Source organism: Theobroma cacao, chromosome 9, assembly GCF_053813885.1.
Source record: "Theobroma cacao isolate CCN51 chromosome 9, ASM5381388v1, whole genome shotgun sequence".
Classification (NCBI taxonomy): domain Eukaryota; kingdom Viridiplantae; phylum Streptophyta; class Magnoliopsida; order Malvales; family Malvaceae; genus Theobroma; species Theobroma cacao.
Genome location: NC_142647.1, coordinates 20,256,380 through 20,328,468, shown reverse-complemented (window position 1 = coordinate 20,328,468; position 72,089 = coordinate 20,256,380). Strand labels below are relative to the sequence as shown.

The window sequence follows — 72,089 nt, the reverse complement described above, 5'->3', positions numbered from 1 at the left end:
CACGGTAAACTCCTTTATATTCTCACCTCGGTCGTAGAGGCGCGTAGGGTATCTCTTGAGGTGAGCTTTTTGAGTGCACTTCACGTTAACCACCACATGATGTGAGACTCAGTCAACGCCAAGAAACGGTTATTTTTTTTAAAATAAAAACAAGTTTTATGATTATATAAAATTTTTCACAGCCTTGGCGGACTTTGTTGGGTACCCCTGGTTCAGGTGTCCTCGAGTACAGGATTTGGCATGAGCCAAGTTTTGAGAAATTCACGAGCCATATTGATTATTTGGTTGAAATGAATATTCGTGTTGTGAAAAATTTGCTGAAATGAATTATTTTTAATTGTCTCCCTTTACTCGCTTTTAGATTATTTAGATGGTGTTTGTTTACTCACTGAGATTTTATAATCTCACCCTTTTTTTTTTTTATCTCATCATTTCAGGCCGAGTTAGCTTGTAGATAGTAGACATCGTCGAGAACTATAGTTGGCCATACTACTTCAAAAACTGTAGGTTTACTGTCTTTACTACTTTTGTTCATTGGTGGGCCCACGTAGCACTGTAAATTAAATTTCATAATTTGGTTTTTCGTATTATAGTTTCTATAAATATATTTAACTTTTACGCTACTAAAAATCATTTTCAGAGTACTCTATAAATATTAATTTGTAAGAAAATAAAATATTTTGTCGAATATTTTTATTTTATTTAAATGGTTATAATTCCATTTTAAATCACGTTTTAGACATTCAAATTTAATTTCGATTTCGAAATATGCATTTCTCACTTAAGTACTATATTTTGGTCGAATTTGAAATTTTTGACGAAAAATGACCAAAATGTCCCTGTGAAGTGAAATTTATTTTTCCATTGTTTTAAATCGAAAAAAGCTTGAAAGCCTCTAAAATACGACATTTGGCAATAATTAACCACAGGTGAAAATAAGAAAACTGGTACGAAAGCTTTGTGATGTTTCGTTCGGTATTCGGGGTATGTATTCCTATCGAGACGTCGCGGCAGTTGTCACGGGCTCGATGGGAATTTCGGGTTGTGACACATCTTGTATTACTATTATATTACATTTGTGCTTAGTTGAAGTAAGGAAGTTGAGGTTAGGGCATTCGTTCTAATTATACTATTTTCCTGAGATACAAAAAAAAAAAAAAACAAGTGAAAGTAATGCACTAAGTAGTAGTGTTAGCTTTAAAATTATTATAGTTTTGATTATGACAAAATGATCAAATTTGCTTGAGCATTATTTGAGTAATCCTTGACAATTTCTTGAAATGATTTAACTCCCATACACTTGTTCTTACATTGACACAAGCTTGACTCTTGAAGTTATTGAACTATATCTATAAGCTTGTATGACTTAGGTGTATGAGTGCTTATGATTCTCATTCATTAAAGTTTGATTTAAAGATTAAAGGAATATCTTGATGCCCTCATTAAGGAGGAGTTTTGAATATCTTGTTTAATGATGAAAAAGAAAAAAGAGAGAAGGAAGACTAAATCAAATAGAGTTAAATAAGTCTTCATGTTTAATTTATGTGTGTGATGCTAAATTTTGGTTTTGTTGAATATTATGTAAAGAAAAGTAAATGCATTGACTAAGGGGGAGCACCTCATTATGCATAAAGATTTGAAGCATTCATATTGAACATAGACATTGCATCTTAATTTAGGAGTGTTTTGTGATCATAAAAAATAAGAGATAGAGAATGTTGACTCTATATGTTTTTGATGATAGCTAAATATTCCCATTCATTGATGTCTAATTATATTGTTTAAGTGTGCAGAAGAAAGCTTAAATCATTAATATATTTGGTATTTGTAAGCAAGTCAAGATGCTTGTTCAGTTGCAAGATGGGTTAATTGGTTAAACAAGCAAAGAAGAAAGAGCTACAATTGAGTCACAAAACAGAAGCCTCTTAGTTGGATAATGAAGGGTATTAGTAAGCTATAATTCAAATTAGAAATTGGCGAGCTCAAGAGGATTGAGAGACAGAGAAGACTTAGTCGACCAAAAAGTAAGTTAGTTTACGAAAAGCCTATTGCCAGAAATCTGGACTTCAAGATAGAAACAACTTAATCGACTAAGAAAGAAGTTAGTCGACTAAGAGCTCATGTCAAAAACTGGGATTAGAAGACAGAGACAACTTAGTTGACTAAGAGCGTAGTTAGTCGACTAAGATCATTCTGCCAGAAAATTTGAATTAAGAACCAGAAGATAAAATAACGGCTAGTTTCTGTCTCCAACGGCCAGAATTGATTTTGCAAGTATTTAAAGCCTCTTCAACAGTAAAAAACAAGCAAGAGAAGCCATCCATAGTGATTTTGAGCTTAGAAGACCAAAAACCTTCTCTTTTCACTTGTATTTCACTCCCATCCTTTGAAAAATTGTTTGAGCTTAGCTTTGTACATCTTAGATCAGCTAGGTGATCAATTGTACTTCATCTTTTCTTCATTTCTTGATTACTTAGAGTGTGCAAGGCACTCTAAGGGGTTTATTCAAGCTTGGATTGCTTGATTGAGTGTATAGGTTATAACTTAGCCTTGAAAAGTTAGTTGTTGGGTTTTGGTTGATCCCGTAAAAAACCATTATTGTAGGTTGTGGTCGAGCCTTTGAAAAACCACTTTAGGTTTTAGTTGAGCCCATGAAAAACCATTGTGAAAGGTTGTGGTTGAACCTTTGAAAAACCACTTTGGGTTTTGGTTGATCCCGGTAAAAAACATTGTGAAAGGTTTTGGCTAAACTTGGTAAAAGCCATTGTAAAAGCTTGGTGAAAACTTGTGAATTTCACCTGTTCATAGTGGATTAGTTTAAAAATCCTTGGTTGCATAATCAAGGTAGAGGATGTAGGTCTTGGATAGAACCACTCTAAATTCCTGCGCATTGTCTACTCTGTTTTTATTTTCATTGCTTTTCAAAATTAATTCCTCATCTTGCCAAGAGCTAAAAAGTGCTATTCACCCCCCTTTAGCACATATATTTGGGACCAACAAGTAGGATTCTGTTAGTGTCTTTAAACTAATGCATAGTTTTAGCAAAAAAGGGTTTTATAGCTTTAAACTAGATTGAAGTTTGTGAAATCTATACAACAAACTAAGCAACTTTGCACTTTAGAAGGTATTTTTTTATAGTAAACTCGCTTTCAAATCTATAAGAAAAGTTGAAGATTATAACATTTTTATAATTTAAGTGACGGTAGAAAATATTTTCCATGAGATGATCCAAAAAACGAAAAGTATTTTTGACAATTTATCAAAATAATAAAAAAAATTTAATTTTCCTATATAGTATTTTACACAGAAAAAATTTTCCCTTAGCAAGTTGTCATAATGTGTGAGTCTTGAAACTTAATAGTTTGACTTAAGAGGAGTTGCCATCAATCTTTTTGGTTTAGGTGTGATTGATCACCCAAGTGAATCTATTTTTTTTTAAAGTAAGGTCCTAAGTTTAACTTAAGTTTATTAAAAAAATAAGTTCTAGTTTATGAAACAAATTTAGGGTTCGGAAGTTCATTTACGTGTGAGAAAGGTATTAGCACTCTCAAAATGCCCATTTAATTAGTACCCTATTAATTATGTGTCTATTAAGCCTTATTAAATGAAATCTAGTTTAATATTTAATTTTATTTCAATTTTTTTATTTTATTAGTTTTTTAAATAAATAATCTTGATATTAAAAATTTTCCAAAATCTCCTGCTCATGGAAAAATTTTGGAAAATTCTCTTACCTAGAAATTCATATGAAGTCACTTTTGGTTTTCTTGAGATTTCATAATTGGAGAACCTATTTATTTAATTCTATGATTTTATCTTTTTTTTTTATTTTACTTAAATATTATGTAAATCCTTTGATATTGATAATTTTCCAAAATCTTTAAACGCTTATGGTAGAATTTTGAAAAATTCTCTTACCTAGAAAATCTCAAGAAGCCACTTTTGGTTTTCTAGAGATTTCATCACTAGGGAATTGATATAAATTATGTGAACTTCTAATTTTTAAAAACCCAAAAAAAATTAAAATAAAAATCATATGAAAATGAACTTACTTAATTGAGTTAAAAAACTCAAAAAGAAAACCAAACTGCAAATCCAGATACCAAGTGTGAATTGTTAAGAATGATGAGCACTTCTTTAAACCCTATTCAAGAAACTAGGGTGCTCTTTCTTTTCTTTTCTTATCTCTTCCTATAACCAAAATAGTTCCATTAGAAACTAAATTGATTCTCCTAGATCTAAAAGAAATTGAAACCCAAAAACTCAATAACTATTTTCTCTTCTTTTTTCATATCTACTTTTTCCTAATTTTTTTCTCTCCCAATTCCCTTTTTTCTCTCTTTGTATTCTTTCTCTATGTTTTCTCTAATTTCCCCCTCTTTTTTGGCTCCGATGCTTGACTTTATTTATAGCCAATGTGTCCTATTCCATTTCAAATTGGTTTCTTGAGTTTTAATTTAATCTAACTTTGTAAAACCCAACCCTATAAATACATGTCATGACATACATGTACTGAGTAGCATGTTATTATGCTAGGAAAGCACATAAGAAAAGACGAAATCCGATATCGTACCTAACGGTACACTTGAGTTGATTTAACCTCGAACTAGTTCAAATAGGAATTGTAAGATGAAATTTAATATTTTATAGTCCAGGAATGAAAAAAATGATTGTTCGGAGTTCGAGGGTTCATTTGGGGTAAAATTAGAAATTTTGATATTCAAGGGCAAAATCGTCATTTTGCCACCTAAGATAATAATTTGATCATGGAGTGAAATTTTTGACCAAGATTAACTATTTGGAGTATAATTTACTGATAGGAAGTGAAAAAGTTTAATTCTGGTGATTTTTGGAGTGTAGGGGCAAAATCGTAATTTTGCCACCCACGGACAAAATTTGAGATTTTGAGAGAATTTAGATCAAATTTGACAAATTGGAGAATGGTATGAGTATAAGGGGTGAAAAATATGTCTATGGACAATTTTTCAATTTTTGGGGCAAAAATGTAATTTTTGACTTTGACGGGGGCAAAAGTGTAAATTGCAAAAATTACTCCACCGAGACTTTGGATGAGTCTGAGAATTTTATCTAAGCTATGAATATATGAGACAAGTGTATGGTGAAAATTTGGAAACAAATGGATGAAATTTTAAAAATGGGCCAATGGGAAAGTGACACATGGCATTTTTAAAATGAAATAATATTATTTTAATGAAAAGTCAGCCATTTAAACCCAAATTTTGAGTGCTGGCCGGCCATAAGGAAGAAAAAGAGAGGAAATAGAGAGGAAAGGAAGAAGAAAAGAAAAACCAAAGAGAAACAAGAAAATTCAAAGAGAAATTCGCGGTTTTCGACCGTTTACGCGTCTAACGGTAAGATTTTTCGATTTTAGCTTGATTTCTACATTTCCTATGCCTTTATTTCCATTTAGCATGCTTGAGGAGAGAGATCAAAAAGTGATATCAAGGGCTGGACGAAATTCTAGGAGAGAGAAATTGAAATTTTTAGGTTTTGATTTTTAGTTAAATTGATAGTTTTAGTTAGTTAAATGTGTTTAGAAATTAAATTGGGCAAGAAATCATTAAATTTTCACAATACCCACTCTTGGCTGGATGCTCAATGCTGTACAATGATGATGAATTGATTTTATTCTAAGGGAAATGAAGAGAAAATGATGAAAAACGATTAAACGTGATAGAAAAACAAAGTAGAAAATTAACCGAGTTAATGTCCCATTTTTGGCCGAATTTTCCAAGGAAGGGAGTGAGCTGATTTTGTTGTTTTTAGAAGGTTATTGGCTGATATTTAATGGTTAGAAATGTTGGAGAGAGAATGGGATGATTTAGAGCTAAAATGGAGCACGTTAGCAATTTATCGGGCAAAGTGCCAAAAATAGGTTAATACCGCATTTAAGCCGTTTTAGGCTATTGCATTTCATACCATGCATTAGTATAGGATTTAAGTTAATTATATAGTGATTTAGCATCAATGTGATGAATTGTGTAAATTTTTGTAATGTGTCTAGGAGGAGAGCCTTCCGGAAAAGGCAAAGAAGTCGTACCCGACGAGTAGTGATCGGGGTGCTTAGAAAGCTTTTAGTTTGTACAAACGCTGAGTAAACTTATTATTATTGTAAATTATCTAGAGTTTATTTTTAAATGCCCTTTATGTATTTTATGAAATGAAAACGAGATTTTTGATGTTTTAGGAATAAATGTGATAAATAAAAATATATTGTATTGATTATGAAATTGAGTAATTGGAGGCTGCAAACTGACTTGAAAAATATATTTTACTAGGAATGGCTTATGAGAAATGAGTATATGTGGCTATATTTTGTGAGTGCATTTGGGAAATTTATGTAAGTTGATTTTACTATGCAAGCTGGATAAATAAATAAAAGCCACGTTATACTGTCGAAATTTTATTAAAATTGGTGGGTTAGTCACTGCAGTGACGGGTTTCCGTGGACTGCCTATTAGAGGGGCACGGTAAACCCAGTTATATAGTTACTCCGGTTGTAGAGGCGAGGAGGGTAACTCCTGGGGTAGTAATAGAGCTCACTTCACGTCGAACCCCCACGTGAATGTGTAACTCGGCCAACGCCAAGGAACGGCTGGTTTTAAAAATAAAAATGTGTTTCACGTGTGAATATTTTAACACCCTTGGCGGACTCGGTTAGATGCCTCGGCCAAGGTATCCCCGAGGATTAGTTTTGGCTTGAGCCTTGTTTTAATAAAAGACATAAGCCTTAACAACTATTTTGGTAAATTACAAATATTTTATGGTTTAAGAAATAAATTGAAAACATTATGAAATGGGTTGAAATTTGTTGTTTAAACTTGCCTCCATTTTACTCGCCTTTAGATATTTATGATAATGTCTGTTTATTCATTGGGATTGCAAAATCTCACCCAACTCCTTTCCACCCATTTCAGGTTCAGTATAGACTGTAGATAGCTGATCTCATCGAGGACTACCATTGGATCTGCATTTTCCAAATCTTAGGTTCACAGTCCTCTTTACTTTTGTTTATTCGGGGGCCCTCTTGTTATTGTAAATTAAATTAAATATTTTGGCTTACTGTATTTCAGTATGTATAAATTTATTTAGCTTTTACGCTATAAAAATTATTCACGTATAACTCTATAAATATTGTTTTATAAGAAAATAGAATATTTCCCTTAATATTTCTTTTATTTTCTTATTATATTTAAATAACCGTAATTTCGTTTTAAATGAAGATTTTAGACTTTTAAACTCATTTTGAATATGAATTATGTATTTTGTACTTGTATATTACGTTTTAGCTAGTTTTGAAATTTTTGAGAAAAAAATGACCAAAATACCCCTGTGTGGCGAAAATTTTATTTTGATTGTTTTTGATCTAAAATAGTATATATTCTCTAAAAACTCGATATTTAACAATGATTGCTCATAGGAAAGGAAAGAAACCGATATGTAAGCCTTGCGGGGTTCCGGTTGGCATTCTGGATAATGAGTGTCAATCGGGACGTCGCGGAGATTGTCATGGGCCTGAGGGAGGTTCCGGGTCGTGACAAACTTAATCTCTCTTCAGACTCTCAATTTGATTAGAATTAGTGTAAATATATCTTTATCTTTTCATATTTGTCTCCTTTTTTTTGTTTTTTATTTTTTAACTTCAAATTCAATACCTCAGACAAAATAAGGTGTCTTAAGCTGCCTTTCTTTGCCCATTTCTTAAGAATCAAGAATTATGTAAAGACGTAGACACCATTTGGCCGAAAAGATAAATTTTCAAAAACAAAGCTCCTTATCTAGAATAAGGCTATGCAACTTAAAAGGAAAAAACTCCTCATTTGGAATAAGGCTATATAACTTTAAATAGGAAGAAGTTCCTTATCTGGAACAAGGTTACGTAACTTTAAATAAGAAGAAGCTCCTCATCTAGAATGAGGCTACGTAATTTTAAAAGAAATAAGCTGCTCATTTGGAATGAGGCTACGTAACTTTAAATAGGAATAAGCTCCTTGTCTTAAATGAATTTATGTAACTTTAAAGAAATAATAAGTTCTTCATCTTGAATGAAGCTATGTAACTTTAAAAATGAATTAGTATGTCACGACCCAAAATTCCCCTCGAGCTCGTGACAACCGCTACGGTGCCCTGATGGGCACTCATCTCCCAGAATGCCAACCGGAACCCCGCAAGGCTTAATATTAGTTTCTCATTTCCTCCGATGAGTAACCGTTGCCAAATTTTATGTTCTAAAGGATTTTGAGCTATTTTCAACTTAAAACTGATAAATAAAAATTTCTTGTCTCACAAGGGCATTTTGGTCATTTTCCACTGAAAATTTCGAAACTAGTTAAAAATGTAGTAAACAAGTATCAATCGCATAATTCACAATTAAAAATAAGTTTAGGCATCTAAAACCTTTATTTAAAATGAAATTATAATTATTTGAATATAATGAGAAGATAAAACAAAATATTCAATAAAATATTTTATTCTCTTATAAATAGAAATTTTGGAGTTATGTGTAAATACTTTTTGTAACGTAAAAACAAAATAAATTCATTCATACTGTAACGCAATAAACTAGAGTATTTAAATTAATTTAAATTTACAATATCAAGTGGGCCCACAATAACCAAAATTAAAGAAGTTGTGAACCTACAGTTTAGAAGACACAATTCCAATGGAAATCCCCGATGGAACCAGCTATCTACAGCCTACTCTGAGCCTGAAATGGGTGGAAATGAGGGTGGTGAGTTTATAAAATCCAAGTGAGTAAACAAACATCATTTAAATCAGCTAAAGCCGAGTAAAAGGAGACAATTAAAATATCCCATCATTTTTAAGTATTTCACAATTTGAAAATTTATCCTAACCCATGCAAATGGTTGTATTTCATTTAATTTCTCATTAAGGCTTATGACTTCCATAAAGATTTGGCTCATGCCATCAAATAGTACTCGATGACACCTTGATCAGAGGCGTACACTTAAGCCCACCAAGGCTGTTAAAATTTCGTATACACGTAAAACATATTTTTAGTTTGAAAAACACAGCCATTCCTTGGCGTTAACGGAGTTCATCATCACGAGGTGGTTCGACGTGACGTGAACTCTATCCATACCTCAGGAGATACCCTACGCCCCTCTCCGATCGAGGTACATATATATATCCGGATTTCGTGCTCCTCTAATAGGCTAGTCCACAAAATTCGCCTACTGCAGCAAGCTAAACCCACCATACAATAAAATTTTTGACAGCATGACAGGGCTAATATTTTACTACCCAGCCTGCAAGGGTAAAATAAAACAATTCATACAATTCATAAAACACAGCCCAACCAGTCATGCCAACACAATAACAATATAACATAAGCCATCAATTTCCAATCATAAATTTATAACATACCGGTGGTCTCCAATTACTCTATTTTCAAAATTGTTATTCAATTTCAAGACAATTTATGTAAAACTCGACCCTATAAATACATGTCATGACATACATGCATTGAGTAGCATGTTATTACGCTAGAAAAGCACCTAAGAATAGACGAAACCTGATATTGTACCTAACGGTACACTTAAGTTGATTTAACCTCGAACTAGTTCAAATAGGAATTGTAGGATGAAATTTAATATTTTATAGTCAAGAAATGACTAAAAAAAATGATTGTTCAGAGTTCGAGGGTTAATTTGGGGTAAAATTAGAAATTTTGATATTCAAGGGCAAAATCGTCATTTTACCACCTAAGATAATAATTTGATCATGGAGTGAAATTTTTGACCAAGATTTACTATTTGGAGTATAATTTAATGATAGGAAGTGAAAAAGTTTAATTCTGGTGATTTCTGGAGTGTAGGGGCAAAATCGTAATTTTGCCACCCACAGACAAAATTTGAGATTTTGAGAGAATTTAGATCAAATTTGACAAATTGGAGAATGGTATGAGTATAAGTGATGAAAAATATGTCTATGGACAATTTTTCAGTTTTTTGGGCAAAAATATAATTTTTCACTTTTACGGGGGTAAAAGTGTAAATTTTAAAAATTACTCCACCGAGACTTTGGATAAGTCTGAGAATTTTATCTAAGCTATGGATATGTGAGACAAGTATATGGTGAAAATTTGGAAACAAATGGATGAAATTTTGAAAATGGGCCAATGGGAAAGTGACATGTGGCATTTTTAAAATGAAATAATATTATTTTAATGAAAAGTCAGCCCATTTAAACCCCATTTTAAGTGCTGGCCGGACATAAGGAAGAACAAGAGAGAAAATAGAGAGGAAAGGAAGAAAAAAAGAAAAACCAAAGAGAAACAAGAAAATTCAAAGGGAAATTCGCGGTTTTCGACCGTTTACGCGTCTAACGGTAAGATTTTTCGATTTTAGCTTGATTTCTACATTTCCTATGCCTTTATTTCCATTTAGCATGCTTGAGGAGAGAGATCAAAAAGTGATATCAAGGGCTGGACGAAATTCTAGGGGAGAGAAATTGAAATTTTTAGGTTTTGATTTTTAGTTAAATTGATAGTTTTAGTTAGTTAAATGTGTTTAGAAATTAAATTGGGCAAGAAATCATTAAATTTTCACAATACCCACTCTTGGCTGGATGCTCAATGCTGTACAATGATGAGGAATTGATTTTATTCTAAAGAAAATGAAGAGAAAATGATGAAAAACGATTAAACGTGATAGAAAAACAAAGTAGAAAATTAACCGACTTAATGTCCCATTTTTGGCCGAATTTTCCAAGGAAGGGAGTGAGCTGATTTTGTTGTTTTTAGAAGGTTATTGGCTGATATTTAATGGTTAGAAATGTTGGAGAGAGAATGGGATGATTTAGAGCTAAAATGGAGCGTGTTAGCAATTTATCGGGCAAAGTGCCAAAAATAGGTTAATACCGCGTTTAAGCCGTTTTAGGCTATTGCATTTCATACCATGCATTAGTATAGGATTTAAGTTAATTATATAGTGATTTAGCATCAATATGATGAATTGTGTAAATTTTTGTAATGTGTCTAGGAGGAGAGCCTTCCGGAAAAGGCAAAGAAGTCGTACCCGACGAGTAGTGATCGGGGCGCTTAGAAAGCTTTTAGTTTGTACAAACGGTGAGTAAACTTATTATTATTGTAAATTATCTAGAGTTTATTTTTAAATGCCCTTTATGTATTTTATGAAATGAGAATGAGATTAAAACGAGATTTTTGATGTTTTAGGAATAAATGTGACAAATAAAAATATATTGTATTGATTATGAAATTGAGTAATTGGAGGCTGCAAATTACTTGAAAAATATATATTTTCCTAGGAATGGCTTATGAGAAATGAGTATATGTGGCTATATTTTGTGAATGCATTGGGAAATTTATGTAAGTTGTTTTTACTATGCAGGCTGGATAAATAAATAAAAGCCACGTTATACTGTCGAAATTTTATTAAAATTGGTGGGTTAGTCACTGCAGTGACGGGTTTCCGTGGACTGCCTATTAGAGGGGCACGGTAAACCCAGTTATATAGTTACTCCGATTGTAGAGGCGAGGAGGGTAACTCCCGGGGTAGTATTAGAGCTCACTTCACGTCGAACCCCCACGTGAATGTGTAACTCGGCCAACGCCAAGGAACGACTGGTTTTAAAAATAAAAATGTGTTTCACGTGTGAATATTTTAACATCCTTGGCGGACTCGGTTAGATGCCTCGGCCAAGGTATCCCCGAGGATTAGTTTTGACTTGAGCCTTGTTTTAATAAAAGACATAAGCCTTAACAACTGTTTTGGTAAATTACAAATATTTTATGGTTTAAGAAATAAATTGGAAACATTATGAAATGGGTTGAAATTTGTTGTTTAAACTTGCCTCCATTTTACTCGCCTTTAGATATTGATGATAATGTCTGTTTACTCATTGGGATTTTATAATCTCACCACCCTCCTTTCCACCCATTTCAGGTTCAGTATAGACTGTAGATAGTTGATCCCATCGAGGACTACCATTGGATCTGCATTTTCCAAACCATAGGTTCACAGTCCTCTTTACTTTTGTTTATTCGGGGGCCCTCTTGTTATTGTAAATTAAATTAAATATTTTGGCTTACTGTATTTCAGTATGTATAAATTTATTTAGCTTTTACGCTATAAAAATTATTCACGTATAACTCTATAAATATTGTTTTATAAGAAAATAGAATATTTTCCTTAATATTTCTTTTATTTTCTTATTATATTCAAATAACCGTAATTTCGTTTTAAATGAAGATTTTAGACTTTTAAACTCATTTTGAATATGAATTATGTGTTTTGTACTTGTATATTACGTTTTAGCCAGTTTCAAAATTTTTGAGAAAAAAATGACCAAAATACCCCTGTGTGGCGAAAATTTTATTTTGATTGTTTTTGATCTAAAATAGTATATATTCTTTAAAAACTCGATATTTAACAATGATTGCTCACAGGAAAGGAAAGAAACTGATATGTAAGCATTGCGGGGTTCCGGTTAGCATTCCGGATAATGAGTGTCAATCGGGACGTCGCAGCGATTGTCATGGGCCTGAGGGAGGTTCCGGGTCGTGACAATTCTATTGGTATCAGAGCTGTTGGTTTTAAAGATAAGAATTTTTGGTTTTAAAGTGGTTTTAAAAAATTACAATATCAGTGTGGCCCTGGATTAAGTTAAGTTAGGTTGAACAGAATGCATGCATTTTCATATAGAGCCTAAAGTTCCCTAAGCTTGCTCGTTTTCTCTTATAGATTATTATGCCTCCTCGACGCGGACGCCCACCTCTCACTAGATCGGTTGGGAGGGGAAAAGGTCGTTCCCAACGTCGTCAGCTAGATGCAGTAGGGGAAGAATCGGCTGCGTCTACCATTCGGGCAGCACCTACTGCTGAGCAGGCCGATAGTCCTCCACATCCTCCACCTCCTCCGCCACCTACGGGTATTCCCACCATGCCTACTGAGGCAGCACAGGCATTGGCAGCTTTCTTTACCGCAATGGCTGGTGGAGCTCCGACTGGTCAAGTTCCACCTATAGTACCACCAGTTACTCCTTTAGTTCCACCACCGGTACAAGATGTATCCATTTCCAAGAAGCTAAAGGAGGCTAGACAGCTCGGTTGTGTGTCTTTCACGGGTGAGTTGGATGCCACTGTGGCAAAGGACTGGATTAATCAGGTTTCAGAGACTTTCTCTGATATGAGATTAGACGACGACATGAAGCTGATGGTGGCTACGAGATTATTAGAGAAGAGGGCTTGTACTTGGTGGAATTCAGTGAAGTCTCGTTCCACTACTCCTCAAACGTGGTCCGATTTTCTCAAGGAATTCGATGGTCAGTATTTCACTTATTTTCATCAGAAAGAAAAGAAGAGAGAATTTTTAAGTTTGAAACAGGAGAATCTAACTGTAGAGGAGTACGAGACTCGTTTTAACGAGTTAATGTTATATGTGCCGGATCTGGTGAAATCTGAGCAGGATCAGGCCAGTTATTTCGAGGAAGGGCTTCGTAATGAGATTAGAGAACGGATGACAGTGACTGGTAGGGAGCCGCATAAGGAGGTGGTACAGATGGCTTTACGGGCTGAGAAGCTCGCGACTGAGAATAGGAATATTCGGACTGAGTTTACAAAAAGGAGGAATCCTGGTATGTCTTCTAGTCAGCCAGTAAAAAGAGGCAAGGAGGAATATTCGGACAGACGGGTCATATTAGGAGTAATTGCCCACGGTTAGGACGAGCCACGGTAGTTGCATCATCTTCACCAGCTCACACTGATATGCAGAGGAGATATTCTTCTGGGTTGCCACCGAGACAGGGAGTAGCCATACGGTCCGGTGTGGAGAGTAATACCCCGGCACATCCACCTTTGAGACCACAGACTCGTACCTCGACAAGAGTTTTCGCTGTGACGGAAGATGAGGCACAGGTTCGACCTGGAGCAGTGACAGGTACTATGTCTTTATTTGATAAAGATGCTTATGTTTTGATAGATTCTGGCTCAGATAGGTCTTTTGTGAGCACCACATTTGCATCAATTGCTGATAGAAACCTGTCACCATTAGAGGAAGAAATTGTAATTCACACCCCTTTAGGAGAAAAGCTAGTTAGAAATAGTTGTTATAGAGATTGTGGGGTAAGGGTAGGCGAGGAAGAATTTAGGGGTGACTTAATTCCTCTAGAGATCCTAGATTTTGATCTAATATTGGGTATGGACTGGTTAACTGCACATCAAGCGAACTTGGATTGTTTCCGAAAGGAAGTTATTCTTTGAAATTCGGAGGGAGCAGAGATTGTGTTTGTAGGGAAACGTCGAGTAGTACCGTCTTGTGTAATCTCGACCATCAAAGCTTCAAAATTAGTGCAGAAATGGTATTCGGCTTATTTGGCATACGTAATTGATACTTCAAAGGGGGAACCTAAGTTAGAGGATGTCTCGATAGTAAGTGAGTTTCCTGATGTATTTCCTGATAATTTACCGGGACTGCCTCCTGATCGAGAGCTTGAGTTCCCTATTGATTTACTTCCGGGTACTGCACCTATTTCTATCCCTCCATATAGAATGGCTCCGGCAGAGTTGAAGGAGTTGAAAGTACAATTGCAAGAGTTGGTGGACAAGGGTTTTATACGCCCTAGTATATCTCCGTGGGGAGCACCGGTTTTATTTGTGAAAAAGAAAGACGGTACACTTCGGTTATGTATCGATTACCGACAGCTTAACAGAATGACCATTAAGAACAAGTATCCGTTACCGAGGATTGATGATCTTTTCGATCAATTACAGGGAGCTACAGTGTTTTCCAAGGTTGACCTAAGGTCTGGGTATCATCAGTTGAGGATTAAAGAACAGGATGTACCCAAGACAGCGTTCAGGACTCGGTACGGTCATTATGAGTTCTTGGTCATGCCTTTCGGGTTAACTAATGCACCGACAGCTTTTATGGATCTCATGAACAGGGTGTTCCACCCTTACTTGGACAAGTTTGTTATTGTGTTCATTGATGACATACTGATTTACTCGAGAGATAATGATGAGCACGCTGCCCACTTGCGTATAGTATTACAAACTTTACGGGAAAGACAGTTGTATGCAAAGTTTTCGAAGTGTGAGTTTTGGTTACAGGAAGTGGTATTCTTGGGACACGTAGTATCTAGAACTGGAATATATGTTGATCCTAAGAAAGTAGAGGCAATTTTACAATGGGAGCAACCTAAGACAGTGACGGAGATTCATAGTTTCCTCGAATTAGTCGGTTATTATCGGAGGTTTGTTCAGGGGTTTTCCTTAATAGCAGCTCCTTTGACCCGTCTAACTCGTAAGGGAGTTAAGTTTGTGTGGGATGATGTTTGTGAGAATCGATTTCAGGAGCTAAAGAACCGATTAACCTCCGCTCCCGTTTTAACACTTCCTGTTAATGGTAAGGGATTTGTAGTATATAGTGATGCCTCAAAGTATGGGTTGGGGTGCGTATTGATGCAGGATGAAAAAGTTGTGGCTTATGCTTCTAGACAGCTAAAGAGGCATGAAGCAAATTACCCTACCCATGATTTAGAGTTAGCAGCGGTGGTGTTTGCTTTAAAAATCTGGAGGCATTACTTGTATGGTGAGCATTGTCGGATATTTACGGATCACAAAAGTTTAAAATATTTGCTCACCCAAAAGGAGCTTAATTTGAGGCAAAGGCGATGGTTGGAGTTGATAAAAGATTATGACTTGGTGATAGACTATCATCCGGGAAAGGCGAACGTTGTAGCTGATGCCTTAAGTCGTAAGTCTTCATCGTCTTTAGAAGCACTTCAAAGTTGTTATTTTACGGCATTAATAGAGATGAAATCTCTTGGGGTCCAGTTGAGAAATGGTGAGGATGGATCCTTATTGGCAAACTTCATTGTGCGACCTTCGTTACTTAATCAGATCAAGGACATTCAGAGGTCTGATGATGAGTTAAGAAAAGAAATTCAAAAACTGACCGATGGGGGAGTCAGTGAGTTCAGATTTGGAGAGGATAACGTCTTGATATTTAGAGATCGAGTTTGTGTTCCTGAGGGAAACCAGTTGAGACAAGCGATCATGGAAGAAGCCCATTCATCTGCCTACGCATTACATCCCGGAAGCACCAAGATGTATAGGACTATCAGGGAGAATTATTGGTGGCCGGGTATGAAGTGAGACATAGCAGAATTTGTAGCAAAGTGTCTCGTATGTCAGCAAGTTAAGGCGGAGCATCAGAGGCCAACAGGTACACTTCAGTCTTTACCTGTTCCCGAGTGGAAATGGGAGCATGTAACTATGGATTTTGTTTTGGGATTGCCGCAAACACAGAGGGGAAAGGATGCGATCTGGGTGATCGTAGATCGGTTGACTAAGTCCGCTCACTTTTTAGCTGTCCATAGTACATACTCAATTGAGAAGTTGGCTCAGCTCTATATAGATGAGATTGTGAGGCTACATGGAGTTCCCGTTTCTATAGTGTCAGACCGAGATTCTGGCCAAAATTTCAAGAAGCTCTCGGAACCAAATTGAAATTTAGCACTGTTTTTCACCCACAGACGGATGGTCAGTCAGAGAGGACTATCCAGACCTTGGAGGATATGTTACGGGCTTGTGTCATTGACTTTATTGGGAGTTGGGACAGACATTTGCCATTGGTGGAATTTGCTTACAACAATAGCTTTCAGTCTAGCATTGGTATGGCACCATACGAAGCTTTATATGGAAGGAAATGTCGTACTCCACTTTGTTGGGATGAAGTGGGTGAAAGAAAGTTAGTGAGTGTGGAATTAATCGAGCTAACTAATGACAAGATCAAGGTTATACGAGAGAGGCTAAAGGTAGCCCAGGATAGGCAGAAGAGCTATGCAGATAAACGGAGAAAAGACTTGGAGTTTGAGATCGATGATAAAGTTTTTCTTAAAGTTTCTCCTTGGAAAGGTGTGATTCGATTTGCGAAGAGGGGAAAGCTCAACCCGAGATATATTGGACCATTCCGGATCATTGAAAGGATTGGACCAGTGGCTTATCGGTTAGAATTACCTCCGGAGTTAGATCGGATCCACAACGTTTTCCATGTCTCCATGCTTAAGAAATATGTACTAGATACCTCCCATGTCCTCGAAGCACCTCCGATCGAGTTGCATGACGATTTGAAGTTCGAGGTACAACCTGTGAGTATCTTGGATCGAAAGGATCGAGTACTGAGAAACAAGAGTATTTCAATGGTCAAAGTGTTGTGGAAAAGTGCTCGAATGGAGGAAATGACATGGGAAGCAGAGCATCAGATGGGGAACCAATACCCGCATCTATTTGTCGAATCTGGTAAGTGAAATTTTGAGGTCAAAATTTTATTTTAAGGGGGGTAGAATTGTAAAACCCGACCCTATAAATACATGTCATGACATACATGCATTGAGTAGCATGTTATTACGCTAGAAAAGCACCTAAGAATAGACGAAACTCGATATTGTACCTAACGGTACACTTAAGTTGATTTAACCTCGAACTAGTTCAAATAGGAATTGTAGGATGAAATTTAATATTTTATAGTCAAGAAATGACTAAAAAAAATGATTGTTCAGAGTTCGAGGGTTAATTTGGGGTAAAATTGGAAATTTTGATATTCAAGGGCAAAATCGTCATTTTGCCACCTAAGATAATAATTTGATCATGGAGTGAAATTTTTGACCAAGATTTACTATTTGGAGTATAATTTAATGATAGGAAGTGAAAAAGTTTAATTCTGGTGATTTCTAGAGTGTAGGGGCAAAATTGTAATTTTGCTACCCACGGACAAAATTTGAGATTTTGAGAGAATTTAGATCAAATTTGACAAATTGGAGAATGGTATGAGTATAAGGGATGAAAAATATGTCTATGGATAATTTTTCAGTTTTTTGGGCAAAAATGTAATTTTTCACTTTTACGGGGGCAAAAGTGTAAATTTCAAAAATTACTCCACCGAGACTTTGGATAAGTCTGAGAATTTTATCTAAGCTATGGATATGTAAGGCAAGTGTATGGTGAAAATTTGGAAACAAATGGATGAAATTTTGAAAATGGGCCAATGGGAAAGTGACATGTGGCATTTTTTTTAATGAAATAATATTATTTTAATGAAAAGTCAGCCCATTTAAACCCCATTTTAAGTGCTGGCCGGACATAAGGAAGAACAAGAGAGGAAATAGAGAGGAAAGGAAGAAAAAGAGAAAAACCAAAGAGAAACAAGAAAATTCAAAGGGAAATTCTCGGTTTTCGACCGTTTACGCGTCTAACGGTAAGATTTTTCGATTTTAGCTTGATTTCTACCTTTCCTATGCCTTTATTTCCATTTAGCATGCTTGAGGAGAGAGATCAAAAAGTGATATCAAGGGCTGGACGAAATTCTAGGGGAGAGAAATTGAAATTTTTAGGTTTTGATTTTTAGTTAAATTGATAGTTTTAGTTAGTTAAATGTGTTTAGAAATTAAATTGGGCAAGAAATCATTAAATTTTCACAATACCCACTCTTGGCTGGATGCTCAATGCTGTACAATGATGATGAATTGATTTTATTCTAAAGAAAATGAAGAGAAAATGATGAAAAACGATTAAACGTGATAGAAAAACAAAGTAGAAAATTAACCGACTTAATGTCCCATTTTTGGCCGAATTTTCCAAGGAAGGGAGTGAGCTGATTTTGTTGTTTTTAGAAGGTTATTGGCTGATATTTAATGGTTAGAAATGTTGGAGAGAGAATGGGATGATTTAGAGCTAAAATGGAGCGTGTTAGCAATTTATCGGGCAAAGTGCCAAAAATAGGTTAATACCGCGTTTAAGCCGTTTTAGGCTATTGCATTTCATACCATGCATTAGTATAGGATTTAAGTTAATTATATAGTGATTTAGCATCAATATGATGAATTGTGTAAATTTTTGTAATGTGTCTAGGAGGAGAGCCTTCCGGAAAAGGCAAAGAAGTCGTACCCGACGAGTAGTGATCAGGGCGCTTAGAAAGCTTTTAGTTTGTACAAACGGTGAGTAAACTTATTATTATTGTAAATTATCTAGAGTTTATTTTTAAATGCCCTTTATGTATTTTATGAAATGAGAATGAGATTAAAACGGGATTTTTGATGTTTTAGGAATAAATGTGACAAATAAAAATATATTGTATTGATTATGAAATTGAGTAATTGGAGGCTGCAAATTACTTGAAAAATATATATTTTCCTAGGAATGGCTTATGAGAAATGAGTATATGTGGCTATATTTTGTGAATGCATTGGGAAATTTTTGTAAGTTGTTTTTACTATGCTGGCTGGATAAATAAATAAAAGTCACGTTATACTGTCGAAATTTTATTAAAATTGGTGGGTTAGTCACTGCAGTGACGGGTTTCCTTGGATTGCCTATTAGAGGGGCACGGTAAACCCAGTTATATAGTTACTCCGGTTGTAGAGGCGAGGAGGGTAACTCCCGGGGTAGTATTAGAGCTCACTTCACTTCGAACCCCCACGTGAATGTGTAACTCGGCCAACGCCAAGGAACGGCTGGTTTTAAAAATAAAAATGTGTTTCACGTGTGAATATTTTAACACCCTTTGCGGACTCGGTTAGATGCCTCGGCCAAGGTATCCCCGAGGATTAGTTTTGGCTTGAGCCTTGTTTTAATAAAAGACATAAGCCTTAACAACTGTTTTGGTAAATTACAAATATTTTATGGTTTAAGAAATAAATTGGAAACATTATGAAATGGGTTGAAATTTGTTGTTTAAACTTGCCTCCATTTTACTCGCCTTTAGATATTGATGATAATGTCTGTTTACTCATTGGGATTTTATAATCTCACCACCCTCATTTCCACCCATTTCAGGTTCAGTATAGACTGTAGATAGTTGATCCCATCGAGGACTACCATTGGATCTGCATTTTCAAAATCGTAGGTTCACAGTCCTCTTTACTTTTGTTTATTCGGGGGCTCTCTTGTTATTGTAAATTAAATTAAATATTTTGGCTTACTGTATTTCAGTATGTATAAATTTATTTAGATTTTACGCTATAAAAATTATTCACGTATAACTCTATAAATATTGTTTTATAAGAAAATAGAATATTTTCCTTAATATTTCTTTTATTTTCTTATTATATTCAAATAACCGTAATTTCGTTTTAAATGAAGATTTTAGACTTTTAAACTCATTTTGAATATGAATTATGTGTTTTGTACTTGTATATTACGTTTTAGCCAGTTTCGAAATTTTTGAGAAAAAAATGACCAAAATACCCCTGTGTGGCGAAAATTTTATTTTGATTGTTTTTGATCTAAAATAGTATATATTCTCTAAAAACTCAATATTTAACAATGATTGCTCACAGGAAAGGAAAGAAACTGATATGTAAGCCTTGCGGGGTTCCGGTTGGCATTCCGGATAATGAGTGTCAATCGGGACGTCGCGGCGATTGTCATGGGCCTGAGGGAGGTTCCGAGTCGTGACAATTTATAAAATATTTTCATGTAAACACATTTTGTTTGTAAAACACAAAGGTTTACCATTTAAATTTGTTTTCATAAAATTTCATCAAAACCGAATAAAAACATACTTTAGATAATTAAAATGATTGTAAAGCCCGACCTTATAAAATACTATTCATGACATACATGTGATGATAGCATGATTGCATGCTAGGAGAGTCCCGAAAAATTTACAAAAGTCGGTATTGTACCTAGAGGTACAACAAAGTTTATTTAATCCTCGAACTAGATCAAATAGGAATTTTAAGGTGAGATTAAGAGTTTCACAGTTCATGGATGACTTAAAATGGTAATTTGGAGTTTGAGGATCAATTTGGAGTCAAATCGAAATTTTCACTAACTAGGGGCAAAATGGTCATTTGCCACTTGGGGACAAAATGAAAATTTTAGAAAAGAATTTTTTTGGCCCCATTTGACTTATTGGAGTATAATTTGACTTAGTGGAGTATGATTTGAGGTTTAGAAGTGAAAATTTTTAATTTCGGTATAATTTGGAGTGTAGGGGTAAAATGGTAATTTTATCACCTCAAGGGCAAAATTGTAATTTTCCACCACCAGGATATTTTTTCCAGCACATGGTCTTCCTTTATCTTCATCTTTGACCCTTGACTAAACATGTGGTGGAGATAAAATGTTTAAATTTTTAAAATTTTAAAAATGGACCAATTAGAAAATGTCATGTGTCAAGCTTAGGATATTTTATTGTTTAACTTAAAAATCAGCACAAATCAGCCCATTATTCCCCAAATATTCGGCCAAGCAAGGAAGAGAGGGAAAGAAAGGAAAAACAAAACCTAGGTGAGGAATTTCAAGAGAAAAAGTGTGGAAAATCAAGGAAAACAAGTGAAAAGGTAGGATTTTTCAACTTAAGCTTGAAATCTATTTTCCTTAAGCATTTCTCTTCATTTTCCATGCTCAAATTGCATGTTTTTATGATGAATTGTTGGCTGATCAAAATGGGTTAGGAAAGAGAAAGTTGTTGGATTTATTTGATTTTAATTTATGTTAGTGTTTTTAGTTAGTTTAGCATATTTAGAAACAAAACAACAAGAAAAGAATTTATTTTTTCCCACAACCATTAATGGCTGAAGTTACCATGTATTGAGTGAGGATAAGTTTGATTTTTATTCTAGTAGAATTGGTTAAGAAATGATGAATTATGAGCCTAGAAAAATAATGGAAATTTTCGGAGCAAAAATATGAATTTTTACCCACTAAGGGTATTTTCGTAATTTACTATCGAGACTGATAATTTGCACCACATTGAGGGACATTAAGTTAATTTGGGTGCAATTGAGGTATAGAAATTGAAAAGAATTAAATTGGAGTTTAAACGGACAAGTTAGGAATTTAATCGGGTGATAAGACAAATTAGGCCAATACTGAGTTTAGATAGTTACCAGTGCATTTTTGCATTCCATATCATGCATTGGTAGTCGAAATTAGTTTAATTTTGATTTAGTACCAACTTGGTGAAATTCTCGATTTTGTACTGTGTCAAGGTGGTGAGTCCTCCGATAAAGGCAAGAAAATTGCATCCGAGGACCAGTAGACAGAGTGCTTCGAAAGTCTGCATTCTAGACATTGTGAGTAAACTTACTATCATTTTAATTATCTATGGTGGTTTTTAGATGCTTTCATGAATTCTATGGAAAAAGGAATTTAAAAAGGTAAATTTTCATGTTTTATGAATAAATGAGTTTCAATGAAATTAATTTATAAATTGTTTTGGAATTAATAATGATTTTGAAAAATAGAGTACACGAAGACTGTTAATTGTGGAAATTTGATTGTTTAAATTGACTGGTTTATGATAAATAGAGCATGATTGGCTAGTTGGCAATTGTATTGAAATGCGAATTGTTTGGTTGCCTTGAAAAACTGCGAATTACAAAATTGCCATATCATGTTATTGAGTTTTATTATATGGTAGATTATATATTAATTAATCACTACAGTAGGGGGTTTCTGTGGACCAACCTTTTAGAGGGGCACGGTAAATCCCATTATATTCTTACCTCGAACGGAGAGGCGCGTAGGGTATCTCCTAGGGTAAAGTTTAGGGTTCACTTCACGCTAAACCACCACGTGAGGGGGAACTCAGCCAACGCCAAGGAACGACTATGTTTTCAAAACAAAAACATGATTTATGTGAAATGTGAATTTTAATAGCCTTGGTTGTCTCGGTAGGATGCCTCGGCCAAGGTATCCCTGAGAATGGATTTATGGCACAAGCCTAGATTTTTATGAGATTCATAAGCCTCTTTACGTGTTTTGAACAAAATGTGTTCTAATGCTATAACCCAGTTTATGATGATTTACTTTATTGTCTCCATGTACTCAACTCTAGATGTTTATGATGATGTCTGTTTACTCATTGGGATTTTATAATCTCACCACCCTCATTTCCACCCATTTTAGGTTCAGTATAGACTGTAGATAGCTGATCTCATCGAGGACTACCGTTGGATCTGTATTTTTTCAAACCGTAGGTTCACAGTCCTCTTTACTTTTGTTTATTCGGGGGCCTTCTTGTTATTGTAAATTAAATTAAATATTTTGGCTTACTGTATTTAAGTATATATAAATTTATTTAGCCATTACACTATAAAAATTATTCACGTATAATTCTATAAATATTATTTTATAAGAAAATAGAATATTTTACTTAATATTTTTTTTTATTTTCTTATTATATTCAAATAACCATAATTTCGTTTTAAATGAAGATTTTAGACTTTTAAACTCATTTTGAATATGAATTATGTGTTTTGTACTTGTATATTACGTTTTAGCCAGTTTCGAAATTTTTGAGAAAAATGACCAAAATACCTCTGTGAGACAAAAAATTAATATTTTATTTGTTTAAAGTTGGAAAGCTTAAAATCTTTTAGAACACGATATTTGACAATTGTTGCTCACAAGGGAACAGAGAAACTGATAGTAAAGTCTTGCGGGGTTTCGGGTTGACATTTCAGGCAATAAGTGTCTACTGAGATACCGCGACAGTTGTCACGGGCTGGAGGGGAGTACCGGGGCGTGACAATGATAGTAAGGTTACTCACAGTACTAGGAGTTCGATATACTCCCATTCCCGATCTTCGAGCACAATCTCTTTACCCTTGTTAGAGGGCTCACCACCTATACATCATACGTGACATGAATTTCAATAAATTGTGTCAATTTATCAAAAACTATTTCAGGCTCTCTAAATCTAAATGAATGCATGTGATGGGATGCAAAATGTCTGATTAATCACTTAAATGTGATATTAGACCTAAGTCACACTATACTTGGCCTAATCGGCTAAAATCTCCAATTTAACTCCAAATCAATTCTTCTCACTTTCTACACTCCAATTATACCTAAATTACCTCAGTGACTGTGAATGAGATTCAATTTATCAGTCCCGGGTCAATAATCACACATGTCTATACATTAGGTAAAAATTCAGATTTTCACACCAAAATTTCCCATTTAATTTCTAGCCTTACCAAACATCAAATATCACCCAAATATCATGAAATATCATCAATTTCAGCCACAACATCCTCCCTAGAAAATTCAACCAACGATAGGTAATGGGAGAAAAATGAATTTTTCTTGTTGGTTTGTTTCTAGACATGATAAACTAACTAAAAACACTAACATAACTTAGAATCAAATCGATCTAACTTCACTCTCTCTCCATACCCATTCCAACCAGCCATGAATTCACCATGAAAACATGAAATCTAACCATGGAAAATAAGGAGAAATGCATGGGAAAGGTAGATCACAAGTCAAAATCAAGAAATTTTACCTTTATTAGCTTAATCCCTTGAAATCCCACACTTTTTCTTCAATTTTCCCACCTAGGGTTCTTGTTTTTTTTCCTTTCCTCCTTTGTTCTTCTTTGGCTGGCCATATCAATGAGAAATGGGCTGATTTTGTATTAATTTTAAAGCTAAATATTTAATGGTTATAAATATGCCATGTGTCACCATTTCATTGGTCTATTTTTATTTCTTAACTATTAAGCTTTCTCTCTCCACTATATAAATTCCTTCAATTATCCATGATAAAATTGGGTAAAATCCATGTGCTGGACAAGTGTTTTGTGGTGGAAAATTATAATTTTGCCTTTGGGGCGACAAAATTATCATTTTACCCCTATACTTCGAAAAATACCGGGATCACTATTTTTCACTTCTCAACCTCAAATCATACTCCAATAAGTCAAATATGATCAAAATCTTAAAAAAAATTCCCATTTTGTCATGGAGTGGCAAAATTACCATTTTACCCCTATATAGTGAAATTTTCGGTTTGACTCCAAATTGATCCTCAAACTCCAAATCACCATATTAAACCATTCTGGGACTTTAATATTTTTTATTTCATCTTAAATTCTCTATTTGATCTAGTTCGAGGCTTAAATCAACTTTGTTGTACCTCTAGGTACAATACCGACTTTTGTAAATTTTTCGGGACCTCCTAGCATGCAAACATGTTATCCATCACATGTATGTCATGACAAGTATTTTATAGAGTCAGGCTTGACATCTTCTCCCTTACTTGGATCAACCATATGATCCTTCTTCATGACCGATTTCGACGTCCGGCTAAATATTAATATTTTAATATTATTTCATTAATAAAATATTATTTTATTCTAAAAATTTTATCTTGTCTTTTTGGTTTCCAAAGTTTCTTATTATGCCTCAATTCGCATCCGACCAACTTTATTTATCACCATATCATAGTATGGGGCATTTCACAGCAAATATCATTTTTTGAATGCCTATGATGCAAATTGCTATCATGGTATGGAAATGCTTGACTACTATGATGATGTCATCATCCATATTTATGGTTTTTCAAAAGGTCCTCAAATTCCATCTTTCATTCTTTCTTTTATCTTCTTCAATCAAATCATGGATTATTCTTGAAATTTCTACATTTCATTAGACTTCTTTCTCTTTTGAATGCTTTTGTTGTTCTTCATCACCAAAAGATTTAAGGCTATTTTTTTCTTTGTTCATTTGCCACTGATTGCTTTCTTTTCTTTTTCCTAAGATTTCAATGTACATCATTATCCTTTATTCATTATCATTTCAATTTAATAACAAATGCAATGCACTTTCAAATCTCCTCAATTCATGGTAAAATGGGAAATTGGTGGAAAATAGGTGTAAGTGGGGAAACATTTGATGTTCCAAGAAAAGTTATGATTAAGAAAAGGAATCATGAACTAGGATAGCAAATTTGTATCTAAATAATGAACATTCCAAATGATTTCTAATTGATCTAAAATTCTTTTTTGGAAAGAAACTCATTCATTGATGTCCTTGATATTTTGAGTCCATTTGATCAAAACTTGTCGTTATCTTGCCAACTACTTATTTTAACTTCAATGCTTGCCCCTCATTTCATGTGTCTCTTAGATTTATAGCTAGACCGTCTTTTTAGGTTTTCAACATAGGTATTTTCTTTCTTGTGTCCAAGCCACCCATTTTGGGTTTTCAACTTGAACTTCCTTGTTTTTTTCTTTGACTGATCATTCCATCATGCACTTAAAGAATTCAAAAATTTCTTAAGATGGATAAATGAATATCAAAAGAAGGCTCTTCAATTTAATCATCCATACTTGATCTAAATGGACTTTTCTAGGTATATAATGTAGGCTAGGGCTAGGGGTTTTGAAAGAAAAGGTAAATAAGCTCAAAATATGTGTTTAAGGGTAATCTAACCAAGGATTATTTCTTATCATGTGAAGGATTCTCCTTAAGACCTTAGACATTGTATGCTTCTTGGGTCGTTGCTATCTGTTTTTTTTTTTTTTTTGCTTCTACTTTTTCTTTTTTCATCATTTTTTTTTTTGTATATGTTAAGACCCAATCAACACAAGGCATTTTTTTCACCTTGTATAAATTCTTCTTTGCATTTTCCCCCTAGTGTGGAGGGTGATCCTTGGTTAAGGCTCAATTTAAAAAAGAATTCAATAAGCTCAAAAAGAACAACAAATGGATAATTTCATGTTTGTGAAGGGAATACAAAAGATGGCCATTTGTCATCTCAAGTACGGTTACTTTCATTAAATAATAATCTTTGAAGATTTTCTTCAATTTACGCATCTCAAGTGCATGATGCTACCATCAAGTTTTTCTTTAAATTTCAAGCTTGATTCACTTCATTTTTTGCTTGAACAACAACATGAGTACCATGACATCCTTGCTATCTTGGCATATCTTGACATGGTCATGCAAACACGTCCACATATCTTTGAATAAATTAATTCATGCCTTTTGTTGGCAATAATGACATACCAATCAATTGTTTCAGTGGCTTCTTGATGAGGTGTGATCTGTCATTCTTCTTGCTCAACTATTTTAGCAAGTCAAGAGACAAAGTGTAATCATCTACATTCTCTTCATTATCAAGTTCATCAATATTTGTGTTTCTTTCAAAATCAAATCCCAAATTATTATCATTGTTTTCACATTCATTATTCAAATACCTAAAAAAACCTGACCTTCTATCTTGAATTGTTTATGGGTATTTGCCCATGTTCACTTCTTTGTAACTGTGAATCTTGGTGAAGCTCCCACTGACCTCAACAGTATCTTGGATAGAATGTGTTTCCATTTCCATTTCCTCATGTTAGGATACACTTTCTTAAGGCTCCTCCATCTCATAAAGCTCAAGGCTTTCTTTAACCTAACCTATGTTTAGCAAGTCATCTTCTAAAAAATCAACATCATGAGATTCCATCTCAATTAGCCTTTCATCAGGGTGTTCCCCCATACATCACGTAGCCCTTCGAATGTTTTAAGTATATAATAGATACACATTTATTAGCTTTATGGCCAAGTTTCCCGTACTTATGAGTTGAGTGATGTATGTACCTTGTTGATCCCTAAAGACGTAAGCATTCCAAATTGGGCATCCCCCAAAAACTTATTGGAAGGTTGGCTTGTGCCATCATCGACCTAATCATGTCTAATAAGGTACGTGTCACGACCCGAAACCTCCCTCAGGCCTATGACAATCGTCGCGACGTCCCGATTGACACTCATTATCCAGAATGCCAACCGGAACCCCGCAAGGCTTACATATCAGTTTCTTTCCTTTCCTGTGAGCAATCATTGTTAAATATCGAGTTTTTAGAGAATATATACTATTTTAGATCAAAAACAATCAAAATAAAATTTTCGCCACACAGGGGTATTTTGGTCATTTTTTTCTGAAAAATTTCAAAACTGGCTAAAACGTAATATACAAGTACAAAATACATAATTCATATTCAAATGAGTTTAAAAGTCTAAAATCTTCATTTAAAACGAAATTACGGTTATTTGAATATAATAAGAAAATAAAAGAAATATTAAGGGAAATATTCTATTTTCTTATAAAACAATATTTATAGAGTTATACGTGAATAATTTTTATAGCGTAAAAGCTAAATAAATTTATACATACTGAAATACAGTAAGCAAAAATATTTAATTTAATTTACAATAACAAAAGGGCCCCCGAATAAACAAAAGTAAAGAGGACTGTGAACCTACGGTTTGGAAAATACAGGTCCAATGGTAGTCCTCGATGAGATCAGCTATCTATTGTCTATACTGAACCTGAAATGGGTGGAAAGGAGTTGGGTGAGATTTTGCAATCCCAATGAGTAAACAGACATTATCATAAATATCTAAAGGCGAGTAAAATGGAGGCAAGTTTAAACAACAAATTTCAACCCATTTCATAATGTTTTCAATTTATTTCTTAAACCATAAAATATTTGTAATTTACCAAAACAATTGTTAAGGCTTATGTCTTTTATTAAAACAAGGCTCAAGCCAAAACTAATCCTCGGGGATACCTTGGCCGAGGCATCTAACCGAGTTAGCCAAGGGTGTTAAAATATTCACATGTGAAACACATTTTTATTTTTAAAAACCAGCCGTTCCTTGGCGTTGGCCGAGTTACACATTCACGTGGGGGTTTGACGTGAAGTGAGCTCTAACACTACCCCAGGAGTTACCCTCCTCGCCTCTACAACCGGAGTAACTATATAACTGGGTTTACCGTGCCCCTCTAATAGGCAGTCCACGGAAACCTGTCACTGCAGTGACTAACCCACCAATTTTAATAAAATTTCGACAGTATAACGTGGCTTTTATTTATTTATCTAGCCTGCATAGTAAAACAACTTACATAAATTTCCCAATGCATTCACAAAATATAGCCACATATACTCATTTCTCATAAGCCATTCCTACGAAAATATATATTTTTCAAGTCAATTTGCAGCCTCCAATTACTCAATTTCATAATCAATACAATATATTTTTATTTGTCACATTTATTCCTAAAACATCAAAAATCCCGTTTTAATCTCGTTCTCATTTCATAAAATACATAAAGGGCATTTAAAAATAAACTCTAGATAATTTACAATAATAATAAGTTTACTCACCGTTTGTACAAACTAAAAGCTTTCTAAGCGCCCCGATCACTACTCGTCGGGTACGACTTCTTTGCCTTTTCTGGAAGGCTCTCCTCCTAGACACATTACAAAAATTTACACAATTCATCACATTGATGCTAAATCACTATATAATTAACTTAAATCCTATACTAATGCATGGTATGAAATGCAATAGCCTAAACCGGCTTAAACGCGGTATTAACCTATTTTTGGCACTTTGCTCGATAAATTGCTAACGCGCTCCATTTTAGCTCTAAATCATCCCATTCTCTCTCCAACATTTCTAACCATTAAATATCAGCCAATAACCTTCTAAAAACAACAAAATCAGCTCACTCCCTTCCTTGAAAAATTCGGCCAAAAATGGGACATTAACTCGGTTAATTTTCTACTTTGTTTTTCTATCACGTTTAATCGTTTTTCATCATTTTCTCTTCATTTCCCTTAGAATAAAATCAATTCATCATCATTGTACAGCATTGAGCATCCAGCCAAGATTGGGTATTGTGAAAATTTAATGATTTCTTGCCCAATTTAATTTCTAAACACATTTAACTAACTAAAACTATCAATTTAACTAAAAATCAAAACCTAAAAATTTCAATTTCTCTCCCCTAGAATTTCGTCCAGCCCTTGATATCACTTTTTGATCTCTCTCCTCAAGCATGCTAAATGGAAATAAAGGCATAGGAAAGGTAGAAATCAAGCTAAAATCGAAAAATCTTACCGTTAGACGCGTAAACGGTCGAAAACCGCGAATTTCCCTTTGAATTTTCTTGTTTCTCTTTGGTTTTTCTTTTTTTCTTCCTTTCCTCTCTATTTCCTCTCTTGTTCTTCCTTATGGCCGGCCAGCACTTAAAATTTGGGTTTAAATGGGCTGATTTTTCATTAAAATAATATTATATCATTAAAAAATGTCACATGTCACTTTCCCATTGGCCCATTTTTAAAATTTCATCCATTTGTTTCCAAATTTTCACCATACACTTGTCTCATATATTCATAGCTTAGATAAAATTCTCAGACTCATCCAAAGTCTCGGTGGAGTAATTTTTGAAATTTTGACTTTTACCCCCGTAAAAGTCAAAATTACATTTTTACCCCAAAAATTGAAAAATTGCCCATAGACATATTTTTCATCCCTTATACTCATACCATTCTCGAATTTGTCAAATTTGATCTAAATTCTCTCAAAATCTCAAATTTTATCCGTGGGTGGCAAAATTACGATTTTGCCCCTACACTCCAAAAATCACCAGAATTAAACTTTTTCACTTCCTATCATTAAATTATACTCCAAATAGTTAATCTTGGTCAAAAATTTCACTCCATGATCAAATTATTATCTTAGGTGGTAAAATGACGATTTTGCCCTTGAATATCAAAATTTCTAATTTTACCCCAAATGAACCATCGAACTCCGAACAATCATTTTTAGTCATTCCTGGACTATAAAATATTAAATTTCATCCTACAATTCCTATTTGAACTAGTTCAAGGTTAAATCAATTGAAGTGTACCGTTAGGTACAATATCGAGTTTCGTCTATTCTTAGGTGCTTTTCTAGCGTAATAACATGCTACTCAATGCATGTATATCATGACATGTATTTATAGGGTCAGGTTTTACAGTACGATTCCTTCTCTTTGCAAAATCTTTTTGTTGCGGAGTTCTAAGTATCTTTAATTGTTGACATATTTCCTTTTCGTCACATAATTTTTTGAACTAATCAGATAGTTATTCACAGCCTCTATCAATGCGAAAAACCTTAAGTTTCCTTTCTTTATGATTCTCAACCTTTTCCATAAAGCGTTTGAAATAATTTAGACCTTCAGAACGATGAGACAATAGAAATATGGATCTATATCATGAGTAATCATCTATGAATGTAATGAAATAGGATGTGCCATTACATGCCTTTACATCCATAAGCCCACAAATGTCTGAATGGACAAGTTTTAGAAGATAGGTGATCTTTTAGCCTTTCCAAATGGCTTTCTGCTAGACTTACCAGCAAGACATGGCTCGGATATAGGAAGTTTAACTTTGGTAAGTATGCCCAATAGACCTTTTCTAGCCAATTTGGACATTTTATTTTGCTCAATATGTCCTAATTTAGCATGCCATTTTGCAAAATCATTTATAACATCATAAGAAGAATTTGAAACAAAAACAACATTATTATTAGAATCCAAATCTAACATAATCAAACTGTCTTTAAAATAACCATGACTAAAAAATGAATCTTCAAGAAAAATAAGCAAACTATAATTTTTTGAAAGTAAAATTAAATCCTAAATCCATCAATGCTAAAACTGAAAGTAGATTACATCGTACAAACAGAGTATGAAACACATCATGTAAAAGCCATTTTCGCCCATTATGCATTATGAGTTGGTAGGTTCCTACTCCTAAGACCTCTTCTTGTGCTCTATTGCCCATCATGACGAAGTATCTTCCTATTGGTAAATGACGGTAATCTACATATCCTGCATGGTTGCAAGTTATGTGCTTAGTTATTCTTATATCTACAATCCAACCAAGGAGAGAATGAGCTATAAACACATGATAATATACATAAATATCCTTTCTTACCATACTTAAAGCATTTCAACTTGGACTTATCCTTTTTTCCACCACACTTGCCTCTTTGGCGCTTGGTGACTCCATCACTTTTGAGCTTTAGATTTCTAGTTTTTCCCTTCTTTTGTTGTCTCTTTTGCTAGAGAACATACCCTTTGTGATTTTTAGCTTGAGCTATCAGGGCAGTGTTGTAAATAGCTTTTCTACACTTTGCCTCAAGCTCTAGATGGCGGGAAATGTCATCTAAAGTCTTTATCCTTTTGTTATGTGTTAATACAAGTTTAACATGTCCACATGAAGACTCGAGGAATGACCTGATGACAGCTAAGACTTGCTACTCATTTGTGAAATCATAGCTAGCTGCTTTCATCTCTCTTATCATGGCTGACATAGCCTTTAGGTGCTCAGTCATAATGTGCTTGGAGTCCATCACATATTGATTAAACCTAAGTGTCAAGACACAAAGCCTTGTAGTTGTGGTTCCGCCATACTTGAATTTTAGTTGTTCCCACAACTATTTGGCAGTTGAGAAGTTCTCAAACTCCTCAATGAGATCATCGTGCATGCAGCTTAACATGGCAAAGCATGCACCACGTTCTCTCTTATACCAAGTGTCATAGGCCTCTTGGTCACGATGATACTGAGCAGTGTTTCCAACTTCAGGTGGATTCATTTTTTTGGTCAGATGATTGAGCAACTTTTGCTCATTAAGAAGATACTGAACCTTCTTATACAAAATATCATAGTTTTTACCATCAAGTTTGGCACCTTTGGTCAAATAAGCAATAATTTGTTTTAAAGCCTTATCACTACATTGTATAGGATTTAATTAAAAACATATCTAATTTTCTAATCAATTAAAATTACACATATTTAATTTTTACCTAAATTACTAGTTCAAAAATTTCACATGCATGCTAGTAATCATCATTAATAGTATAACCATCAATTAAAATGTTTAATCTAATTTAACCTTGGATTATGGGAACAACTCCCACTTACTACATAATATAATGAGTTTTACTAAAGAACTCTATTGATATTTGCAGGTGCCCATATCCAAAATAATATTATGTGTAAAGTAAATGCGAAATTACATCCCTTTACATGGTCTCAATAAATAATTAATACAAATCTAAAATAAATTACATCATAAGGAACCTATTACATCAATATTCAAAATAGAGATGTCGCGCTCGCTTATTTGTATTTATTATTTTGGATTATCAAAATCTTACATATAAATGTTATGCACACAAAAATAGCACTAAATAGATCATAATTTTCAAATGCTTCTAGGAAAAACTACAAAAGTCTCCTCAACAAAGTACCTTACTTCTACAGTAATTTTCAAAAAAAACTAGCGGAGTCAAAAATGATCTCTCTTAAAACTCAATCTCCTTTGATAAAATTATTGAGACATATAATCACCGTACTGTCTTTTTGCATACAATTTTACTTAACAAATAAGTAAAATGATTACATCATACATTTTATAAATTTTACTTAACAAATATGTAAAATATTGCAATCATACAAAATATACTCATATGACACATAGCGTTTTACAACATATGAAAAATAATTGATTTAACAAATATTTGCTAAATGCACTCAAACCATATATATGATTTAGAAAAAAAATAATTTTTAATATATAACATATAAGTAAAAGAATGTGGTTAATTAACACATTAATCAACTATATTTATAATGCATGTGAATTTAATAAAATATTAACATGCTAAAAGCATAAATAATATTTTGAATTTTTTATCAATTTGTAATTATCATAAGATTTTGAGGCCATTTTTGTAAAAATAGAAACTTATGAGGTAAAAATAAAATTTTGAAAAAATATATCTATTGGCTCCATGTGGTTGCCACATCAGGCCCTTTTATGGTTGTGTCTGAACCTTTTTGTTCTTTAGTATTGGCCGCACTTTTATCTTAAAGATGCTTCATTAGTGTAATGGTTGAAGAATATTTTTAAAAATCTAAATGACTTTGTTAGTGCAGGAGTTGCATTTTCTTTCCCTATTTTTTTTTTTTTTTGTTTTGTTGCCATCCATAAGGCACCACATGGCCTTAGACGAATACACTTGTTTGCACTGGATTCAAGCCTACTTCTTTCCCATATCAATTTCAATAAAATAAATTTGCAATGTTTTTTTTTATGATATATAATATATCATTAGAAAGCTAATAAAAAATAAAACGTATTATAGATATATACATAATAAATTATATACTAGTAATTTAAGTTAAGTAAAATCATGACCAAAACATGCTTTCAAAATACACACAAACTAAAAAGATGAAAGCAAGCCAAAACCTGCTTTGACACCACTGTTAAGAGGTGGGCCGATCTTTTCAAATGATTATTCCAATACTTTTTTTTATCGAAAAAGCTTACCTTACGAATCCTCCTTTGTACACACAATGCTCTCTTCGCTTTCATTGTTATGGAGTCATCCACAAGAAATTACATGTTTCAAAACCCTCTAGCCTTTAATGGTATCTCAAGAATGATGAGAAAAAGAAAGAAAAAAGTTTTTTATTTTTTTGACTTATAGAACAACACATGTTCATTCTTGGTTCTGTGAAAAAACCCCGTATGTCTGTTCACTATTTATAAATATGTTAAGGACATAGAGATAAGATATTTCTTTTAAATTTAAACAAATTAAATTCAAATGTAATTAATTTTTATTTAAGCTTAAACAAATTAAATTTAAGTATAATTGGTAGGTAATTTTTATTTAAATTTAAACAAATTAAATTTAAATATATATCCTATATCAAACATTTTTTAATCATTCAATTAAGAAATATCATAATAATATTCAACATTAATTAATTGAATATTTGTTAACTATTCATAAACAATTAATAAAGTTGCATGCCATGTGAACACACAACATTTACATGCAACATATTGGTTACTGATTCTAAGTACACCCATTATGTGGGTCATGTAATAGATGGTTTTAATATTTATATCAGAGTAAAATGTGAGACCCTGTCAAGCTCAATTAAAAGACAGTATTGTACGGAGTGGTACAACTAAGTTAAATCGAGCCTTGAACTAGTTCAAATAGAAATTCTAAGAGGAATTTGAAAATTTTGAAACCCACAAAATGGCTTAGAATAGTGATTCGGAGTTCAAGGTTCAGTTTAGAGTCCATCAGGAAAATTGACTGATTAGGGATAAAACGGTCATTTTACCATTTGATGATTAACGAAGATTTGAAGCCAAGATTTGATCACATTTGACCAAGAATAATTATATGAGATATAATTATGATTATTGGAGTATAAAATGATGTTTAGCAGTGAAAAATTTTGATTCTCGGTATTTTTGGAGCACAAGGGTAAAATGGTAATTTTGTCACTAGAGGACTAAACGGGAATTTTTATAAAATAATTTTTGCCCCATTTGGTTAACATTGATCAATATTAGTGATATTTGAGGTTGAAAAGTACAAAATAATGTGATTCCGATACATTTCGGAGTATAGGGCAAAATCGTAATTTTTCCTCTCTTGGGGTAAATCGGTAAATTTTTCACCCCAGCACTTGTCAAGACCAAGGGATTTTAATTGTGATAGGATTGGATAGGTACCAGAATATTTGTGGTGGAAAATTAAGAAGAAAAAGTCAAAAAAGTTAAAAAAAATTTGCCAATAAGCATGTGACACATGGCATGCTTGATTATTTTATTATTTTCTATAGAAATCAGCCCATTAAATCCCCAATTCTCTCACCATATTTTTCCTAGGCAACCAGCAACAAGAACAAAGGAAGAACAAAGGGAAAAACAAGAAAACCTAGGTGGAAATTCAAAGAAAAAGTGAAGAAATCAAGAAAACAAGCTAGGTAAGTTAGAATTTCTTTAATTCTCCTTGATACCTAGCTTATCCATGCTTTTGTTCTTGATTTTCATGGTTGAATATTGAGTTATCATGATGAATTCAATTCTGAAAAATGGGTATGAAAGAGGAATTGTTGTTGGAATAATTTGATTTTAGACTATGTTAGTGTTTAAGGATAGTTAAGCATGGTTATGAACAAAAATACAAAAGAAATATTCAATTTCTCTAGGGTTCCTTGTTGGTCGAACCATGAGGGCTGAATATCAATGGGGGATTGTTTTTATTTCAAGGAAAATGGCTTGGAAATATGATGAATTAAGGTGAAACGGTTACGCAGAAAAATTTCAGTGCTAGTGCACCAAATCACCGAATTTTTCTATAAGGAACTGTGAGGGTTCTAATGCTGAGTTTGGCTTTATTTAACTGGTATGTGGTAAATTAAGGTATTAGAGGAGAAATGGATTAATTTGGAGTGAAATTGGACGCATTGGCCAATTTATCGGATGAAAAATCGACTTAGGCCACTACCGAGTCTAGATGGCTACCCGTGCATTTTTCATTTCATATCATATATATATCGAGCCTGAAATAGCTTATGACTGTTAGACACAATTTAATTGGAATATGTGTCATGGATTATGGCTAGGTGGTGAGCCATTGCATACGGATAAAGGACTGTACCTGCGAACTAAAAATAAGAGTATTTCTACTCTTAATACCAATGAGTGGACTTGCATTTCAAACTTGTTTTGGGGAATATGAAAGATTCTATCCAACTTGTCTTAGAAAATATACCTTGGGAACAAGCTTTTAGTAAAATGATTTTATATTGTGAAAATGTGCTATACAATGGTTTATATGTTATCACAATATGATAAAATACATTATATGCATTGGATGCTTCTTTGCATGTTGATTTGGACCCGGCTATGTGCGAGTAGTAGTGCACATAAGCCGTTGCTGACCCGACTATGTGCGAGTAAGAGTGCACATAAGCCGTTGCTGACCTAGTTATGTGTGAGTGGGAGTGCACAAAAGCCGTTGTTGCCTCCGTAGCTTATAGGGCTGGATGCTTCGTGATCTTCCACCCTATGAGTGCTTTGATAGGTACGATCTGTGGCAAAGTATGACTCTCCGCCCAAGAGCTTGGAAGAGGAGGGAAGGGACTGCTCCGTTGCTTCGTGATCCGGAGTGAAGTGCACCTCTTGCCGAGTGAAGGAGGGGGAAGCTTGGAAGAGGAAGGAAGGGACTGCTCCGTTGCTCCGTGATCCGGAGTGAAGTGCACCTCTTGCCGAGTGAAGGGGGGGATGCTTCGTGATCTCCCACCCCCTAATGACAATAGCATAAGCCGTTGAATATGAGATGATGATGATGTGATGATGTGCATGATGATGATGATGGGATGGTGTGCATGTTGATGATGGGTATATGGTTGTAAATGCAAATATGTAAGCATTTGTTTTGTTGAAATTTGGAAGTTTACATGTGTTACATGTTGCTATTGTTATTTTAGCAGGATGACTTGTTTTAAGGGAAAAAGGAGACTTTTTCCTTGATGTTCTAGTTCTCGCTGCAACGAGAATGAAGTTCGCTACAGCGAGAAACTTTCTGTCCATTTTGCTAACTTTTGGATTTTTGCCATATATCCCATTTCTTTGGTACCATAGTTGAGCATGGATTTTTGTAAAGTGATTTACTCATGTGGGGTTTACATGAGGGGTTTAAAGGAGCTAAAACAATTGCATGGTTTTGAGAAAATGAATGCATCATGATTTCGATAAACATTCCTTATGGTATGCTTGTTCCCTTCTTGTTCACTCATTGAGTATTGTACTCACGTTTTATAAAAAAAATTCATGTTTTCAGATCAGGTGACTATTGGACCCTAGATCAAGGAGTCCCCGTAGTGCATCTCCTGGGTATGTGTCTAGCATTCGATAGTAATCCCTTTTATTGTAAATGTCTTCGCTGAAAGTCATGAGTCCTTTTGTATTGTGAATACAATCTAACAATGTGAATATGTGTATGCAATGTAAATTGGTACCATATATCTCATTTCTTTGGTACCATAGTTGAGCATGGATTTTTGTAAAGTGATTTACTCATGTGGGGTTTACATGAGGGGTTTAAAGGAGCTAAAACAATTGCATGGTTTTGAGAAAATGAATGCATCATGATTTCGATAAACATTCCTTATGGTATGCTTGTTCCCTTCTTGTTCACTCACTGAGTATTGTACTCACGTTTTATAAAAAAATTCATGTTTTCAGATCAGGTGACTGTTGGACCCCAAATCGAGGAGTCCCCGTAGTGCATCTCCTGGGTATGTGTCTGGTATTCGATAGTAATCCCTTTTATTGTAAATGTCTCCGCTGAAAGTCATAAGTCCTTTTGTATTGTGAATACAATCTAACAATGTGAATATGTGTATGCAATGTAAATTGCTAAATACATTACTAGTATAGTGCATGTATATCATTATCGATAATGCCATAGTGTTTTGGCTATGTTCACACCCGGAAAAAGGTGTGTGTGTATGCATGATATGATAAATTTGTTAAGCAAAGGTAAATGGATAGGCTTGCTTGGGTTTAGTGAGCTATGCTCATTGAGCTCATGCGCCGGTCATGGCTCGAGAAATTGGGTCGTGACATAAAAAGTAAGGGAAAAGATAAAGGAAAAAGAAAAAGAGTTACAATGATTTATGAAAGAGAAAAGAAATAAAATATAAGTGATGGTCAAGCTATGAATTTGGTCTCTGTCACGACCCGGAACCTCCCTCAAGCCCATGACAATCGCAGCAACGTCCCGATTGACACTCATTATCCGGAATGCCAACCGGAACCCCGCAAGGGTTATATATTAGTTTTTTTCCTTTCCTGTGAGCAATCGTTGTTAAATATCAAGTTTTTAGAGAATATACACTATTTTAGATCAAAAACAATCAAAATAAAATTTTCGCCACATAGGGGTATTTTGGTCATTTTTTCTAAAAAATTTCGAAACTGGCTAAAACGTAATATACAAGTACAAAACACATAATTCATATTCAAAATGAGTTTAAAAGTCTAAAATCTTCATTTAAAATGAAATTACGGTTATTTGAATATAATAAGAAAATAAAAGAAATATTAAGGGAAATATTCTATTTTCTTGTAAAACAATATCTATAGAGTTATACGTGAATAATTTTTATACGTAAAAGCTAAATAAATTTATACATACTGAAATAATGAAATACCCCATACTTTGATATGGTGATAAATAAAGTTGAGCGAATGCAAATTGAGGTCAATTAAAATGTTTAAAGTGATAAGAGACGAAAGGAGTAGTTTAGGATAAAATATTTCGCAAGTGAGAAAATAACAATAAAATAATAATAATTTTATCGGAGGAGAATTTGTGAGATAAAAGGCGATTCAGAAGTCAAGTGAGGCATAATAAGGTATTTCAGGTACCAAGAAGACAAGATAAAATTTTTAAAATATTAATATTTAGTCGGATGTCGAAATCAATCATGAAAAAGGATCATATGGTTGATCCAAGTGGGGGAGAAGATGACAAGCCTGACTCTATAAAAATATTTTTCATGACATACATGTGATGGATAGCATGTTTGCATGCTAAGAGAGTCCCGAAAAAAAAAATTTACAAAAGTCGGTATTGTACCTAGAGGTACAACAAAGTTGAATTAAACCTCGAACTAGATCAAATAGAGAATTTACAATGAAATTAAGAATTTTAAAGTCCCAGAATGGTTTAATATGGTGATTCGGAGTTCGAGGATCAATTTGGAGTCAAATTGGAATTTTCGCTATCTAGGGGCAAAATGGTCATTTACTACTTGGGGACAAAATGAGAATTTTTAGAAAAGATTTTTGGCCCCATTTGACTTATTGGAGTAAGATTTGAAGTTTAGAAGTGAAAATTTTTAATTTCAGTATAATTTGGAGTAAAAGGGTAAAATGGTAATTTTACCATCCGAAATCGAAAATTTAATTTTTGAAAGGATTTTGATCAAATTTAATTATTTGGAGTGTGAAATGAGTATGAGGAGTGAAAATTATGCATTATGGCAATTTTTCAATTTTTGGGGTAAAAATGTAATTTTTGAAAAGTTCAGGGGCAAAAGTGTAATTTTGAAAAATTTGCTCCACCAAAACTTTGAAAAAATCTGGAAATTTCACTTAAGACTTGGATAAGTCAAAGGGAATGCATGGTGAAAAAAAAAAGAGTAGGACAAGTGGATGGCTAGAAAAAAAAATGAATTAATAAAATATTCAAAATATGAATAAAATAATATTATTCATTAAACAATAAAAAGGCATAAAAAAATCAGCCCACCCATTCTTCTTCTTCAACATTCGGCCAAGCAAGAAACAAGAGAGAGAAAGGAGAAAATAAAACCCTAGCCAATAAATTTAAAGGGAAAATAGGTGGAAATTCAAAAATCAAGTGAAAAAAAAGGTAACCTTTCTTAAATTTGTCTTGTGCTTTACCTTTCTCATGCATTTCCCATCATTTTCCATGGTTGAATCATGTGATTTGAGGATGAATTCAATTCTGAAAAATGAGTTAGGAGAGAGAAAGTTGTTAGATTAATTTGATTTTGAGCTATGTTAGTGTTTAGTGTTAGTTTAGCATGTTTATGAGCAAAACAACAAGAAAAATATTTATCTTCTCCATGAATTTCTCTAGGCCGAATCTAGCCAATGGTATCTAAGGATGAGGTTGACTTTATTTTAAGAGAATTGGGTGGAAAAATGATGAATTATGAGGTTGGAAATTAAATGGGAATTTTCGGTGCAATAAATTGAAAATTTAACCCACTAGGGGTAAAAGCGTAATTTATAGTTCGGACTGATAAATTGGACCAAATTCACAGTCATTGAGGTATTGTGGATATAATTGGATAATTGAAATTGAAATGGATGGAATTGGAGTCGAATTGAGAATTTTAGGACTTTACACCGTATATAGGCGAGTTAGGTCGGACACTGCAATTAAGCGATTGTCTAAACATTTCAAATCCTATCTAGTGCATACGCATGGATAAAAGCCTGAAATAATTTATGATAAATTGACACAATTTATTGAATTTTGTGTCATAGATTATGGATAGGTGGTGAGTCAATTGTTTCAGGTAAGAGACTGCACCCGAGGGCAGAAGATAGGAGTATTTCTACTCTTAATATTGTGAGTAAACTTATTATCATCTTAATTATCTAGAGTAGTTTTATACAACCGTGTGATTTTATGAAAAATGGGTTTAAATGGTAAATTGCTATGTTTTAAGAGAAATTGTAATTTTACAAAGTGATTTTATAAATTTTCTGGAAAATCGAATATTGGTTTTGAAAATAGAGTAGTTGGAGACTGCCTGCTTGTGTTGTAAATTTATGGTTTTAAATTGAATGGCTTATGACAATATATGAGCATGAATGGCTAAATTGATTTTGGTGTTAGAATTATTTATACTGTGTATTCAGCCTTGAGAGGCTAGGTTGCGATAAATTGCCATGTCATGCTAGAATGAATTTTATTGATTGGTGGATTATATATTAATTATTTACTGCAAAGGGGGTTCCGTGGACTAGCCTATTAGAGGGGCACGGTAAACTCCATTATATTATTACCTCGAACAGAAAGGCGCGTAGGGTATCTCCTAGGGTAAAGCTTAGGGTTCACTTCACGCCAAACCACCACGTGAAGGGGAACTCAGCCAACGCCAAGGAACGGCTGTATTTTTCTCAAACTAAAATATATTTTAAGTGTATACAAAATTTTAACAGCCTTGGCGAACTCGGTTAGATGCCCTGCGCAAGGTATCATCGAGTATGAGTTTTGGCACGAGCCAAAGTTTTAAGAAATTCATAAGCCAAGTTGATTACTCGATTTATATGGATTGATTTTATTTGGTTGAAATGAATTGAAAGGTAATGAAATTACGGTATGATGACTTATTTTAATTGTCTCTATTTACTCGGCTTTAGATACTTTAGATGGTATCTGTTTACTCACTGGGATTATAAAATCTCACCCCTTCTTCCTATACATTTTTTAGGCTCAGGACAGTTTGTAGATAGTCGAGTAGGACGAGAACTAAGCTCGGAACTACATTATAGAAAGTAAGAGTTCACAGTTTTACATTCTTTTAGTCAATTGGGGCCCACGTGTCATTGCAGATCAAAACTTATATTTTGGTTATCTGTATTTCTATTCATACAATTTTTACTTTACCTTCATGTGTGAAAAATTGTTTACAAATATTTCTATAAAAAATTATTTTATGAGAAAATAGAATATTTTATTGATTATTTTTGAATAGTACTAATTGTTAACAATTTGCTTTCAAATGAACGTTTTAGATACTTATTTTGTTTTTAAATCATTAAATATATACTTTCTGCTTACCTACTATATTTTTAGCAAGTTTTGAGATTTTTGACCAAAAATTACGAAAATGCCCTTATGAGCCAGAAAATAATATTTTATTGTTCTTATTTGAAAATGACTTATGATTTTTTTAAATGCGAGATTTAATAATTGTTGCTCACCGGGGAGATGCGAAAGTTGATGCTAAGCCTTGCGGGGTTTCGATCGGCATTCGGGGTGAAGAATGTCTGTCGAGGCCTCGCAGCTGTTGTCACGGGCTCGATGGGGAGTTCCGGGTCGTGACAAATACAGTAAGCCAAAATATTTAATTTAATTTACAATAACAAGAGGGCCCCCGAATAAACAAAAGTAAAGATGACTGTGAACCTACGGTTTGAAAAATGCAGATCCAATGGTAGTCCTCGATAAAATCAGCTATCTACAGTCTATACTGAACCTGGAATGGGTGGAAAGGAGGGTGGTAAGATTATAAAATCCCAATGAGTAAACAGACATTATCATAAATATCTAAAGACGAGTAAAATGGAGGCAAGTTTAAATAACAAATTTCAACCCATTTCATAATGTTTCCAATTTATTTCTTAAATCATAAAATATTTGTAATTTACCAAAACAGTTGTTAAGGCTTATATCTTTTATTAAAACAAGGCTCAAGCTAAAACTAATCCTCGAGGATACCTTGGCCGAGGCATCTAACCGAGTCCGCTAAGAGTGTTAAAATATTCACACGTGAAACACATTTTTTATTTTTAAAACCAGTCGTTCCTTAGCGTTGGCCGTGTTACACATTCACGTGGGGATTCGACGTGAAGTGAGCTCTAATATTACCTCGGGAGTTACCCTCCTCGCCTCTACAACCAGAGTAACTGTATAACTGGGTTTACCGTGCCCCTCTAATAGGCAGTCCACGGAAACCCGTCACTGTAGTGACTAACCTACCAATTTTAATAAAATTTCGACAGTACAACGTGGCTTTTATTTATTTATCCAGCCTGCATAGTAAAAACAACTTACATAAATTTCCTAATGCACTCACAAAATATAGCCACATATACTCATTTCTCATAAGCCATTCCTAGGAAAATATATATTTTTCAAGTCAATTTGCAGCCTCCAATTACTCAATTTCATAATCAATACAATATATTTTTATTTGTCACATTTATTCCTAAAACATCAAAAATCCCGTTTTAATCTCGTTTTCATTTCATAAAATACATAAAGGGCATTTTAAAATAAATTCTAGATAATTTACAATAATAATAAGTTTACTCACCATTTGTACAAACTAAAAGCTTTCTAAGCGCCCCAATCACTACTCGTCGGGTATGACTTCCTTGCCTTTTCCTGAAGGCTCTTCTCCTAGACACATTGCAAAAATTTACACAATTCATAACATTAATGCTAAATCACTATATATTTGACTTAAATCCTATACTAATGCATGGTATGAAATGCAATAGCTAAAAATGACTTAAACGCGGTATTAACCTATTTTTGGCACTTTACCGGATAAATTGCTAACGCGCTCCATTTTAGCTCTAAATTGTCCCATTTTCTCTCCAACATTTCTAACCATTAATTATCAGCCAATATCCCTCTAAAATCACCAAAATCAGCTCACTCTCTTTCTTGGAAAATTCGGCCAAAAATGGGACATTAACTCGGTTAATTTTCTACTTTGTTTTTCTATCACGTTTAATCGTTTTTCATCATTTTCTCTTCATTTCTACCTTAGAATAAAATCAATTCATCATCATTGTACAGCATTGAGCATCCAACCAAGAGTGGGTATTGTGAAAATTTCATGCTTTCTTGCCCAATTTAATTTCTATACACATTTAACTAACTAAAACTATCAATTTAACTAAAAATCAAAACCTAAAAATTCCAAAATTCCCCCCCCCCCCCTTGAATTTCGGCCAGCACATGGTGTCACTCTTTGATCTCTCTCCTCAAGCATGCCCAATGGAAATAAAGGCATAGGAAAGGTAGAAATCAAGCTAAAATCGAAAAATCTTACCGTTAGACGCGTAAACGGACGAAATTCGCGATTTCCCCTATGAATTTTCTTGTGTCTCTTTGGTTTTTCTTTTTTTCTTCCTCTCCTCTCTATTTCCTCTCTTGTTCTTCCTTATGGCCAGCCAGCACTTAAAATGGGGTTTAAATGGGCTGCCTTTTTCATTAAAATAATATTATATCATTAAAAAAAATACCACATGTCACTTTTCCATTGGTCCATTTTTAAAATTTCATCCATTTGTTTCCAAATTTTCACCATACACTTGTCCCATATATTCATAGCTTAGATAAAATTCTCAGACTTATCCAAAGTCTCGGTGGAGTAATTTTTGAAATTTACACTTTTACCCCCGTAAAAGTGAAAAATTACATTTTTGCCCAAAAAAATTGAAAAATGACCCATAGACATATTTTTCATCCCTTATACTCATACCATTCTCCAATTTGTCAAATTTGATCTAAATTCTCTCAAAATTTCAAATTTTATCCTCGGGTGGCAAAATTACGATTTTTGCCCCTACACTCCAGAAATCACCAGAATTAAACTTTTTCACTTCCTATCATTAAATTATACTCCAAATAGTTAATCTTGGTCAAAAATTTCACTCCATGATCAAATTATTATCTTAGGTGGCAAAATGACGATTTTTGCCCCTGAACATCAAAATTTTCGATTTTACCCCAAATGAACCCTCGAACTCTGAACAATCATTTTTAGTCATTTCTTAACTATAAAATATTAAATTTCATCCTACAATTCCTATTTGAACTAGTTCGAGGTTAAATCAATTTAAGTGTACCGTTAGGTACAATATCAGGTTTCGTCTATTCTTAGGTGCTTTTCTAGCGTAATAACATGCTACTCAGTGCATGTATGTCATGACATATGTTTATAGGGTCAGGTTTTACAGTCTCTAACTATCTCAATTGGGTGGTTTTAATCCTTTTATCTCAATTTTTATAAATTTAATGCTCATGCTTTCATTAAAGTATATTAAGGACAATTATTATTTTTTTTGAAATATTTAAGGACAATCATTATTGGTGTTAATATTAAGTTGTTAACTTGGATAATGTGGGATTTTGGTTTGAACTATATGATCAAGTGGCATATATAAGTCTTAAAAAAAATAAAAATTTAAAAATTAAAAATAATTTATATAAAATAAAAAAAAGAATACGAATGTATGTATATATGTATGTATGTATGTAGGTAGAGAAAGAGAGATATAAAAAAAGAAGGAAAAGAGAAAGGGAACAGGAGGGATAAGACAAAGATCGAGGACTAAGAGAGAGAGAGGGGAGGCTCGAGTGCTGATTAGGTTGGTGAAAGGTAGATCGATGTGGATTCGTCTTCCATCAACCAAATCAATACTCAAGAACCTCCCCTTCATTTCCCTTCCCTAATCTCTCTTGTTCATTGTTTTTTTTTTTTCTCTCCCACACTAGTTCTTTCTATTTCTTCGAATTCTTTTTTATTATGTTCTTTTTGTTTTTTTTTTAGTTTTTTATAATTAAATTGTATGTTAATTAAATAATTAATTGTAATTAACAATATTTTATAATTTATTAAAACTAAACTTTTTTCATGTTGCTTTGTGCTACGTGACTAAAATAAAAAGTCATCAACAAAATGTTATATGATTGTCCTCAAAGTGTAAAAATTAAATTTATTAAAATTAGGGTGAATAGACTAAAACTGGTGAATTGAAATTGTAAAGTGGCCAAATTTAGACATCAATTTCAGAAAAATTAAGCCCGACAATGAGTTTAAAATAATTTAAATCCAACCCCTATTTTTAAATCTTGGCCAAAAAAAAGCCCCTGCTTTTAAGAAAAAATTAAAATACTAATATATACCCAATATTACATAATTTTTTTTTTATCATTTGGAATAACTTCACCCATACATTGATATTGTTTGACTCATAAACCAAATTGGGTTAAGAGTTTTATTAATAGTTTATTGATTATTGGGCACCTAGCAATCCCCTCTAAATGCTGTTGAAAAAAGGAGCCTATTGGCTTAACTTTAATAGCTTAGGTACCCCATTGAATTTTTGTAGTGCATTATACCAATTCAAATAGATATGTACTAGTTACAACTAATAAAATTTATTCGAACTCAAAAAATTCATTTGACTCGCTTGAATTCGAATTCAATTCAACTCAATTTAATAAAAAAAAAAAGACATAACAATCCAAACTTGCTTAATTTAAATTAAAAAAAAATCTGAACTAAATAATGTATTTAAATTTAATTTGATTTTTTATTTTAAAAAGTTTACCAACTTAACCCTGAAATAATATTCATTCCAAAAAAACCTGAAATAATAAAAAATTGAAAGAGTTGAATTTCAAGGTCGAATTATCCAAATTCGAAATAAGTGGACTTACTCGAAATTATTCAAATTTCTTTTTTTTCAAAATTATCCGACCCGAAAACACCTTTGCCAAATGCGGGTTTATTGTAATATTTCGATGAATTTTACCTGTCACCATTTTTGCGGCTTTATAAACTTCAAAAGTAACAAAACCCTTCTAAAACCCTTGCTCAGCATCTCATTCGTACAACGCCGACGATGAAGTTCCCGACACATGATGTGCGCAGCCGCACATTTTGCGTCTGCCGAACTTTCATGGACGGTGCCGCCGCCACCATCAAATTCGTTAGAGACCGCGGCCTAGATCATGCAGTGGAGCGAGAAAAGAACCTTCGGCCGCTCTTAAATGTTAAGAACCTCATCAAATCGGAACCATCCAAGTCCGTCCCACTCTCTATAATCTCCCAACACAAGGAATCCCTGAAGATCCCCTCTCGCCCCATCGAATTTATCCGCAAATACCCTTCAGTCTTCCGGGAATTCCTCCCTGGTGGAATCGGGACCGGAATCCACCCCCATATCATGCTGACGCCAGAAGTGCTGGATATTGATGCCGAAGAGCATTTGGTTTACCAGAGTGATTCTTACAAGCAACTAGTAGCTGACAGTCTTCTGAAACTGCTGATGATATCAAGAACGAACAAAATACCCATTAGGATTCTTGATATATTGAAATGGGATCTGGGTCTTCCTCAAAATTACTTGAAAACTCTCGTCCCGGATTTTCCTGATTATTTTCGCCTTGTTGGGTCTGAGGACTCTGGTCAGTTGGAGTTGGTTTGTTGGAGTGATGAGCTGGCAGTTTCAGTTCTGGAAAAGAAGACCATGAAGGGTGAATCAGGGTATTCCAAGGGGATGCCTATAGCATTTCCTGCTAAGTTTTCAAAGGGATTTGAGATGGATAAGAAGGTGAAAAAGTGGTGGGATGATTGGCAGAAATTGCCTTATGTTTCACCATATGAGAATGCTCTTCATCTTTCACCAAAAACTGATGAATTTGACAAGTGGGCAGCTGCTGTTTTGTATGAGATGTTGTATCTTTTTGTTGGAAAAAAGGCAGGGAGGGATGATTTGTTGTGTGTTGGGGAGTATTTGGGCATAAGGTCGAGGTTTAAGAGAGTTTTGCTTCACCATCCACATATTTTTTACTTATCAAGCAAGACAGGGACTTATACAGTGGTTTTGAAGGAGGCCTATAAAAGGGGGTTGTTGCTCGAGAGTAATTCATTGATGAATATCAGGAATCGTTATATTCATCTTATGCACACAGTTAAGGAAAATGGTAAAGATATTTCTATTCCTAGTGGAAGCAATCAAGAAAAGAAGGCAACGAGTAGTGCACCCACAAAGGAAGAAGGTGGTGGTGATGATGATGAAAGTGAGGAGGAAAACAATTGGGTGTCAGCTGACTTGTCTGTTTCAGAAATTGAGGATGGTGATTTTAATGATGAAGAGGGTGGATATGAGCGCAACCAGAGAGGTGCTCGTGAAACTGTTGCAGTTAGTAGAAGAAGAACAAACAAGAGGAAGAATGTGGACTTGAAAGCACATTCGAGTGATGGTCAAGGTGAAAGGGCAATGGGAAAATATCATGGTGTGACTAGAACCAAAATTCCGCCAAATGGTTCTAGAAATGTCCATCCAAAATCGCAACGGAGGTCGCCAAATTTACATCAGAGAAGCAGGAAGTCTTTGCCAGAATAGAATTCAATTAACTTCAGGGCTTGGTGTGCTGCTAGGACAAACATATGGACAGGTCGGCTATTTGCTCTGATTCTTCTCCTGATATAAATCTAGGAAAGAAAAGAGAGGGGGAAAATTGACCAGTTTGAGCCACAAAGGATGGTTGATGCTGGTATTCGAATGAAGGACCGGACTGGAAAAGTGATGTAGCCATTTGATTGGCTGGGTTGGAGTATTTGATGAGTTTATCTTTGTATTATCAATTTCATTAGAAGCAAGTTGTCAGAAAATCAATCAGGTTTAAGATTCTGTTGGCTTTTGGTCTCTATCCCCATTTTAAGTTCAGACATGTGTCTTAAAATGGGAAATTAGAGATAATCGAAGTGTTGCAATACACTTCAGCTCCATTTTGATCAGATAATGAATATAACTTTAGACTTCAAAATTTAAAATCAATTGTGGTTCAATTGTCTTCAACATTTTATATGATCTTAATTTGTTTAGCCAGTTGATACGATTCTATATATAACAGTTTTACAGGTCCAATTAGTTAGATTTCAGCTAGTCATTCTTATCCTGTTTGTATTCTACCTTGGTTCAATTTTATGCTGGCTATTTATTTATCTATATACTGCGTTTGTCTTCCACACATGCAGTCATGTCATGTTTTGACATTGTATAGATAACAATTAATCATCTGCTTTCTCATGAGATCTATCATTGTTGGTTTCACTGGTATTAAACCAGATTTGATTATTATTCATGGATTTATGCTGCTTCTGCTGCCATGTTGGAGCTAATTGCTATCCAACATTGTAGACTATCAACAACATTAGGAAGGTGAAGTGCCTGTGCGTGATGAATGTTAGTATCCTATATGATCTTCAGACATTATTATTCTTTGCCTTCTTATGTTCCCTGTTCTAATAGATTATAGTTTTTGGCGCTTCTTTTTTGCACTATACATGCTTGGAGTTGATAAGCATGTGCGATATCTTTATTCATCTTTAACCTTGATTGTCTTTATTGTTAATGGATTAGACTTCCTCTCCTCCTTCATGTTGTCATGCTTTTCAATTAGGATGCCTGTGTTTTGGGATTAAAATCCTTAATAAAATATGTTGGGATGATTTATCCACTAATTGGTTTAAATATTAAACTTCAGTTGTACATAATCTAACCATGTTTAGACAAACTGTAATCTATTCTAGCTGCTGCTGCCTGCTAGAGCTCAAGATTTGTCAGTTTTGTATCTTGCCATACTTTTTCTTCTTGGGACAGTGATTTGTAGCATACTGGTGATTTTTATCTGTTTATTGTGTGTGTGTGTGTGTACATATATATATATATATATATATATCGCTCAGGTAAAAGGAAACCTATTGCAGGGAACAGAGAGGGGAAACCTGGAGAATATAAGGGGAAGAAGGTGGTATGTTAAAATAGCATTGTTCATGTCAAATGTTCTCTTGGTTTTCATCTCTGAAAGATTTAATGACATGTGCTGTACATAGAACAAATTAGTTGTCGCTGCGCCATTCTCTTTTTTTGGATGCTATTGGTGGTGTTTTAAGTGGATTTTGAGGTTTGATGATTTAAATTATATCTGATGGTACCAACTTTTAGAAAAAGAGATACAACAAACTAGCTCTAATACTCTTTCAGAAATCAATGCTTTTTATCATCAGTAGCAATGGGATGAAACCCTAAGAATAAAGTTCACAGATTAAGGGACTTCACTAGGAATTAGGCATCATTTGAACAAATTGTTCAGTTCAATTCCAAATCTGTAGATTCAACATTCCCATTCTCCACATTTGAATCTCATTCCAAGTCATTGTAGAACAAATAATCCAAAACTCAAAATAATCTAGAAAAATTTCGAAATTCTCAACCAAATCCTCTATTATCAATATAAAATATTCAAAATATTTAGAAAATATCAATAATTTATCCATCTAAGCTTAGTAGAAATTAAAATAACTTACATGTTTGTAACTAAACCTAAAAACCTACTAAAATGTAAAATACCAAATATAAACCTAAAGCTCTAATACTTGAAAAAAAAAAACAGTAAAATACTAATTAATATAAAATAACCTAAAAATCTAAATAGCCTAAATAAATGTAAAGATTACAATCAAACCCATAAGAATATAGACTAAAATCATAAATAACTTAATCTCTCAATTAGTAGCATATTTCCATTCTTATATCAGTTGGGGTTTGGTGTGGGTAGAGATAGGAGCAGAATTCAAGTTTTTTTATGAGGGGAAGCTGGTAAATTTATCTCAATTGCCTGTTTAGTTGAGTGTGAATTTGCTCTCAACCAGGAATTGCTGAAGTTAATTTAGAATCAAATCAAATTCTAATGCTAATGAACTTTTGGATATAAAATCAAGTCTATGAGTGCTATTCAAAATGCTAATGAAGAGACTATGAGCACTTTTCTCAGGTCTTCAAATGACTATTATCAAAATCAGGGGTTGATTTTGTTTCCTAAACAAATTAGAAAACTATTCACTCAGTCACAAAGTAGACGAAAGATAGTAAAAAAAATTGTATGAGAAACAAACTAGAATCTCAATAGCACACTTCAAGCAAGATTTGTCTTCCCTATCTACTTGGGAATTAGAAAATTTTTTTACTCAATAAACTAGAATCCAAAGGAGCAACACTTGGGAATGCAAGTCAGGACAATATCATGATCTGTGTCAGTTGCCAAATCCAAGAGTACAAAATCCCTAATGCACAATATATTGAGATCAACATAAGTGGTACAAAGGGAAACTTATCACCGAGAAGGTAAGGATGCAAAAACTGACCCCATATCTCAACAACCAAAACACCAAACAGGTAACTCTTTGCAAGCCAACCAAGAACAAAGCCTCCGTTCACAGCAGCAGTTCGGGAACTTCCCTTCAACTCAAACTGAGCGGCCTTCTTGTCAGCCTGTAAAGTGGACTTCATTGCTTTATTCTTGGTGAATTGTGCAGAAAAACAGAACCATATTAGGATAGAGTGTAGCAGCAACAGCAACACTTTTATTGGGTATTCTTGGGCTTCGTATAGAAGGGGAAAGAGTGAGTAGCTAGACACTGCATGGCATATAAAGAACAATATCCACGTTATATTTTAAATTTCATGCTGATAAGTGATATAATGCGTGTCACTATTTTATTTTTGAGTATCCCTAGATAATTGACCTTTAGGTATTAAACTGAAGTCAAGATGGATTATTAAAGCATGACAACAATTTTCACCATCAGGCTTATAGTTTAGGAGCCACTTCTGTTAAATCTACCTAATAGAGAGTTTTAATATGCAAATTAATTTCACACTATCCGCCTGATAATAAAAATTACAAAAAAAAAAAAATGTGAATGAAAAGCAATATGATAGCTAATATATTCTAGGTAGCAGCCAAAATCACAGAAGCAGACGTATTCATCTATTGCACAAAAAGGGTGGCAAAGAACCTTTAAAATAAGCAGGCTATATTAACTATCAAGTGTAATATCCGTACATGTTCAATAATTAACCAAGGGATAACAGAGACAAGGACAACCATTACCTATAGATAGCATGAAGTAATGCTTCGCATCCTCCATACTTTCCACAGCAACAATTGCAAGGGGGATGACAAAGTGTAGTGATGCTTTCTCATGAACATGCCACCCAAATAAAAAACCACAAGTGTAAGCATAGGCAACTGATCTAGTGATCAGCCTTGGCCTGGGATCCATCCAAGTTTTAATCAGACAAGGAGATAAGGCAAGCAGGACCAAAATGAAGGTTGTCATGGGAGTTATCTGCCATTTCATTGAAATCAATTAAGATAAGGCAAGCAGGACCAAAATGAAGGTTGTCATGGAAGTTATCTGCCATTTCATTGAAATCAATTATAACACAAATTAATCAGTACAGTAGCCATAGACAAAAAGAAAACGGCATCTCATCAATTGATAAATATCAACAAGCATCCTTGCTGATATCTAACCATAACACCTTCCCACAGTGCTGAGCTTACATGACTATCAAAGGGATAACAGATTGGAGATCGCTTTCTTTTTTTTGTTTTGAGTTTTGAAGAAATACAACCATCAACTTATCAATTACTCTGGTAGATTTAGGCATCAAATTGATTGGTAAATACATACAAAAAACATCCTACTATATTTAGTGAGTGGCCTTACCTGAGGTAATATAACAAATGGTGATGCATCGCCAACTAGTCCACCAGTGAATGAAGCTGCTGGTGATGGGATATTGAACCCAAACTTCGTCAGCAAGAAAGCAATCCCTTTATCTAACATGATATAGAAAACCCAGAAGTTTGGAGCCCAATATGCATGGCAGAGTCCCCTGCCAAAAGGAAACATGCGGCGGATGACTTGTTGTATCTGCAAGGATTTGCTGTATACTTAATGCACTATGTAATAGGACAAGGTAATTAATGGCTTTACATATTTGTTGGAATGACTAAATGCACTATGTAATAGGACAAGGTAATTAATGGCTTTACGTATTCGTTGGAATGACTAAGTGAAAATAGACAATTTGCTAAAATTATGTCCCTCTAAATAATGAGAAGAGGAGGGTACAATGGCAACCAGAAACTACTGCACCATAGGAATGGAGGTTTAAGCTTCTCGTTTCACAAAGATCACATAATAAGTTAAATCTATGAAGCCCAGTTATCAGTTTCGATATCTACCTTTTCCAATATTTAACAACTTAATGATTCTGTAAAAATTCAATACAAATGCAGACAAAGGCAACTCATTGATATCAAATGTAGCAAGTTTAGTGCTCATCCACTCGCATATCCATTTGAAAAAGACAAGAAAAGAGAGAAATGACCATATCAGCTAAGCAACAGATCAAGAGAAAGAAATAAAGGTCGTATAATAATATCGTAAAATCGAAGAACTGCTGCGGAAAAGGGCAGAGCAGAACATTTGGGTTGAGATGAGAAACACAAAAAAAAAAAAAAGAAAGGGTAAATCTAAGGATGAAGTACCTGCCCATGATAAACAAACGGCCCATATGCTGCAGCGAAAACTGCCACAACAACAGCCCCCATAACTGAAAGCCGAGCAAAACCCTTAACAAGCCCACCCCGACAGTAATGCCTCAACAAGTAAACAAAATAAACAGGAGCCGCCACTGCAAACAAATGTTTGAAACACAGCAACACAGCAAACAAAAACCCACCCATCAAATCTCTTCCTTGTGCTAAAAAAGAAATTGACAACAACAACCATCCAAACAGAAACCCATTGTACTGAAAATGCAGATGGTCCACAATCACGAGGCCCGGAGACCAAACCGCCAATATCCATACCAAATTCCGTTTCAACGAAGGCAAATTTGAAGTACATCTGTAAACCCCGTACATAAAAAATAAATCTGAGACAATCACCGAAATCCTCTGGAAATAGATGGCAGAACTGGCTTTGTAATTGAGGCCATGATGAAGATGGACGATCTGTGGGTCAACGAGATGAGCAAAGACAGAGAGGAAGCGTTGGAAGTATGCGAAGAAGGGAGGGTAATCGAGCGTCCATTGACTGGTTTCATCAAAGTACCATTGACTGAGAGGAAGAGAGTGGGTAATGGCCAGCCAGTGGCGATGGACTTCCAAGTCTGTGCTGTGGTATGATGGGATTACTAACAGCTTTATGGTTGTGGCTATGCCCATATACCACAAGAGCTGTGCTATGGACATGCTTCGACTCTCGTGCTTTGCCATTCAAGATTCGACAATGCAAGCTAAGCCGCTAGAGTAGCGGGTCCGCCTTTTCCTCTCTCCAAAATCCCAAATTTGCAGCTTTTCTAAAAAAAAAGATTGGTTTGTTAACCCGCAGGTGCCCAGAGTTCGACCCGGAGCAGACCCAGGACTTTGCAAGACAAGTTCGCGGGCCAGCTGACCTGATGGGCTAAAGAAATTCCCGCCTACCCAACTGTGATAAAGAGAATTGAGACTGGGCAAACAAAGATAGTTTAGCCTTTTGGACGGCTTTGAGCATAGGTAGTGGAAGTCTTAAGTAGACGAGTTAGAGATCGAAGACAAATTTTTTGAAATCTCAATTTTCCGTCCAAATGTTAATTGTAATTTTTCAAAAAATATGTCACGAATTTTTTCTTTATGAACTATTAGTATGGTTTCCCAACTAAAATATTTCAAAATTTCCCTCTTCATATAATATTTTCATAAAAAAGAATGAATATTTGAAGAATGAAAGAGAAAGGAAACTAAAAAAAAAAACTAATTTTTACAAGTTAAAACATAAAAGTTTAATACCAAGCAAGGTTAGGGATGTCAACGGGTCGGGTATCTTATAATTTTGAGGTCCCGATGTCAAATCATGTTTTATAAAATAATTACGATGTCATTTACATGCTCAATAGAATGGTTATATATTTAAGAAGTTTGAAAAAATCGTTAAAAGACGATATTGCTCCTAATGGTATCATTAAGTCGATTAAGCCTCGAACTAGTTCAAATAGAAAATTTAAGGTGAAATTAAGAGTTTCATGGTCCAATGATGACTTAAAATGTCGAGGATCAATTTGGAGTCAAACCAGAATTTTCACTATCTAGGGGCAAAATGATCATTTGCCACTTGGAGACAAAATAAAAATTTTTAAAAAGATTTTTTTGACCCCATTTGACTTATTGGAGTATGATTTGAGGTTTATAAGTGAAAAATTTTAATTTGGGTATGATTTGGAGTATAGGAGTAAAATAGTAATTTTACCATTGCAGGGGCAAAATTATAATTTTTCACCACCAAGACATTTGTCCAGCACAAAGTCTTCCTTTATCCTCATTTTTGACCTTTGACTAATCATGTGGTGGAGATAAAAGGTTTAAAATTTTTAAAGTTTTAAAAATAAACCAATAAGAAAATGTCATGTGTCAAGCTTAGGATATTTTATTATTTAACTAAAAAAAATAGCATAAATCAGCCCATTACTCTCCAAATATTCGGCCAAGCAAGGAAAAGAGAGAAAGAGAGGAAGAACAAACCCTAGGTGAGGAATTTCAAGAGAAAAAGTGTGGAAAATCAAGGAAAACAAGTGAAAAAGGTAGGATTTTTCAACTTAAGCTTGAAATCTATCTTCCTTAAGCATTTCTCCTTATTTTTAATGCTTAAATTACATATGAATTGATGGTTGATCAAAATGGGTTAGGAGAGAGAAAGTTGTTAGATTAATTTGATTTTAAGTTATGTTAGTGTTTTTAGTTAGTTTAGCATATTTAGGAACAAAACAATAAGAAAAGAATTTATTTTCCTCCATTACCATTATTGGCCTAATTTCTAGGGGAATATTGGCTGATGATCTTGATGTTTATTTGAGGAATTATGATGAATAATGATGAATTATGAGCCTAGAAAAATAATGAGAATTTTTGGAGTAAAAATATGAATTTTTACCCACTAGGGGTATTTTTGTAATTTGCTACCGAGACTGATAAATTGAATCTCATTCACAGTCACTAAGGTAATTTAAGTATAATTGGAGTGTAGAAAGTGAGAAGAATTGATTTGGAGTTAAATTGGAGATAATAGGCCGAATTAGGTCAGCACCGCATGTAAGCGGTAGTCGGATAAGTTATATATCATATCATGCATATATACCGAGCCTGAATTGATTTTATAATGGTCAAGCATTGATGTGGTGAATTATGTATTGTACATTGTGGATAGGTGGTGAGCAAATTACACTAGTAAAAGTACAGAGATTGTGCTTGAAGACTGGGATTAGGAGTACATTGACTCCTAGAACTGTGAGTGGACAATTTATCGTCTTATATATCTAGAGTAATTATACTTGTTTGATGCTTTTATTGAATGGTGAGTTTAAATTATAAAATATTATGTTTTCCAATTAAATTTTTTTTAATAAAAATGAGATTTATACTGGTTTTGAAATCAAATATTGTTTTTGGAAAATTGAGTATATGGAGACTATGTTGAAATTTATGATTTTATATGTTATTGAAATTGTAGCTTATGACACTATGGTAGCATGATGGTTAAATTTTTGGGGTTGGTATGAAATATATGAACAGTTTTGGATTAATCTCGGTAAACTGGATTAAATTTTATTCGCCATATTATGCTACTGGAAATTTTATGGGTCTGGTGGTATATTAAACGGTCACTGCAGTGGTGGGGGTTTCTGTGGACTGCCTATGAGAGGGGCACGGTAACCCAATTATATAATTACCTCCAGGGGGAGATGTTGGGTGAAGTATCTCTTGAGGTAAGATTTGAGTGCACCTCACGTTCAGGCCACCACGTGAGAGTGAGACTCAGCCAACGTCAAGGAACGGTTGTGTGTCAGATGCGAAAACATGTTTATGGGTATGGGTCATTGAACAGCCTTGGCGGTTTCAGTGGGATACCTTGACAAAGGTACCCGTGAGAATGATTCTGGCAGGGGCCAAGTTTAAGAAATTCATAAGCTGGGAAATTTTGATGAAAAGAAATTGTTTGGTATAGATTGAAACGAATTTTGTGTTATGAACATTATTGAGATATAACGTTTTTATATTGTCTCCATCTACTCGGCTTTATATGCTTTTGATGGTAATTGTTTACTCACTGGGATTATGTAATCATAATCTCACCCCTCTTCCTATCCATTTTTCAAGCTCAGGACAATTTGTTGATAGTTGATTAAGATGAGAATTAATCTCGGAATTGCATCCTAGAAAGTAAGGGTTCGTAGCCCTACACCTTTTTGGTCAGTTGGGGGCCCACGTGTCACTGTAAATGAAATTTCATACTTTAGTTATCTTTATTACTATATGAATAAATTTATTTTACTCTTACGCTGCAAAAGTTATTTTAGGAAGACTTTGAAAATATTGTGTTTTAAGAAAATAGAATATTTTATTTAATGTTTTTAGTATATTCAAATAGCTATAATTTTACTTTAAACGAATGTTTTAGACTTCAAAATTTAATTTAAATCATGAAATATGTGTATCCACTTACATATTATATTTTTACGGATTTTGAAATTTTAAAAAAAAAATGACGAAAATGCCCCTGTGAGTTAGAAAATAATATTTTATTATTTTGAGTTGGAAACGACTTATGATTTCTTGAAATGCGAGATTTAATAACTGTCACTCACCGGAGAGATGCGGAAGCTGATGCTAAGTCTTACGAGATTCCGATCGGTATTTAGGGTAATGAGTGCCTATCAAGACGTCGCGGCGGTTCTCAGGGGCCCGATGGAAGTTCCGGATCGTGACACCCGAACTCTAACCCTATTAAAAATTAACTATCTTAACCCTATTAACTACCCGAATAATTTAAAAATTACTATCTTAATCTTAACCCTAATACATTCTTACTACCCTATAATTACCCTAACCCGTTTAAATACCCGATTAAATAAAAAAATTATTAAAATCTTCTTCATGAGTATCCAATTACCCAATTAACTTTTCTAATCTCATAACTTCTCTTTAGATTTATATGTTATAAGTTTATATAAATAAAGGTATATATACTGTAATTAATAATTTTATGAGTTATAATTTTTGCAAGGTTAATACAAAATAAAAAGTAAATATATTTATATTTAAAGTACATATATATATACACACAGCATATATAAAAAATATTTTAATATATAAAATAGTAATTATATTTCTTATAAATTAACACAATATATAAACTATATATATTAAAAGACATTACAAGTTAATTAATAATAAAAGTTTCATGAATTAATTTAATTAATTATAAGGATTTGTTCTTAATTTCATGAAATTAAAAAAAACATTTAGATTCTAAAACTATTCTAATTTCAAAAACTTTCTTTAAGTATATATATTCTAAGATTATATAAATAATGGTATATATATTATAATTAATAATTTTATAAGTCATATTTTTTGTAATGTTAACACAAAATAGAAAGTAAATATTGTATATTAAAAGTATATATATATAATAGTAATTATATTCTGTCTGGACTCGGTACTCTCTTCGAGCTCGTTACAACCGTCGCAATGTCTCGATAGACATACCTTACTTGGAATATCAACCGAAACCTCGCAAGGCTCTAGCATTAGTTTTCTGCCTCCCCTGTGAGTAACAGTTACTAAATATCATGTTTTAAAGGAATATAGACGATTTTCAAATCAAAGACAATTTAAAAGTAATTTCTACCGCACAAGAGTATTTTGGTCATTTTACCCAAAAATTTTAAAACCTACTAAAAATATAGTATATGATTGAAAAATATACATTTCATATAAAAAGAATAAATCTAGGTGTCACGACCCGGAACTCCCATTGGGCCCGTGACAACCGCCGCGACGTCCCAATAGGCACTCATTACTCCGAATGCCGATCGAAATCCCGCAAGGCTTAGCATCAGCTTCTGCATCTCCCCGGTGAGCGACAATTATTAAATCTTATATTTCAAGAAATCATAAGTCGTTTCCAAATCAAAATAATAAAATATTATTTTCTAGCTCACAGGGGCATTTTTGTCATTTTTCTTTGATAATATCAAAACTCGCCAAAAATATGGTGTAAAAGCTAAATATGTTAATACATATTTTAAATCAGATAATGAAAATATAAAATTACTTTTACGATGACACGTGAGCCCCCAACTAACCAATAAGATGTGAGTTTGTGAACCTATAATTTTGTCAATGCAAGGCTAACTGAAGTCCTTGATGCAATCGGCTATCTACCGGTTATCTCGAACCTGAAATGTGGGGAATTAAGGGTGGTGAGATTATAAAATCTCAGTGAGTAAACAAACACCATCTAAACTATCTAAAGGCGAGTAAATAGAGACAATTAAAAAATAATTAACTTCAGCAAATTTTTTACATCACGAATATTCATTTCAACCAAATAATCAATATGACTCGTGAATTACTCAAAACTTGGCTCATGCCAAATCCTTACTCGGTGACACTTGGACCAGGGGTATCCAACCAAATCTGCCAAGGTTGTTAAAAATTCATATTTCGCATAAATCATATTTTTATTTTGAAACATAGCCATTCTTTGGCGTTGGCTGAGTCTCACTCTCACGCGGTGGTCCATGTGAAGTGCACTAAAAAAGCCCACCTCAGGAGATACCCTACGCGCCTCTACGACCGAGGTGAGAATGTAAAGGAGTTTATCGTGCCCCTTTAATAGGTTGGCCCACGAAACCCCCCACCACTGCAGTAGCTAATCTTTTATCTACCACCTGATTTATAAAATCTTTTTCTACATGACATGGCAATTTATCGCAACCTAGCCTCTCAAGTCTAAATACACTGTACAAATAATTCTAACACCAAAATCAGTTTAGCCATTCATGCTCATTTATTGTCATAAGCCATTCAATTTAAAACCATAAATTTACAACACAAGCAGGCAATGTCCAATTACTCTATTTTCAAAACCAGTATTTGATTTTTCAGAAAATTTATAAAATCATTTTATAAAATCACAATTTCTTTTAAAACATAGCAATTTACCATTTAAACCCATTTTCCATAAAATCACACAATTGTATAAAACTACTCTAGATAATTAAGACGATAATAAGTTTACTCACAGTTTTCTGAAAACTAAATTCGGGTACTCCAACTATTACTCCTCGAGTGCGATTTCTTTGCCCTTGCCAGAGGATTCGCCACCTTGACAAATGGCACAATTAAGAGGTTTACTACTTTGGTACTAAACCAAAATAAACTAATTTATACTACTAATGCATGATATGAAGTGCAAAATGTCTAAATTTTGCCTAAACAAGATGTTAGCCTATTTCGATCTTTTACCCCATAAATTGATATACGTGTCCGTTTAAACTCCAAATTAATTTTTTTCAATTTTTATACCTCAATTGCACCCAAATTGACTTAATGTTCCTCAGTGTGGTGCAAATTATCAATCTCGGTAGCAAATTACGAAAATACCCCTAGTGGGTAAAAATTTGTATTTTTACTCCAAAAATTTCCATTATTTTTCTAGGCTCATAATTCATCATTATTCATCATAATTCCTCAAATAAACATCAAGATAAGTAGCCAATATTCCCCTAAAAAATTTGGCATAATGGGTTTCAATGGGAGAAAATTATTTATCTAGCTTATTTTTGCTGTATTTTAATATAACCTAACTAAAATCACTTAATTCAATTAAAATCAACTAAAACTCAAGTTCAAAACTCATCCATGGAGGTTTGGCCAGCATGGGTGTCCATACCCACTTTCTAATTTTGCATGGAAATGAGAAAAAAAATGCATGGGTAGTGAAAATCACAAGGAAAATCAATGAAATTTACCTTTTTAATGCTTGATTTCTTGATTTCTCTTGATTTTCCCCAAATTTTTTCAGCTAGGGTTCTTATTTCTTTTCCCCCTTTTTCTCTCCTGGTTTGGACAGCCGAAGAAGATGAGAATTCTGGAATTTTGACATTTTTAAAGGCTAAAATAATATAATATTATTTTATTCATTTTTTTTGTTTTATTAATTCCTTAAATTCTAGCCATCCATTTATTTTCAAATTTTCACCATACACTTGTCCCACATATCCATAGCTTAGATAAAATTCTCAGACTTATCCAAAGTCTTGGTGGAGTAATTTTTGAAATTTACACTTTTACCCTCGTAAAAGTCAAAAATTACTTTTTTGCCCCAAAAACTGAAAAATTGCCCATAGACATATTTTTCATCCCTTATACTCATACCATTCTCCAATTTGTCAAATTTCTTCTAAATTCCCTCAAAATCTCAAAATTTGTCCATGGGTGGAAAAATTACGATTTTGCCCCTACACTCCAGAAATCACTGAAATTAAACTTTTTCACTACCAAACCCTCAAATTATACTCCAATACTCAAATCATACTCCAATAAGTTAAATGGGGCCAAAAAAAATTTTTTCTCAAAATTTTCATTTTGTCCTCAAGTGGCAAATGACTATTTTGTCCCTAGATAGTGAAAATTTCGGTTTGACTCCAAATTGATCCTCGAACTCCGAATTACCATTTTGAGTCATCCCTGAGCTGTGAAACTCTTAATTTCATCTCAAAATTCCTATTTTAACTAGTTTGAGGCTTAATCGACTTAATGGTACCATTAGGGGCAATATCGTCTTTTAACGATTCCTCGAACTTCCTAAACATGCAAACATTCTATTGAGCATGTAAATGACGTCGTAATTATTTTATAGAACAGGGTTTGACACTAGGTGTCTAAATCATCTTTTTAAAGTGAATTTATAACTAATAGAACTAAATAAAAATATTGGATAAAATATTCCATTTTCATATAAAACAATTTTTATAAAAAGTCTACGTAAACAATTACTATAGCGTAGTAACAAAATAAATTCATATACATAATAGCACACAGCGCCAGGGTATACAAAAATGTTTTACAATGACATGTGAACCCCAAAATAACAAAAATAAACAAGACTGTAGACCTACGATTTCTAAGGGTGCAAATCCAAAAGCAAACCTTCGACAAAATCAACTATCTACAGACTGCTCTGAACCTGAAATGGGTGAAAAGAAAAGGGTGAGTTTTTATAAGCGTAGTGAGTAAGCAAAGTTCATCTATAACATCTAAAGCTGAGTAAATGGAGACAATTAAAACATCTCATCATAATATGATTCATAATATTAAAACTCATTTCAACCCATATAAAACAGTTACATTTCATCAAAATAATCAGCAAGGCTTACGACTCTCTTAAAACTTGGCTCATGCCAAAACTCATACTCGATGACACCTTGCGCAGGGCATTCAATTGAGTCCGCCAAGGCTGTTAAAATAACATATACACATAAAACATGTTTTTACGTTTAAAAACACAGCCGTTCCTTGGCGTTGGCTGAGTTTCAACCTTACGTGGTGGTTCGGCGTGAAGTGAACTCTAAACTACCTTAGGAGATACCCTCCGCGCCTCTCCTACTAAGGTAAAATATGACGGGATTTACCGTGCTCCTCTAATAGGCCGGTCCACGAAAACCCCCTGTTGCAATAAGCTAATCAATTACCCTACCAAATCAATAAAAATTTTAGCAGCATGACATGGCTAATATGATATTACCTAGCCTGTCAAGGTAAAACAAAACAGTTCATATATTCTACACAAACACAAAACCAGCCATTCATGCCATCACATTGTCATAAGCCATCAATTCAAACCATATGTCAAAACATATATATAACACAAGTATATAGTCTCCACTTACTCAATTTCCAAAACCAGTATTTGATTTCAAAACAAGTTATAAATCTCATTTTGTTTAACCAACACTTCAATTTTAAAACATAATAATTTATAATTTAAACTCATTATTCTTTAAAACATGAAAACGAGAAGAAACAACTTTAGATAGTTAAGATGAAAGTCTGTTACTCACTATAACGGGAGTACTCCTACTCTTGGTCCTTGGGTACGATATCCTTACCCTTACCAGAGGGTTCACCACCTATACATAATGCACAATAAGTAATTCAATACACTTGTGCCAAACTGTTATAAGACTATTTCAGGCTTTTTATGAATGCATGTAATTGAATGAGAAGTGTTCGAATAATCACTTAAAGATGGTGTTCTATGTAGGTTCAATTGTTGTTGGACTGAAATGGTATTCGACCTAACTCGCACTATACACTGTTTAATTAGCCAAAACATCCAATTCAACTCTAAATAGATTCATTGCACTTTTGGTACTCCAATAAGTCCGTATACCTCATTAGAAATCAATTCTAAGTCCATTTACTATAATTTTCTCATTATCATTCAAGTCGTTTACTAAAGGAACTATACTTTTCGATAACCGTTTTCGATATATGACATCATGAATCATCAAATACGAGCTAAATAACATGAAATATGACAAAATTCATCTTCAAAATATTCCTTATATGTCACGACCCGGTACTCCCCTCGATCCCGTGACAACCGCCGCGGTGTCCCGGTAGACACTTATTGCCCGGAATGTCAACTCGAAACCCCGCAAGGCTTTACTATCAGTTTCTCTGTTCCCTTGTGAGCAACCATTGTCAAATATCGTGTTCTAAAATATTTTAAGCTGTTTCCAACTTTAAACAAATAAAATATTAATTTTTCGTCTCACAAGGGTATTTTGGTCATTTTTCTCAAAAATTTTAAAACTGGCTAAAACGTAATATACAAGTACAAAACACACAATTCATATTCAAAATGAGTTTAAAAGTCTAAAATCTTCATTTAAAACGAAATTATGGTTATTTGAATATAATAAGAAAATAAAAGAAATATTAAGTAAAATATTCTATTTTCTTATAAAACAATATTTATAGAGTTATACGTGAATAATTTTTATAACGTAAAAACTAAATAAATTTATACATACTTAAATACAGTAAGCCAAAATATTTAATTTAATTTACAATAACAAGAGTGTCCCCGAATAAACAAAAGTAAAGAGGACTGTGAACCTACGGTTTGGAAAATGCAGATCCCACTGTAGTCCTCGATGAGATCAGCTATCTACAGTCTATACTGAACCTGAAATGGGTGGAAAGGAGGGTGGTGAGATTATAAAATCCCAATGAGTAAACAAACATCATCATAAACATCTAGAGTTGAGTACATGGAGACAATAAAGTAAATCATCATAAACTGGGTTATAGCATTAGAACACATTTTGTTCAAAACACGTAAAGAGGCTTATGAATCTCATAAAAATCTAGGCTTGTGCCATAAATCCATTCTCGGGGACACCTTGGCCGAGGCATCCTACCAAGACCGCCAAGGCTATTAAAATTCACATTTCACATAAATCATGTTTTTGTTTTGAAAACATAGCCGTTCCTTGGCGTTGGCTGAGTTCTCTCTCACGTGGTGGTTTAGCGTGAAGTGAACCCTAAACTTTACCTCAGGAGATACCCTACGCGCCTCTCCGTTCGAGGTAAAAATATAATGGGGTTTACCGTGCCCCTCTAAAAGGCTGGTCCACAGAAACCCCCTACTGCAGTGATTAATTAATATATAATCCACCATATAATAAAACTCAATAACATGATATGGCAATTTTGTAATTCGTAGTTTTTCAAGGTAACCAAACAATTCGCATTTCAATACAATTGCCAACTAGCCAATCATGCTCGATTTATCATAAGCCAGTTAATTTAAACAATCAAATTGCCACAATTAACAGTCTCCGTGTACTTTATTTTTCAAAATCACTATTAATTTCAAAACAATTTATAATTTAATTTCATTGAAACTCATTTATTCATAAAACATGAAAATTTATCTTTTTAAATTTCCTTTTCCATAGAATTCATGAAAGCATTTAAAAACCACCCTAGATAATTAAAATGACAGTAAGTTTACTCACTATGTCTAGAATGCAGACTTTCGAAGCACTCTGTCTACTGGTCCTCGGATGCAATTTCCTTGCCTTTATCGGAGGACTCACCACCTTGACACAATACAAAATCGAGAGTTTCACCAAGTTGGTACTAAATCAAAATTAAACTAATTTAGATTACCAATGCATGATATGGAATGCAAAAATGCACTGGTAACTATCTAAACCCGGTATTGGCCTAATTCGTCTTATCACCCGATTAAATTCCTAACGGGTTCGTTTAAACTCCAATTTAATTCTTTTCAGTTTCTATACCTCAATTGCACCCAAATTAACTTAATGTCCCTCAGTGTGGTGCAAATTATCAGTCCCAATCGTAAATTACGAAAATACCCCTAGTGGGTAAAAATTCGTATTTTTGCTCCGAAAATTCCCATTATTTTTCTAGGCTCATAATTCATCATTCCTTAACCAATTCTCCTAGAATAAAATCAAACTCATCCTCACTCACTACATGGTAAATTCAGCCATTAATGGTTGGGGGAGAAAATAAATTCTTTTCTTGTTGTTTTGTTTCTAAATATGCTAAACTAACTAAAAACACTAACATAAATTAAAATCAAATAAATCCAACAACTTTCTCTCTCCTAACCCATTTTTTCAGAATTGAATTCATCATGAAAACATGTAATTTAATCATGAAAAATAAAGAGAAATGCTTGGGAATAAGAAAACTCAAGCTTAATAGAAAAAACTCACCTTTTTCACTTAATTTCCTTGAAAATTCACACTTTTTCTTTGATTTTCTCTCTCTAGGGTTTTGTTTTTGTTTTCTCTCTCTTCTTGCTGGTTTGGCCGGCCATGGGGTGGAAGATGGGCTGATTTTTTGCCTTTTAAAAAGGAAAATAATAAATTAATAAAGGCATGACACATGTCATCATGTCATTGGCCCGTTTTTAAAATTTTTAAAATTTAAACATTTTATCTCCACCACATGTTTAGTCAAGGGTCAAAGATGAAGACAAAGGAAGACCATGTGCTGGAAAAATATCCTGGTGGTGAAAAATTACAATTTTGCCCTTGAGGTGGCAAAATTACCATTTTACCCCTATACTCCAAATTATACCGAAATTAAAATTTTTCACTTATAAACCTCAAATCATACTTCAATAAGTCAAATTATACTCTAATAAGTCAAATGGGGTCAAAAAAATCTTTTCTAAAATTTTCATTTTGTCCCCAGGTGGCAAATGACCATTTTTCCCCTAGTTAGTGAAAATTTCGATTTGACTCCAAATTGATCCTCAAACTCCAAATTACCATTTTAAGTCATCCATGAACTGTGAAACTCTTAATCTCACCTTAAAATTCCTATTTGATCTAGTTCGAGGATTAAATAAACTTTGTTGTACCTCTAGGTACAATACCGACTTTTGTAAATTTTTCAGGACTCTCCTAGCATGCAATCATGCTATCATCACATGTATGTCATGAATAGTATTTTATAAGGTCGGGCTTTACATTATAGAATTCGGCCAATTAGGGTTTGATGAAGAACATGTCATTTTCTTGCTTGTTTTTCATACCGAATATCACAAAACACTAAAAACGCCTAGATAACATGAGATCTAGCAAAACCCATTCTCAAAACCTTTCCCCCTTGATTCGGCTAGCATGTTTCCATCATGAAAACTTGAGTTTCAACCATACAAAATAAAAAAGAAAGCATGGGTAAGGTAGATCTTAAGCTAAATCGCGAAATCTTACCTCCGATCGCTTCGTTTTTCAAAAATCCAATGAATTTCTCTTGAATTTTTCCTCCTTAGGGTTGTTTCTATTCTTTTTCCCCTTTTCTTTGGCTTTCATGACAATGAAGAGTGAATTGGGAATGGTTTATGCTGGTTTATAAAGGAAATTATAAAAAAATTAAAACTTGACACGTGTTGCCACTTGATTGGTCCATAGTTAAAACTTAATAATTAAGCAATCTCTTACCACCACATATAATACCTTAATTATTCAAGGTATAAAATGATAATAGGTGAAATTCATGGGCTTGACAAGTGTCATGGTGGTGTAAAATTTCAAAAATTCCAATTACGTTTTTGTGGACACGTGAAATGACCGTTTTGCCTTTATGCTCGAAAACTGAAAATTTTTACTTCTCAAATTCAAATTGTGTTCCAACTAGTCAAACTTGGTCAAAAATCTCTTCCAACATTCCAATTTTTCCCTCGAGTGGCAAAATGACCATTTTGCCTCTACGTTATGAAAATTCCTGATTAGATTCCAAATTAATCCTCGAACTCCAAATCACCGTTTTAAGACATTCTAAGATTCAATAACTCTCAAATACATCCCAAAATCTCTATTTGAACTAGTTCGAGGCTTTAATCGACTTAATTGTACCACTAAGTACAATACCGACTTTTAACGATTTTTCGAGGCATCCAAGTATGCAAACATGCTATCAAGTACATGAATGACATGGCAAGTATATTATAGAGCTGGGCTTGACATATTCCTTTATAATATGATATAATATTCAAATTATTTAAACATAATTAACAATCTAATAATTTTTTAGTTTAAATATATTAATGTCATCATATTAATAATTAGAGTAACCATACTTTTCATATATTTGTTAGTTTTTAACAAAAAAAATTACTTGTAAAGTTGATAGAAATTGTAAAATTTTAATTTAATTATTAAAATAGTAATAAAATATTTATAAATAGTAATCGAGTTCGGGTAATGGGTACCCAAGGGGTGGTACCAGAACCTTACCCGAATTCGATTCGGGTAGTAAAATCGCTACTCGAATCCTACTTAAACCCTTTTATGAAGTACCCTAACCCGATGTAACCGGGTAGGGTACTTGTTGACATCCCTAAGCAAGGTGTCAATCTTTGTCAAGAGGGTCGATCCATAGAGGTTAAGAATAAATTTTTAATTCTTTGGAACTCAATAATTGACCCTTGGAGGAAAAAATGTTGATCTTTTCAAACCAAAACACAAAATTCAACTTTGAGGGAAAAATGGTCGATCCCTAAAGCAAAAGGGTCAATCCTTAGGGAAAAAAAGAGGTCAATCTCTATAACCTAGTGTGAAAAAAAAAATAAAACTCTAATTGAGCCTCCATTTTTCATTTCACCTTTTTTCAGTATCTTTTCTTTTCTCCTCACTTGCTTTTTTTCTTCCTTTCAACCCCATTCATTTTTTTAAAAAAAATTAAGCTTCCAAACTCGAATCTAAGGTAGGATTGGACTTTATTAAGTCTTTAAATCCATGGGTTTTGCACTAACTTTCTCTATCTACAATTTGTAGATTTTCTCTCCATTTGAGTAAGATATTTTTGTGGGCTTTACCTTCCAAAGGACTCAATAAGGTAAGAACTTTTATGGTTGAGTAGTATAAGTTATGGGTTTAAAGTTTAAAGTTTGCTTGTATTGAATTGTAGAAGTTGTAGTTTACTTGACTTGTTTCGAATTAATGGATTTTAGAGAAACTAGGAAATTCATGGTGAGATTTAATTATAATAGGTATTTTTAGAGCTTAAGGGTCATCAAATTGAGCAAAGATTGGTGAAACGAAGGCTAGAAGAGAAATGCCTCTGTTCATGGTGAGTAGATACATCTTTTTAAGTATTTTGATATGTAAAGTTAAGTATTGTTTTTATGAAAATTCTCAGACTTGCATGATTTAAATGTGATCTTTTTTATTGTGCTTCAAATCTAAATTTAAAATGTTTTGTGCCTTTTAAATCTAAATTCAATGCTTTTGAAATGGGTTTCGAATGTATATGTATATTATGTAAATACCTCCACATATACTAGTTTTAACAAGGGGAGAGGAGCCTTTTCAAATGGTTTCCTTCAAAATGATTCCATGATGGTGTGTTTGAACATGAAATTCATGTATGGTTAGATGAATGCTAAGGTGGATGTATGCTTTCCCACGTTATGATTAAAAGATGAACATGTTATATGCACATGAGTATGTAAAGAACGATAATGAGTTTAGCATATTAAGCAATACCATGTACAAGATGATATAAGCTTGATTATGATAATGAGATATAGTGAAATATGATGATAAATTTATGATGTTACATGTTACGAAAATTGTCAGATCCTATATGATTATGAGAGCTTTGATATGGGGCGTGTATCACACATAATTATATATAGTCATGAGTTGAGGCGGGAGACCACTCATAGTATCTCCCAAATAGTGAGAATTTTATCATTTTCCTCAATTATCCTAGATAGTGGGGATTGTACCATTATCTACAATTTATATATAGTTAGAGTTAGGGCAAAATACCACTCACAATATATCTTAGATAGTGGGTATTGTACCATTATCCTCAGTTATCCTAGATAGCAGGGATTGTACCATTGTCCTTAGTAGGTTTCATGTTGAGATTTCTATGAATAAACATGCTAGATTGATAGATAGATGTTGTCAATTTTGCACGCATAAGTATACGTCTTGAACAAGTGATATAGGTCATAAGTCCAGAATCGTATCCCATAAGGATTTGCTCCTAAATCTTCACTCAATACTAAAATTACGACAAACTAATCTTATTCAATAACTAAATTTTTTAGAAAATTAATTAAAACTAAATTAATGTCAGTTAAAAACCTACTACGCAAGTATACGTATCGAATAGATAGTATATTAGCAAGCAAGGTATCAATCCCAAAGGGAATTGATCTAAAACTTTACTAAGTACTAAAATTAGAACAATTTAATCTTATCTAAATAATCAAAATTAAGTAATTAACTAAAATTAAAACCAACAAGAAAAATCAAAATAATAATAACTTGAGAAAAAGTCAAATTAAACAAACCTAGCCTAGGATTATAATATCCCTCACACTTCACCTAAATCTTACCTCTCTTCCTTAACTTATTTCAATGGGGTGAATTGTTAACCTAGTGTTCTAAATTATTTATAGGGGTCTCTCAACTTATCTTATAAAAATATCTATTTTAACCAAAATACTATATCCCTATGTGATTTGAAATTAAAACAGACTCATTAAGTTCAGGCTCTAATCTGGTTACATACTGCCTATAGGTATATCCTTATCCTATACGCAAATCAATTAATTTGATCATATGCTATCCCAATTCTAGTATACTCTAAACTCCCTTTCCCAAGTTTGTTTAGGTTCCTAAATCAATTTAATTGGTGACCAGGCAATTAAAAAGCATTAAGAACAAATTAGAATAAACAATTCAAATCCCATTAAATATAAGTAAGAAAAAGGTTAAAAATTTAGACTACATGTGAGTTCAATTGCAATCTTAGAAAAAGAAAATTAGCCACTCATGATTGCAAAAACAAATAACATTATAATAAATTTAACCATTGAAAGTAACAAGAAATTTAAAAGCTAAGGAAAAACACAAGACAATTATTGCCGACTTGATCTCCAAGTTTCAGCCTCAACTTCTAGTTTCTTGAATCTCTCAAAAGTTGCATGCTTAATGTTCTTAAACATATCCTATTTATATTAATAAACTTAACCTAAAGTTCCTTAAGCTGATCTAGGGTTTAATTGGGCTTAAAGGTGTAATAAGAGGCCCAAAAATCAATTATCAGTCTTTACAAATTTCTATTCTCGGTACAGTACGTTCAGTCATTTTTCGACGTGATTTTCTCTATCTTTAAAGCAGAACTAGGCAAAGTTATCTCATAAAAGTTGTAACTCTGTCTCTTATCTTTTCACTGGTTTAAGAATCGCATCATTTGGAATTCTGTAGCTCGAGATATGGCCAAAATACTGAAGCATATGCAAGCAGATTCTAGGTCTGTCTACACTTTACTTTCCAAAATTAAGCCCAATCACTTTTAATCCTACAAACACAAAAATAAAAACTAATAAATAATAACCAAATTAAAAGGGATAACATAAAATTAAAATAACTAACTTAAAAGTAACCTAATTATAAAAACAACTAAAAATTAGTAAATTATAATTAAAAATTGAGGACTTAGCTAATATTTAATAACAAAATTGGAATAAAATAATTCTATAAAATAGAATTATCAATTAAAAAAAACACTAAATTAATTAACAGAAACTAAAAATTCACTTGACAAAGACAATAGATTAAAACCTAGGATTATGGGTTCATTCAACACTTCATCTGATACCAGCTTCTTTTATTATTTACATTCATAGGTGGTTTTACTAACTTAGAATCCAAAGCTATATACAAGTCTCCATCGAGATACTTGCACAAATACCTAACCTAATTGGGTCACTATATGTCTATAGTAATCAATTAAATAAGGTTTATTAAGCTAGTATTTTAATTTGGATATGTATGGCAATTGGTGTATGTTTACCCGAATCACAAATCAGATCACCTAAGTGATATGAACATACATTATTCAAATTTTTATCCAATCTAAAATCTCTCTATCGAGTCTCAATTAGATTTCCAAATCAATTAATTATTGGCCAGACAATCATAAGCATTAAGAACATATTTAAATAAGTATAACTATACTCATTCATAATAAATAAAAGAGAAACTAATATTCAGAGTACATATTGAAATCCACCATAAACCTAGAAAAGCAAATTAGTTCATAATATCTAAATAAAACCTCATATAAAGAAAATTAACCATTAATCCAAATAAAAGAAAATAAAAAAAATACAAAAGTAGAGAAAGAAACTAATGATTGAATCTTTTGATCATGATTCTTTCTCAATTTTTCTTGCTTTCTTACTTTTTTTTGGTTCCTTTTCTCCAGAATAATTTCTTGCCATCCTCCTTTAAGTTTTTGTTCAAAAAGATCTATTTATACCCATTTAAAATGCCTTAACTTTTAAAAATCATAAGTGTAAAAAAATCAGGATTTTCTTCGAGCGATGCGGCTATCATTTTCCAGAGCCGTGGCTTTCATTTCTCTGTGTTGATGCCCATCCTAGATTTCTTTTCAACTCCACAGCTCTCAACATCCAAAGCCTCAGCTTTCAAGGTTCTGTCTTGACTTTTTGCCCTTTTAGTGCAATACTTCCAATTTGATAAGGATTTCAACCATTTTCTAATAAAAAACGGTCAAAAAGATAAACATAAAAGTTATAGCCCTATCTCTTAGCTTTCCAATGGCTCAAGAATCACTTCATTTTCATTTGGACTTCTGTAGATCAAGTTATCCTTAAAATACTATAGCATATATGAATGAACCCATCATCATACTTGTATCGATTTTAATCAAATGAGCCTTTTTCCTTAAATTTCCTGGAAAAGCAATAAGAGACATTAGCAATAACTATATATTCTTAATGTAATTTAAAACAAAATAATGTAAAATTAAACTAAAATAACTTATATCAAACTAATCAACATGTAATTCAACTTAATTATGAAAAACACCAAAATTACTCAAATCCAAATCTAAAATCTCAAAGACCTAGCTACTTAAGCCCCCAAAATGTGTCGAAATAACTCTATATAGTAGAGTTATCATACCCCTAAACTGAAATTTTGCTAGTACTCGAGTAAAACATAAACTAAAATGCAAAACCTAAATGAACAAAATACTTAACTAGAAATCAATTACACCATCTCAATGATCACCTTTTATATCCTCAAAAGTTAATCCACATTCTCAATTCTAAGCAACACACAAATATTATTCAAGTTCATGTTTCAATTCAATTGTAAGCTTATCGTCAAGTGGATTTTCGTGTGTGTGTGCAATTTTTTCACCTATATCATTATACAATCCTGATAAGTTTATACTCATGTAAAATTTAAATTATTAATAAAATTCATTAGTTTGC

The 72,089-nt window shown here is 33.5% G+C and overlaps 2 protein-coding genes and 1 long non-coding RNA gene across 3 annotated transcripts; 1 reads left to right on the top strand and 2 right to left on the bottom strand.

The window, feature by feature from the left end:
- Positions 1-46,401: 46,401 nt before the first annotated feature.
- On the top strand, positions 46,402-48,216 carry LOC18589511 (Ubiquitin carboxyl-terminal hydrolase family protein). The gene has a single exon (XM_018129744.2). The coding sequence runs from the start codon at positions 46,423-46,425 to the stop codon at positions 47,926-47,928; it is 1,506 nt and encodes a 501-aa protein (XP_017985233.2). The 5' UTR covers positions 46,402-46,422; the 3' UTR covers positions 47,929-48,216.
- Positions 48,217-50,466: 2,250 nt separating this feature from the next.
- On the bottom strand, positions 50,467-53,869 carry LOC18589510 (ALG6, ALG8 glycosyltransferase family). Its single transcript, XM_018129746.2, has 4 exons — positions 52,931-53,869; positions 52,104-52,310; positions 51,482-51,719; positions 50,467-51,005 (listed from the first exon to the last, which is right to left on the bottom strand). Exons 1-4 carry the CDS (start codon positions 53,660-53,662, stop codon positions 50,599-50,601), a joined length of 1,584 nt encoding a protein of 527 aa, XP_017985235.2. The 5' UTR covers positions 53,663-53,869; the 3' UTR covers positions 50,467-50,598.
- Positions 53,870-62,326: 8,457 nt separating this feature from the next.
- Positions 62,327-65,150, bottom strand: LOC108663854 (uncharacterized). Its single transcript, XR_016028630.1, has 4 exons — positions 65,029-65,150; positions 64,297-64,380; positions 63,396-63,461; positions 62,327-62,397 (listed from the first exon to the last, which is right to left on the bottom strand). It is a non-coding gene; the product is annotated as an uncharacterized LOC108663854 (long non-coding RNA).
- Between the last annotated feature and the right edge of the window lie 6,939 nt (positions 65,151-72,089).

Coding starts and splice junctions, on each gene's coding strand:
- LOC18589511 (XM_018129744.2), top strand. CDS start 46,423: ATGAAGTTCCCGACACATGATGTGCGCAGCCGCACATTTTGCGTCTGC.
- LOC18589510 (XM_018129746.2), bottom strand. CDS start 53,662: ATGGCAAAGCACGAGAGTCGAAGCATGTCCATAGCACAGCTCTTGTGG. Junction 52,311..52,930: donor CGTTTGTTTATCATGGGCAG/GTACTTCATCCT, acceptor AAATCCTTGCAG/ATACAACAAGTCATCCGCCG. Junction 51,006..51,481: donor TTACTTCATGCTATCTATAG/GTAATGGTTGTC, acceptor TATGCCATGCAG/TGTCTAGCTACTCACTCTTT.